The sequence below is a fragment of the Silurus meridionalis genome, chromosome 13 (genome assembly GCF_014805685.1).
Source record: "Silurus meridionalis isolate SWU-2019-XX chromosome 13, ASM1480568v1, whole genome shotgun sequence".
Classification (NCBI taxonomy): Eukaryota; Metazoa; Chordata; class Actinopteri; order Siluriformes; family Siluridae; genus Silurus; species Silurus meridionalis.
Genome location: NC_060896.1, coordinates 13,522,655 through 13,594,743, shown reverse-complemented (window position 1 = coordinate 13,594,743; position 72,089 = coordinate 13,522,655). Strand labels below are relative to the sequence as shown.

Below are 72,089 nucleotides of genomic sequence, written 5' to 3'. Positions count from 1 at the left end.
TTCGTCCTCCTCCGAAATATCTCAGAGAAGATTATGGAACGTGTTGTGCTTTATTCAATCAATTAAAATAAATCAATCTATTTTCATTTGGGGAAAGATTCCTTAACGAGGGTGTTTATCTCATCTGGTGGTGGTTTTTGGGCTTAACATGCTGTACAAGATTGTGCCTGTGTATTCACATCAGTTATTGTTCCAATCAGATGATAGACCAAGAAAGGATGCAACCCTGAATTTTGGGATGCTGCCCTGAGTTTTTTCAAGTGCATTTCCTTATTTTACCAGTGCATGTAGTGCATGTTAATTTTTAATTAGTGTCTTTTGGACCGATTGGCTGTTGATGGTTGAGACAGAAGTGCTGATGCTCTCCAGTTTCCAATGACTGGGTGGAAAAGGCTGACCCCATGGGCCTGCAGTGTGGACAGGCCAGGAGATAAGAGCAGCAGTCCTCCCATGACCTCACTGCTTCTCAGCTTACCTCACAGCCTGCTCAGATTGCTCCGGACAGCCCACACAATTGAAGCTATTACATCACCGCACTCAGAGTACATCACTCGGTTTCTATACTAGTCATGCATTACAGTGTGTACTTGTTATATACGAGACCAGTCTTAACACATAGGCCTGTGTTAATGAGATAGTGTACTATAGTATCATGGTCACAGTCTGGCTGGACGTCTCCTCATACTTTCTCACCTCGCCTTACATCTCATCACTACCGTCTCTGGAACTCTGCCACTCACTGTGAAAGCATCATTATTTAGTCCTTTTGTAAGCAAGCCCTGTCCCAGTCCATGTATTAATCTTTCATATGTTTCCAAGATCTAGCCTTCTGTAATCCCATCTGTAAGAGACACAACAAAGCAAGGCAAAAGAGAGTTGGCCATGAATTATTCATTGTTTCTCTCATAAAAGGCTTTACTCACGTCTGTCATGTTTCACTCTTGCGAGAAGGATCTATTGATCCCTTGCCTTTTTTTGCTCCCCTCTCTTTTCCTGTGTGACAAGTGATCACACCATACTAGATTTACTTTCATTCCAACACTAACAGGGGCACGTGGCTATTAAAGAAAAATGAGCCTCTATTAATAAAAAGCCACAGAAGACCCATATATATATATACATTGAGCACTGAAAGAGATGGCACATAAGCACCTCTTTGTATGCACACTTGTGTGTATGTGGATATGCAGCAAGTTTTTTTTAACAAGACCAGCGAATTCTTTAAAAATTAATTAGCATGTTTATTTTATCACCATGAGGCCCTGTAACACCTAAATCCTAATTACTTTAGCAGGAGGAAAACATTAGTCCTCCAGGCTGCAGTAAGTATCTGCATTCGGCATTATCGTTTATCCCTAATGTTAGTATAATACGGCTGACAAATCCACCACAGGACCAGTTAGGCTTATGAGTCAAAACAGTAGTAAGCAGAAGTGTTAACAAGAAAAGGCTTTAAATCAGGAGCAGCAAGTGTATTTCCTATGAAAAATTAATGTGGAAACTGTGTTTGTGTACAGGGAACAAAGGCCAGAATGTTGTACATCAATAGGCTGACAGTACTGTGGGGTGCATTAGCCAAATGCTGCTTATTCAGACTGTCACTCTCTCTTATTCTGTGTGTGTTTGTATGGAATAGAGCAGGTCTCTGAGTGAGAGTCATTTATAGTGACAAATACGCATTTACACCAAAGAGCAATTTAGCTTAGCCAGTCCACCTACCTGCATGTTTTTGGAAGGTGGGAGGAAAGTGAAGAATCCATAAGAATCCTACTTAAAATTAAGGGAAGGACATGAACAGAGAACAACCTAAGCTCAGAGTTGAACCAGGGACCATAGGGCTGTGATTTAGCATTTATCTGCAGAACTTTCTGTGTGTGTGTGTGTGTGTGTGTGTGTGGGTGTGGTTTGTTACATTGTGTCCCACCAAATTTACTAACTGACTAATAATTGGTGTGTGTTACAGATTGATGATTGTTTCATGTATTTGATATTTTGTTTTAGCGTGGTTGTGGGCTAGTGTGCAAGAGAGCATGCAGAGAAGAGCACCTATCTTTGTTTTTCACTGTCTCTGTCATTCTGTCTTTAATCCTGCCTGCTCTGCATTGTCAAAGCCCTGTGTTTGAACAATGGAGCTGTCTTCTTGTCAGCTAATTTGGGAACAAACATTTGCCTGCGTGGCAAACAAGCTCTCCCAGGAAGTGCTGTTAATAGGATAATTAAGCAGACGGTAATGAGCTGGATTACCGCTAATTATGACAAGATTTGTTTTGGCATTTGCCTGAGAGGCAGCAGAGAGTTCGGAGTCGACCCACAAGTTAGAAGCAGAGCAGCACAGCGTGCTGCCACCTGTGTCAACACACACACTCACAGAGGGTTGTGTGTGACGGGAGATAACAGAGGCCAGTAGTCTGCCAGTACTGCCAGGGCACTACACTACCACAGGACGAAGGATAAAAGACGTGCCAGTACTAGAGACTTTAGATAAAAGACAAGAATATATCTGGGGAATATGACAACATAATATATAGCTCAGGATATATTATGCTACAGTAGTTTTTGGAGATTTCTTCCTTCCTGCATTCCTCCCAACTTAAAAACTCTGACTGGATGCAGGTATTTTGATGCTAGTTTAAATTGGCACCATGTGAATTGATTTTACAATTTCTACCCTATTTGGTAGTTAAAAAATAATTTATTTAGCAAATATATTGGAATACATATTGTATATCATGACAAGTCTTCTAGGAGAATTGAACTATTGTTATTATTATTATTTTAATTTCAATCCTCCAGCATGCTAATCCTTCAACATTTAAATTAGCTTGACCAGACTTCACTGACGAACAAAACTAAACCTGCTAACATTTTCTTCTGATTGATAGACCCCAATATACACACCTCCAAAAAAATCATCTCATGATTCCACAACATAGATTCAATCTACCTACCAGTTATGCCTCTAGGCAAATGCACATCAAATGCAGTAACAGTTGAACTCATCTGACTCGGTCAGAAATCATTATGTCTCACCTGAACACATTATATGTTTTGATCTTCAGCTGGTGAAATTACTTTCAATTTGGTTTGTAAAATAATAAAATAAAAGAAACAGTCAGGGTGGGAAGTCAGAGGAGGAAGTATGAAGCTGATATTTGACTGAAATAGGTTACATCTGTCATGCAATATTACATAATACTATGACTATTACTATTATTGCATAGTACTATAGCAGTTGCAATAATACATTAGATAAGAGATTGTTTTCAAAGTATAAGTAAGTAGCACTGGACATCTGCAAAACAATAACAGGAACAACAACAATACCCCCAAACTAACTAGCTTCCTAATGTTGTTTAATTACCCAGCATATTTCATATCATTTTATATATAACTAAGCAACAGAAATGTGCAGATATGTGACCATGTTAATCTTCTGCTATAAGATTAGCAAAAAGCATTGGCCTAAAATAGAGCTCTGAACTCTGTATTGATGATTTGGTATATTCTACTTTACTCTAAAATGTAATCTAAAACCATCCTAGACAGCCATGTCTTGTCTAATAGAAATCCTAAGCTAGGTTAAGCTAGGTAACCCCTAAAACCTATTTTAATACATGGATTGTGATTAAGCCAGTTGATGCTATTCTAAGAGTTGTGCGTGCATATTAAAACGAGATTATTTCTCTGATAACATTTACAGACACCAACAAGCTCTTCTTACTCATACTTTCTCCAAATATTTTTTTTCTGGACTCCCATGCTCCTCTGCACACCGAAGAACCCCCCCCTTGCTCACCTTCTCTTCCAAATAGAAGTACACCCAGAAATACATTATATTCAGTGCCAAAATACTAGATAAATTATTTCCTAAAGTAATGGCATTCTTTGAATTCAATCGTCATACATTTTCAATCTTACGCTGCTTCCCTCTTATGAAAAGAAATGGTCATTTTCAAAACCAAAAGGAAAAATATATATAAATGAAGAGAATAGCGAGAAAATAATAAGGCTTAAGGCAGTTGAAGTGTAGTATTTTAGACTTTTCTTAATCCGGGATCTGATCCCGCACTTCCAGAGGTGGGAAGTAACAAAGTACAAATACTTTGTTACTGTACTCAAGTAATTTTTCTGGTATCAGTACTTTACGTCTATTTATTTTTCGGACAACTTTTTACTTTCACTCATTACATTTTTACACAAATATCTGTACTTTCTACTGTGATAGAAGAGTATCTGCAAGAGTAAAAGGGAAAGTTTATAGGACTGTGGTGAGACCTGCGTTGTTGTATGGTTTAAAGACCGTGGCATTGAGTGAAAGACAGGAGGTGGAGCTGGAGGTAGCAGAGCTGAATATGTTGAGGTTTTGGTTGGGAGTGATGAGGATGGACAGGATTAGAAATTAGTTTATTAGAGAAACAGCACATGTAGGAAGTTTTTGGAGACAAGGTGAAGGAGGTGAGATTGAGATGGTTTGGACATGTGCAGAGGAGGGACATGGGGTATATCGGTAGGAAAATGCTGAGGATGGAGCCACCAGGAAGGAGGAAAAGAGGAAGACCAAGGAGGAGGTTTATGGATGTGGTGAGGAAAGACATGCAGGTAGATGCTTTGAATGAGGCAAATGTAGAGGACAGTGGGTGTGGATGATCCGCTGTGGTGACCCCTAATGGGAGCAGAAGAAGAAGAAGAAAAAGAAGAAAAAGAAGAAGAAGAAGAAGAGGAAGAAGAAGAAAAAGAAGAAGAAGAAGAAAAAGATCTGTACTTTCTACTTCTTACATTTTCAAAACAGGTTTATTACTTTAGTTTTAATCTATTTGGTAAAATTTTTTTCCTCCTCATTGCGTGCCGTTTTCAGACCATCAGCCTATTTCCTGTCAGGGCACGGCTTTTTCAACCTGCCATTGGTGTATCTTTCCTGGCTCTCACACACCATAGACATAGACTAGTTTATGAAGATTACAATGAGCAGAGGAAGAAGTTTGGGGTTAACGTGAAGTGAGACCGAGAGAGTCAGCGACATAAACATTACTGAGAACAGAAACATTCCTGATCACCTGATCATCATCATCTTTTCTCTGCTTGTGTTCTATATGGTGGATGTTCAGCCTGGACACATTAATTAGGTAACATAATTTTTATCCGCTTTGTATTAATATATTAATTAAGGTTGTCAAAATGCAAATTCATTTTATTGGCACTGGTTTTTCTTATATGCAGCGCACATTTCTGTTTGACCATTGTTAATGAAAATATTAATAAACAAATAAACATAAAAGAAACAAAATTAAAGATAATATAATTTAAGATATAAACATATCAACAAAACGTTGTGCTTTTGTAAAGTAAAGGGTCATAGTAGTGTTTTTGCCGTGTTGCTGCTGTCTCTATATTGTCCGCCACTTAATTAAAGGCAGAGCACAATCGCATGAGCATAGACTGTGCATACTCATTTTGGGTTTCAGGCATGGTCTTGGAAAGTGTTAGAGTTTCCCAAAAACTAAAATCAGCAGGGAGATGAGCTTTTCTTCCATGAACCAAAAAGAAAGGTGAATGTTTAGTGGCAGAGTGTACAGTTGTATTGTATGCAAAACTTTCCTCAAGTGTTCATCCCATTCACACATGTTCTACCATGCCGTCAGACATAGGATAATAGGGTAAGGTATGCGTTTTGCGTATTCTAAGTAGAAAGCACAATTCTTTGACTAGATCAGAGTCAAACTGGCAACCTTGGTCTGTGAGGCTTATATAATCCTCAAACATTGTGTCCCGCTGATTAGGGAATGCATATACAGGTTGTCCTTTACTTACGATGGAGATACGTTACGATGACCCCATTGTCAAAAATATCGTAAATCAAAGATGGTACTATGACTGTGACAGTCTCCTGGTTCATGCTGATTTATAATTTTCATTTCCTGCTCTAAACTGATGGCTTTTCTCTTCTTCTTTTCCTACAAGCAGGAGACGTACTTGGACACTTGGAAGACATGCTTTTATCACTAAAATTGTTGTTTGAAACCGTTTGAAACAGAAATAAATACACATTGAGACAACTTTACTCTGTTTACTGCTAGCGAGAGTGGGGCATCTCACAGGGCAAAAGATAAGCTATCGTCTTCGTTAGATTGAAAAATCGCAAGTCGTACCATCGTAACTTGGGGACCATCTGTGCATTCAAAAACATTGCAAAATAATCCATTACCAAGAGAATGTACTGGTTACTTCTTCGTGTAACAGGCAACGCTGTCAAATCAGCTGGCACTTTCTCAAAAGGCATGCTTGTAACTATGTCTGCATAGGGGCCTGCTGATGTGATGTTGTGGCCTCCTTGCTTCACAAGTCTGACACCGGAGACAACATTTTGTAATGTCTCTAGATATGTAGCACCAGAAGCATCTTACCAGGGCGTGCTGTACAGTTTGTGGTGCACTCAAATTACAAATGAGAGAGTATCCATGTAAATTCTCAAATACCCTAAATTGAAGGTTCTGGAACCACAACTTGAAAAATGACATCAACTGGTGGTGGTCTTAATTTGCAGAAAAGTAAATTTGGACTCAACCTAGACAAACCTGGGAAATCCTTCCCAGAATGTATAGCATTCTTTAAATTCAATCTTTATACATTTTCACTCTTACACTACAGTTAAGGACAGTGTTATTTGTAGGGAGAAAATAACATAAACTGCTGAAAATTAGAAGAAAGTACATTTTGTAAATGAACAAGCACAAGGTGTTAAAGTTACTACATAGGGCAGTTTATTTGACTTTGTACTGTACCACTACAAGGGTAAACTGAAATACCTAAACCAATAGAAAACAAGCACAAGGTCTATAAACTCAAATGGAAGAATTGTTAGTTAGGTTACTATTGTATTAAAGCCATTATTATCAAACAACAGGTATAAGTACCTTGTCTTAGGTTAAAGGAAGATTACAGTGAAAATGGTGTAGTTTCTAAGGCCATGACTATTATGCCATTTTGCATCCTTTCTATTGGCAAAAAATGAAATATTTGTATGAAAATCTGTTGTGTAAAAGCACTCTGACAGGTTGGTATCTTTTAGAAATTTCACTGTTAACAATCTTGTTGTAATGGGCATTTCAAATTCCCTTTAAGTCCATTAAGGAACAATATCAGTACAAAAAGCAAGCAAAGTAATTTGCTATTAAACAGCCCAAGCACTATACACAGAGTGCCGCAGCGAGGGAGACGTCAGGGAGACAAATAGCCACACAGAGAAATTAACTGTGGGAGCTCATGATTCGAATTTCCTTATATCCACACAGCAGCTTCAATTCATAACACACTCCATCACAACAAAAAGAAAGAGAACAAGAAATAGAAGACGCAGAAGGTAGAAAGATGGAGCGAGAAAAAAGAGATCAAGGGTGGAGGGAAAGGCGAATCTTAATGCGATTGGAGTTAAACCCCAGACGGAGAGCTGGCTCCATTAAAGCATGCCACTTGCCCCAGCAGCTCCCGATAAGACAGCTGAGGCTGGGATTTACGGCTTTGGCTTATCGTCATCTTCACACCAGTCTCGCGCCGGGTGCAGGACCACGGCACCAAATCCCGCATGATTGGGAAACAAATTAAAGTAAGCAGCCTATGCAAGGGGATGGGTGGGAGGCGAGACTGAAAAACAGGTGTGTGTGTGTGTGTGTGTGTGTGTGTGTGTGTGTGTGGGTGAGAGGGACAGAGAGGGTAAGAGAGACTGAGTATGTGAGAGAGAGAGGAGGGGGTAAAAGAGACAGGAGAAATGAAGAGAAATAAGGAAAGAAAAGCACATCATACATTGGGCCTTTTGTCTTGCAGCCTCCTCTTCCGACCACCCTCACACTTGCTTTGACACACAGTGTCTTTTCATTTTGACGACGATGAGATTATGGTGAGAGTTCTGGTCTCCTGCTTCGGAAATAAAATTGCTTTTATTCCTCCCAACATGTGTTCGGTGAGATTAAAGCGTAATCTTAGAGCGTTTAATAGGAGCCTGTTTGTGGCCTGCCGGCTGACACAGACAAGTGGAGCATGCTTGCCCCTGCTTTTTAATCCTGTTTATTGAATTATAAAGAACCTTAAAGGATAAAGAATATGAGTCAAGGATTTAAATATTTCATGGTATTTCCAAGTCAAAGCACAGGGCAGAAAGGAAAGGCTGGTTCCAGAAAATGTTAGCTATAGCTCAGTTGTTGAGCTGTGGCCTGCATCTACACCGCACACACCATTTCCAGCTAAATTAAATGTATCCTAAATTCATAGTAGCAACAAGGTTTGTCCTTGAAACTATGATTTTGAAATTTTATAGCCATTGCACTGGGACTAATATGCTAACAGTTGGTAAATGGCCACTGATTAAATCAGCCCCCAAAGGCATTAAATCTAAATTACCATCAGAGTGTCTTGTCAAACGTCACACAAACATTCCATTTATTCTCTGACCTCTCATGTTCAGGAGAAGATAATGAAAGACATAAAGCATTCCAAACATTTCAGCCTGTTTTCTAACTCTAAATCTAATAGGGAAAAAAAATAAGTCCGGCTGAGATTTTCATGGGCAAAGAGAAGCCTGAGATAAACTTGCTCTTCCCAGCCATGGCTTTCAGGAGGTATTTGGAAGTTAAAGTCTCTGATCAGATTTAGGCCGATTAGAATTAGAGCTGGAGGTCTGGGAGGGGGGGATATGTGGATTTACTGTGTTCCACGAGACAGCCTTGTCAGTGATAAGTTATACTGAGCCGGCGGGTAAGAGGATTGCCCAGACTAATCCAAATCAAAAGACATACCATGTGAATTACATCCTGAAACAGGTTCGCTTACACAGATTAAGGAACCCGAATGTAAATCCTCTCATACTCGACTTGGCGCAAGAAAAGATGTGCCTCACAGAACAAACACAAACATTTCCTTTTTGGAAATTCAAGCATGGAAAGCAGAAGGGATGCTATTACCTTGTTTTAACATGGCATCTTGTGTTGTGTCATTAAAGCATTATTTTTATGAATAGTATAAAGGTGCTATAAAAATCTGGAAAGACTGCGTACTCTAATCGACATGGCTTATGGCGAGAGACACACACTGTAAAATACATAGAACACATACATAGAAATAGAGCTGACAGATACACCCAAATAAGTTTCCATTCAATGCAGCATTTATTCCTCTTTCTGTTTGACAAGAGTGTTTCTATCAAGGCGTTTGGCAGTAACTGCTGTAGTACAAGGCCTTCTGTTGAGACGTCAAAGAGAGTTACACTCCAAAGTACTGAGGGAACAAAAAATAGCCTGTGTTTTTCTTCCCTCTCTCCGTCTCACAATTTTTTTTTAGATGCATTGAACAAACAAGGCTGTATCCCTGGCCCAGAAATACTTCAAAGAGCACCAAGTCTGTTGGGAATGTTTCAGAAATGTAGAGCAGTGTTGACTGCTTAGCTTTGCATCTCAACGAGCGTGCACATTTTCCCAAGCCAGATGCTGATCATTCGGTGAGCATGCAGGCCCGAGCAATGTATAATGTAGATGTTTCTCCCTCTTTCTTAAGATTAACAATTTATATATGCCTTCAGATGTCATTCTTATCTGTGGAATTATTCATACAGGTACCACATGGCTAAACACCTCCTGTAGTGAAACCAAGAGAAAACAATATGTATAACCGGTAAGCTCCAGAAACATAATATCGTGAATCAGAGCTTGAGTTGAGAATATTTTTTCCCCTGATTTCAGTAACTTTAATCCTAATTTTTCTTAAGTGGGGCCTTTAACTCTTTGACTGGGTGTAGAATAAGTAATGTTAAATTTCATAAAATGGGGGAAAAAAATGTGTTTTGTAAAAAGTGAAAATGATGCAGAAAGAAAAAACATTTGCACGACTATGATTATTTTCCTTTTTTGATTATTTTTTTTTAGTAGTAGTAGTATTAGTGGAATCTCATCTTATGTATGTTCCCCTTGTTCTCAGTGTTTAATGGACAATGCTTTTATTTAAGATGTGCAATTACACAGTGTTGTTAGTGTACATACAGTAGGTATAAATATAATTGTATTCTGAAAAGAACTGTCATGTTTTGTAACAGGTTATACACTATACACTTGTCTATAGCATACTAATTATTTCTTCATTTACCTGTAATTACAGCGTGCTCCCTATACATAAAGATGGTGGCTTAATTAAAAACAACAAAAGCATGTCTGAAACTATCATCCTTTGTCTAAAATTTTTACTCCCTGTGAAACATGAACAGAAGGAATATAACATCGTAAAAGACACTGTTTCAACAGAGAGTTTGAAAAAGTGAAATGAACACTACAGAGTTTTGATCACTTGTTTTGAACTCGTGCAATAATCATGAGGAAAAAGCAATGCACTAGATGTTCGAATTGGGAAGCAAAACACTGTTTCATTCATACACACAAACACATACACACAGACACACACACACATACACACACCTCCTGCCTTGTGTTGGATGCTAGTTGAAGCTACTGGCTGCCTTCCAAAAGGAAGTCTGGGGATGTTAATTTGTTTTTCCCCATGTGGAGGTACTAGAAGTACAAAGAGAGTTTTTAAGAGGAGAAAAGTAAGCCTGTGGCCGCCCTGCGGCTGGTAGACGAAAACCAAAGGAAAGTCTAACATGAACAGGAACTGCGGCTGATCAGTTCATAAGAAAGTATATGAAAGAGAGAGAGGGCTGGTGGCTGGGTTAGTGGATTAGGGGTGTATCACTGTCCTGCGTCAGGCTAAAAAAGTGTCATTTCATGTAATTAAATAACATAATTAAGTTTAAGATGCACACATTTTTCCTGAGCTTTAAGAATGCTGCATTTAGTTTGCCTTAAGTTAAAAATAAAGCCGAATCCAGAGAAACAGGAGGGAAAAGACAGAGAGAGAGAGAGAGAGAGAGAGAGAGAGAGAGAGAGAGAGAGAAATAACAGATTTAGTAAACATCGGTTGAGAGAAACAGAATAACAAAGAGTAGATTCAAAATTTTCTGAACTTTATTACCAAGTGTACGAGCTCCTTGAATAATGAGATTTTCAGTTTGCTTACCTGCATGGATGCCTCAATAGAAAATAAAGGAGAAATAATAACAAATGAAAAAAAATAAAATAAGGATCAGTGTTTAAAAACCATGCAAAATATTGTGCTGGAAAGAAAAAGCTATAGAATAAGTGTTCTTTGTTTATATTTACATGAGTTATGTGAGGTATTGTGCAGTTTAAGGTAATGTGTAAATGTGTTGTTCATGTAGGTCCTGGAAAGTGCACACTGCAGCATTTTATATATAGATCTTAGTCGGCTTTATGCTACAAGCACCCTCTCTGTTCCTGAAGAACTTTATTGAGAATGAGGACTAGAATCTTGTCATTCTACCAGTGCAATTAAACTAATGCATGCATGTGCACACAGTAGGAACAGGTGTTGTTGTGGTTGGAGGCCTGTAGGTGGCCTATAGGGAAGCTTGTGGCTGTAATCTGTGGGTGCTCATTAACAGTGTCTCAGCATGGATTGCAAAAATCCCAGATTAGTAGAGGCCCAAGTTGCCTCACACACCGCGAACTGAATAACACTCCACACTCTTAACAGCTAGCCTTGACCTGGGCTTAGTTTACCACGAGTGTAAAACACTGACTGAGTTTTTATCTACTTGCTCAAATGAACATAATCAAAGAACAACAAATCAGATTCAAACTAAGTTGTGCTTCTTTCAAAAGGGGAAAAGAAATGTGATGAAATTTGAATGCTAGCAAAGAAGCTCTGACAAATTGTATAGGTGACCTTAAAAGAGATTAGATGACAAAGAAAGTAGATCAATGTTTTGTGTTTTTTTTTTTTTTTTGTGCCAAATGGCTCCAGAGTTTATGAGTGGTGAGGCAATCGATGTGGAGAAAAGAGGGGAGGCATTAGAGAGTGAGGGTAAAAAGCCATCTAGCAGCCATGCACTAGCCGTCAACTGGGTTATGGAGCATGCCGAATGGGCTTCTCGATGCAGTATAACGGCTCATGGAGCTGAAAATGGTCTTTCCGCTCCGCTCAGTCCTGGGGCTGAGTTCCAAGCCGCTCTGCAGTGATGGAACTGAAGCCATTAGCAATCGATTAGGGAACCAGCAGGCGCTGCTGCTCGGCATCCTGGGAGGTTGGCGTGCTCAAGAGGGTGGGGGGATGTTGAGGGGAGGGTGGTGTAAGGAGCTGAGGTGAAAAGGTTTCTTAGATTTTTTTGATTATGTAGAAATACGGCTGACCACTTGAACCCAGAGACTAGAACCCCTGTCGAGGAGATTAAGGCTGAGAAAGCATGCAGCAGCAGCAGGAGATTCCTGTAAAGCAGTGACAGGTTATGTCCCACTGACATGTAGGCAGGTGTATCATATCCATCTTCATTGGTTCAGCTTTCGGTGATTGCTTTATCCTGGTCAAGGTTATGGTAGCTCTGGAAACAATCACACTAGATAATAAATATTGTAAGAAATTAATCTTGTATGGGACACAGTCCAATCACACACCTATTCACATATTTAGCCAAGTGACATGTTTTTAGAGTGTTGGAGGGAACCTGAGAACCCAAAGAAAGCCCACATAGACATGGAAAAAACATGTGAAACTTGATGTAATGTGATAGAAACAGAATAATTTTGGATTATATTTACAAATATGAATCTTTTCTCCCCATCTTTCATTTACATGGGAAAAAACTGCTTTTACATGAATTCTGTTATAAGTACGATCTGGTAAATTTAGTTTTATAGTCAGTGCCAGACTGTAATAAAGTATTTTAAAAATAATAATATTTTAATATAATAATATAATAATATAATCCTTTTTATCGATGTTGTAAATTCAGTAATCAGTTGTATAAATTGGCACTAGTCTAAAAGTTTATTAGCCAACAGTAAGTAATAATTTCAAGGTGCAACTGTTCATACATGGACACTGAAACTGCTTTGTGTTTTAATGCCACGTGGAATAGAAATTCCAGAATGTTCCACACTGTACGTTGGAGCCACGTGTGAACTGAATGCCAAACAACCTTTGACCTTTAGGAAACTGATTCCAAATTCAAATTGCATGTCTGGCTGTCAATCCATCAAGCCCACCAGCATGAACGAAAGGTTACGAAACGAAGGAGGGGGGAAAAAAGTATCCCCAAGAGTTTCCATGAATATTTTTTCCATATAGACCTCTATTATTACTGAAAGCAGAGCAATGGACCAAAGACCGACATCTCCTTTTGCAGACTTCCAACCAAGTATATGAAATTCATTATTTATCCTACTGTCTTCTCCATCTCTAATACACCCCTGCACACACATATCGAGCAAGCTGTAGTAGTAGACCTACAGGCAGCCTGCCGATCTTTATCTGTGCTGGTCTCATAACTGACATTTTCAATTACACTGCAAACAACTAATCGATATTCATGGATTTCAGGCCCAGCACACAAAGCAAACAGAGAGCAGTGTATGTGTGTGTGAGCTGGTGTGGACCAGCTGCTGGCAGCAGTGGAGAAATAGGGCTAGATATGTCAAGGTCGGCCTTCTGTTAATGAGGGACGGCCGGCTGCATAATTGAATGGGCCGAGCACTATCGACTACTCAAGCAGAAGCGTTTAAAGCGGTTCCGGGGCAATCGTTAAGCAAAATCCTCCGCTTTATGTTCCATGGCAGTAATTTATGCAGGGGCACCCGGGCGCACACTGCACGGTTCGCAGCGCGATGAGTGGATTAGCCGAGCGAACTTTCCAAACACCAGCCATGCGTGCAAGTCATTTCTGCAGATGAAGAGCCTCTGCACTCCTTTATGGGTGCGATTTAGAAATAAAATCACGCACACCCACACTATTTCTGGTCTGTGCATTTTAAAATACAAGGCCATTCAATACTCAAGGGCGCACACGCACACACATTCTCTCATGCATGCTGGCAGAAAGGAGATGGAAGGCTAAAATTTGCAATAGCTACTGTGCAGATATGCGAGCAAACTGGGGGCCCTTGGGGAAGGTTAACTCTCTGTTAGCCCAGGCTGGAATGACAGTTGGCTATTATGCAGAAGACACTTTAATGATGGTGTGTGTGACGTGGAAGAAGGTAAGCAGAGAGAGAGGAAGCGTAGGCCTGTGCATTTTGTCTGCCTGCACGATTTCTCCACGGTGGCCCCGGGAGGATACTTATCTGATGATCAAGCTAAAACAGGAGCCTTTTAATGCAAACTGCATGCACCTGCTTCGGTCTGTGATTTCCTGCTTGACATGCTTCAGCTGAGCTTTCTCTCCTCACATAACTTGTAGCCATGCATAAAACATTATATATGATCATCATTAATAAAAATGTAAACCCATATTTAAAAAAAAAGTACACCACGGCATATCATGTTCCTTCCTTATAGGATTACATCCTGCAGTATTTAATGCAATTAGGACAAGCAAAGCTAAGCTAACCACAAGGGACTGAAAACAGATAAACAAGTCTGAACTTGGAAGGCCTTGAAGATGCTGTACCGTTTAAGGGGACAAAAATAGGCTGTGTGCAGCAACTTTAGTAGCACCTAAGTCCTCCTCAGCAGATTCATTAACGACTAATTAGATATTAATCTGCAATTGAATAAAGTCATTCCTTTGGTCTGTTGAAAAAAGCAACACAGTATTTTTTGAATGATCCATGTTCATATGTGGACTAAGTGTGGCTGTTCTTAGAAAAGATTTACCAATTTATATAATATGGTCAGATTATACATAAAGATAACACCAGCTCTGCTTTTTCCATATGCTGAGCTTCCCCTCACTATTAAACTCTTCAAGATGTCCACAGTATCTATCCCCATAAGACAGGAGGAGTTCCGAAGAGGGGAGTAAAGGGCGGGGGTCACCCTCCCACTGTGTAATTACTACTTCCTACTGAGGCTCAAGCAATTCTAAGAATCAGATTAGGTAACCTAAATCACTCTCGTTCCTCTGAATCATCCAACATTTCCTTATCTAACTGTGAGCCGAACATCACAGTTGAGCTCAGTCACCACCTCTTTTATATACCCATCCCCCTACACTACCACCACCACCAACCCAAGCTAACAACAGCAGTTTATTTTTTGCCATTGTGCACAAGAAAGACTTTTGGAAAAACTGGAAGAACAGTCACAATCACAGTCATCAGGTGCTGAGCTTTGGGCCAGAGTGTGCTGGACAGAAAATCCACAAAGGCAGGCAACCTCTGTGTGTACCCCGACCCTCCCCAATCGCCCCCTGCTGTAATAATGGCCATACCTCATGCACCAGACCTTTTATTAATATATTTAGTTCAGGCCAGTAAAACAGTTGAGAGCCTTACAAAGAAGACTAAAGCCCAGAGGCTATGGGGGCAGGGGAGGTGGAAGGGGGATGGGTGGTTAGGAAATAGCAGCTCCTCAGTGAATTTAGAGACAGGCCAAAGTAAAGAGCGAGAACAAATGAGGTCTGTGATCCCAAAAGCCCCCCCTTCTTCCTCCCCACTTCCCCTCCCCCCTTCTCCCGTTTCCCCTCTTTCCCTCTCCATCCCCAATCAGCCCGAGCCGGTGCTCTCAGCCCGACAGCCAGCCCTTTGTTGCCATCTGAATGGAGGTTAAATATCCCTTGAAATCAGAGCTCTTTGGCTTTCTGGACGCATAGTCAGAGTCCCTGAAACCTTTCACATGCAAATGTAAGTGCTTTTTATTCCCTTTGTAGCCATAGTTGGGCAGTGGTGTCATGCTGAAGGGTGATGAATAAAGCTGGTGAATTTGAGGCTTTTCTAGGCTTATTTTTTCTGCCCTCTCTCTTGCTCATTCATTCATTTATTCAGTCAGTCCCCTCCCTTCCTCTCTCTCTCGCTCTCTCTCTGTCTTTTTTAGCACCATTTCTTCCAGCCAGGTCGTAGCCCAGCCCCCCTCCTGTAGAGGCTTAAATAAGCACAGATGGTCTCTCCTGACCCGCTATTCATCATTGTGTCAAAAGCTCTGTCAGAGTACTGCTCCCTCAACAGAGGCGCTGAAGGATTTTGTTTGTTTCCATTGATGAGGCCTGTTAATTTCACAGCCATCTCATTAGGGCTTAAACCGGCAATTAATTTCTTTTGTTCTTGTCAAATGGCTAATTCTAAACATGAACCAAACTAACAAAAAGGGCCACTTGGATCCAGGCAACACTGATGCTGCTGGTAAGGAGGCAATGAAGCATTAAGCAGGTAAAGGGGAGGTGGGAAATGGAAAGTGAAAAGGAGAAATGCTAAAAACACAAGAGAACAGAAACAGAGGGCAGAGAAAAAACAACAGAGCAAAGCATAGAAAATCATTACAAAACCCCTATGTTAATTCAGACCCACTCACAATGCCAAGCATGGTGGCAACTCATTAGATGAATGCAGATTTTTTTTTTTTTCAGTTGGTCTTCAGGAGGAAACGTTTCAATCATTCTTCTAGTCTTCAGTTTCAATTTTAATAATGAAAATAAAGAATTGTAAAATGATGCAGGCATTAATCAAAAATCAAAAAGGAACATTAAAACAACGAAAGGGACAGAAAACCAAGACAGCAATTGTTCCTTCTGAAGTGCATTTATGGTGAAAAAAAGGAAAAAAGAAAAGCCATTTTGTGCCTCCACTCTATTACAGCAGTGCAAGCTGTCATTACGACCAGGATTGTATGGGCGTCTCATAATATCCAGAGATTGGTAGTTTGTTAGACAGGACTATACAATTTGCTGCAGCCTTGAAGGATCCTTGAGCCCCTCTTGACAACTTACCAAGGGGAATTGTCTGAGCATTGGCTTTTGTCTGCTGGAGACACAGGGGCAATTATCCAGCCTCCCGTAACATTTCCCCGGCTTTAATCTCCCGACTCAGAGCGGAAAAACAGAACAGCTAAGGTTTCAGAGTGCCTCTGGGTTCTATTAGCACACAGCCATATTTTCGCCTCCCCCCTCCACTGTTTGGGGGAAGGTGAGCGACCAGAGGGACCAGACTTTGATGGACAGTCCTCTCATGGGCCTGCAGCAGAAAACATGATTATGTCATATGTTTTCAAAAAGAGATCCATTTAAAAGATCCACCTTTTCAATTCGCCATGGATCTGCTTTTGTGTGGCTGGCAGGAAGAGGCAAAAGGATGACCTCCGTCACCACACAAATACAAAGCTGCATTAGAGCACACAATTTCCGCCCTATATGGGTATATGCTTCAGCCGAAGTGGTCAGTTTGACTCTAATCGTTAGAAGAAATGAGAATTTAAAAAGATAAAAGACTGTTCTTCAAATGTAATACTGCTGTTTTCTATAATTTTCTATACCTCATGATGGAAACAGTCCCTGAGCAAGCGTTTTAACTAATGACTTACCTTTTAGTCAATTAATTTGTTTAACATTTTACACTTTGTGGAATGCACTGTGCCATACCATCACTCCTGTTTGATTGGATCTTTTAGAGAACACCATTGTGTCCTTTCAGTCACACTGTCAATGGTTATAAAATTAAAAGCTATAATGTACAAACAGTGAAGAGGGCATAGTCTTGTATAACATTAACCATAGCTGTGAGGATGGAATTGTATAGTCATGCCCTTGACGTGACCAGCAAGGCTTCAATAGAGCAAGGCCTCTCATTAGTTTTTGTCTCTATTTAGTTAAAGAACTTAAGTAGAAGAATATAAGCAATATAAATAAAAGAATACTAAACTATAGAAGATAACAGGGTAAAATCATTATCCAAACCATTTAAGACCAACATCTTAAGAAGTAGGGAAAAGTCTTGAGCTTAAACATTATGCTCAGTACATGGTACATGAGAAAAATCGCAATGCGAGACCTAGCTGGGTGTCTGATCACCCTTTCTACTATTTCTACAAAACACCACATCCATTTAGTCCTAGGATATCATTAGAAATAGTGGAGAGAGCTTTTCATGCTAATGCACTGTTTAAAAAAACATTTAATTAATAAAATATATTTGAGTTTGCCTAAAAAAAAAAAAAAAAAAAACCCTGACCTTGTTAAGAGTCTAATAGTAGTTCTTAATTTCATACCCACATAGACACAAACAACAAAAAAACGACTTTAGAAAGCTTTCCATACATAATCCTAGATTTTGTTAAGTACAGTCACCATGAACATGCTCCTTAGACTTTACATATCTGCTTAAAATATACACATTCGGCTGAGCGCATTTGCCCTTAAGTGTCTGCGTGTGCGCATCTGTGTGTGCACGTTCCAAACGTGTTTGCATGGCTACCTTGGGGAAGGCAAATCAGGCCAAGCCATAAAACTAGCCTGGCTAATCATTCATACCTCTGTGAGGTATGAACAATCCACATGATCAGATTAAGCGACCGCTGAAAATCAGGAACAAGGAGGAAACAAATATTTTGAGAAAGCAGTCAATATAGTAATGACATCAGCATGAGCTCCATCCAATAACAACCCAATCATTCATTGTCTGAATGTACTAGACAGAAAGAGACCTCACCCTGCACTCCATTTGCCTATGTGTTGGCGACGCACAAATGATGTGGCCGGCGTTTGCCTGTTAAAGCAGTGGGAAGTTGCTACTTTCACTGTGACCTTCGAATGTATTTTTTGTGTCCACGAAAACCACCCGGCACAAGCAGTGTTCAGATCAGAATCCACCAAGAAAACAGATATATATTTGATAGAAACATTTGGCTAAGCCTGATTTAGTAACATCGTCCATCACCTGAGCAGAAATGGCAGCCTGCTTCAAGGAAAATATACAGTTGAACGCTCTTAGGACAAAATGTGTTCTTTAATATATAATCCATGACAGGTGAGAGTAATAGATTAAAGATGCTGATGACAAGCACAGCCAAACAAACCGAGAAAAAAGGTTGAGGAAAAAGAACATGGTAATTATTTCAAATTAGCAACTGTCAAGCTTGAAAGTGATCCTGCCGAGTATCCCATTAGAAGCAATTATTATCTAAATGGAACTCATTATATGAGTGATCCTGTCCACCTAAAACATTTCCACATGGAGAAGTTCAGACCAAACCAACCTTAACAAAACTCAAACCTGCTGACATTTGTTTGCATGACAACCTAATATACCACTACTAAGGCTATTTGTGCTTCAAGAACCTAAATCCGTCCTCACTGTATGTGTTTGAAGCATAAGTCCTAGCTATTATATATATATATATATATATATATATATATATATATATATATATATATATATATATATATATATATATATATACACACACACACACACACACACACACACACACACACACACATATACACCTTTTTTTTTTTTTTTTTTTTTTACCGAGTAAGAATAATGAAGCCAGACAGCTTTTTATTGCAAATGTCTTCATTACTATCAGTAGATTAGAAAACAGAACAAAGCAACTCACTATTTCAAAATTTTATGCTACGTCCCACTTCTCTCTCACACACGCGTGCACAAAAAAAACACTCAAGTGCGCAACATTCCACAAATTGAATTAATACCATAAGAGATGGGACTAATGAACAAAAGCTATTAAAAGAAATCCTGGAACATTTGGAAGCAATATTTGTCTTGCTAATTATTTCTGCTTTCGTTCCTACCCCCAGCTGTGCCGAAAATCCTTGTGTTTGTGTGAAATTATCATGTTAACTTAATGCGTACCGTAAAAAGGCTCTCGTGCTTATCTTGATCGAAACATCAAAGTGAGTGAATGCTGGTACCTTCCCAGAGCAAACCTATCACACAAATCTCATTACAGGAGATATCTAATTACTGCCTGGAATTCAATGCTTGTTTGGAAGGGACACAGAGACAAGACTTGACGACGCAAGCTTAAAGAAAGGGGAGAGAAAAAAAAAAACCAACAAAAAAAAACCTTTTACCCGTTGTTCTGCGACTCTGATTAATGCAAATTAAATATGTCAATGGGATGGAAAGGGAAAGTCACATGACCCCAGGCAGTACAAGTCCAACACAAACAACAAGGAATGCAGCACCCTCAATACAGTATCAGTGTAAGAACCCTTGGAATGCAGACATGCTGGCTAAAAATGATCCAAGCCAGTGATTACTGAATGCTTTGTTGTAGATTGTATTAAGCGATTAAAGTCTAGTAAGGCAGGGTCATTGAAATGAGGCACCGGGGGAACCAAAAGTACAGTAAGTAGTTCCCAGGCAGACAACGCTGTACTTTTGGACATCAGCATTTTGAGCACAAAAGGGGGTAAATCCAATTCAAATCCAAATGAACAGGGGGTTGTTGGAGAGGGAGAGAGAGAGAGAGAGAGATTGAGGTTATAAGCTGTCACTAGCCTGCTCTTGTAGTGGATAAGTGTTATCAGGGTCAGCACTGCTCAGGGATTGGAGAGTCCTACTGTGTCAAGTAAACAGAAACATGTCCTTATTCTCATCTATCCCGAGAGACTAGCAAAGAGGGGATAGATTGAGCAAACAAGTAAAAGCTCAAGAAAAAATAGGAAAGGAGAACCAGACAGTAAGGGGAGAGAGACAAAATAGCGGCCGGAAAAAGGTGGAGCGGGGAGGCAGAGAGATGGAAAGAGGTAGAAGGGGCTCGTCTCTATGACAACCTTCCTTTCTCCTCCCCTTCCTGTGGTCTCCAAGAAAAACTCTGGTGGTCTTTGTGTAACGCGATTCCACTAGAATGCACTGTGCAGATTAGCGCTCAGGCAGGGCCATAGTAAAGACGTTATTACCCAGATCAAACGCAGTAATCACACATCACCGAGGGGGCTTTTGCATCCTCGGCAGATAAAACCCCAGCCTGGCAATGCTCAGGTGATTAGGGGATTATTACGCTGTCATTCAGTGCTCTGCCAGCCTCTCGGCAGCCCAAACATCCTCATCCTCTGGCTAATAAGCAGAGATGAGGCAAAAAAAGCCATACAACAAAGACTGCATTGCCATACCATGTTTTCCATTAGATCGGTTCAGGTCACTCCTTCATTTACACACATGCCATAGCAGCATCAATGATAGATTTGAAAAATTATTATTAACTAAATTCTACACTACTCTTATGATCATAGGTCTTATTCTGACAGCTTATAAAGAGTGCACCAAAAATCTTTTTTTTTTAAAGCAAACAAATATACAACATATGTAATTATGGGACTTTTGAAAACCATAATACAAGAAACAAATAAGCACCGAACACACTGCATTGGATCCCAACCCCCTTAATGGAAGCCTTCTCTGGGATCCACTATGGCCTTCTCACGAACCCACGGTCAAGTACTCAGAAGAGCTTTTTCTCCCCTACATAGTCCCTCAGTTGATTGAGAAAGAAAGAAGAAAGCTGAACTAGAAGAGGGACGCCACCATACAAAATGCACTCAGGAAATGCACACTTCATTGGGTTGGAAAAGGGAGGGGGTTACTGAGTAAGGATGAAGTGAAAGAGTGAAAGAGAGTTATAGAGCTGAAACCATCCGCCTCAGCTTTTATTAGGCAACAACAACATTACTGAAGAGGAAGCCAGAAGAGGGACTCAAAGCGAAAGCCCCTGCTTCTGCTCCGAAACAGAAAGGAAGAAATGGGCTGGAGAGGGCATTTGTTTCCGCCAGCAGCCTAAAAGTACTCCAGTGGCAATAGACTATTCAAGGGAGGCTGAAAAGCCCAGTTCGTGTCATGCCTCCTTTAAGTGGGTAAGTTCAGTTCTTTACTGATCACACTATAACAGTGTCAGGGTCAGAACATGAGTCACATACAGCAAAGCAATCAATAAAATCCTGTATATATAAATTTTTTTTATACAAAAAAACAGTTTATTGAAATATCAACAACTGTACATATCTTCAGTGACAACACAGTTTGCTACATACTTTGGTGTGTGTTTTAAGACATGACTGTATCCGTTGACTCTCTGTAAGGCAGGAGACAGTGTAGTGCGATGAAAACGTAGGCCAATTATCAGATTAAAGTCTGCATGTCTAACTTGGACATTATGCTTTGTTTGGTGTGGTTACAGACAAAAACTAATTCTGTGCTTTTTGCATATGGGACACTATGCACACAAATTCCAAGGAGGCTCAAAAGAAAGGAAAAAGGGGAAAAAAGTAATCCAAATCATGTTCATCCATTACAAGACAAAATGCTAAGTCCAGTCAATGCACCGATGTAATGAAGTCACAAGTGAGGGGAAGAATCCTTGTCAGCACACATGCCTTTTTTCCTACAGCTACCTTGTTCGGCCCTTTCACTCTTGAGAAGACTGTCTTTTAGGTGACCAGTTATAGGAGGTTAGAAAAGTCACTTTTTAGAGCATCCATCCTCCAAAGCTGCCTTTTTCGCTAAGCATCAGCCTCAGTACTCACAGGAGTTTATAAGGCAGGGGCTTCTCCACCACACAGAGGGTATTCCACAGGGTATCTTAAAGGGGAAGAAAAAAAAACCCCACACATCCCAGAAATATGATCTAGCTGATTTCTTTTTTTTTTTTTTTTTTTCAGAGGAAGGGAAGGAGGGTAAATTAGATTTCCATAAAAGGTCAGCCTAGAAAATTAACTTCTCAGGAACAAAAAGAGATAGAATATCCTTAGGAAAAAAAAAAAGTCCTAATCTAATTTCCAAACCCCAGCGGAAAAAAACAAAGCATCAAGGAGAGGGTGAGAGAGAAAGAACCATTGTGAATGTAACTGAACACCAAAATATAAATCTATAAAAGGCCTTTTAATACTCCATTATGTACACTTTTCACAAAACCTCCACATGAATAAAGTTTCAGATTGAAGCGCCGCTTCATGCTGCAACATTCTTACCTTATTAAAAAATAATAATAATAAAAATAAAGACAAAATCCAACACTGGGGGAAAAAGAAAAAAACAACAACAACAAAAAAAGATTCTCTTTTCTAGTGCCAAATGCCCTACATTGGGTTTAGTGGGCAAGGAATGAGCAAGTAAGAAGCATTAGTAACTGGGCTAAATGCTGCCCAGTCCTCTCCAGTCCAGTTCAAGTCCTGTTTTAAATAAGTCCAAATCTGACTAGTCCATCCAGCTGTTTGTCACGCAGTCCATGAAAAAGGGGTGATGAGGGGATGTGTCAGGTAGATAGGTGCTGAACTGTTTATCTGGCTAGGAGAAAAGGAGTGTGGTTTCCCCAAGACAGCATTCCTCATTTCTCCTTTTTAACATGGGATGAGCTTCTCCACTCTGTTACCACTGTCTAGTAGATCACCTCATACACTGTGGCCTTCTTGTCACCAGAGCCGGTGACAATATACTTGTCATCTGCAGAGATGTCACAGCTCAGGACTGAGGATGATTCCTTTGACTAAAAGAAAAGAAAGGCAAAGCAAAGATAAAATGAGTATGTCTGATGAGAAGTAACTGTCAAAACATAATGTTCCGCATGAAGCTACAGCCCACAAGCTCTTCATCTCCCCTGACCCAACTGATCACTTAAAGCACAAAAAAATATATATTAGCGTTGTTTACATAAGTACTTCTCCCCACACCATCATTAGCTCTTACGCTAACTCCAGCCTTGAGCACTTTAAAGGTTTAGTGTTATTTACTGGGTGGTGGCTGTGTGTATATGCCCACATCCTGCCTAAGTGGTCAGGGCCCTGGCACTAATGACACACTCTGGTCCATTTCCGCTGATGCAGGCATTGTCCATCAGCTAGCGGTCACTCTGCCCTCTAGGGCGAGCTTCCTGCAGACAGACTTTATTGATCTCTCTACCTGGAATATGCTGGCGCCGTAGGGAGTCCTCCACGCGTTCAACAGATTGTCCTTTCCAGTGCTCACGAACCATTTACCTTGTCAAGGGAAATCAAATGTAATTAGAGCTTCACTTGTGCTGCCAAAGCAAGATAGTGCTAAATAGAGATATGTGCAAAGAGACTGAACACAGGCTTAAAGAGAGAGGACAGTCAAGGTTGTACTCAATTGAAAAATGCAGTTCATGTGTAAAGACTAACTATATTGAAACAGAAAACAGCGGAATGCGAGAATCATGTATTTAAAATGATCTTTGAGATACAGTAAGCAATTTAAAGTCATTGAAAAGTAGCTATAATTACATGCCACATAAGTGTTCCACATAGTCCACATAACAAAGGCAAACTCAATATGGCTTGGTGTCTTACCACAATAGGCGAATTTGAGAGACAGCACACAGCTCTCATGCAGGTGGAGCTGATACTTGTCCGGCTTGGTGTGGTGGAGCACCTCCACATTGCTGCTCTCCATGCCCACGGCCAGCCACTCGCCCGTTGGGCAGTAACCCAGTGAAAAGATCTGTACATGAAATAAAAAGCAGGAGAGTTTCAATATACTGACAAATTTGCTGATCGGTGCAGGCAGGAAAAGAACAAGTGAGAATCTGACCTGAGAGGTGAAATCGTGTTGCTGCAGCTGTCGCCCCTCTCTCAGATCCCACGAGCGCACAGTGTTGTCCAGGCCACCCGTCCACAGTTTAGTGCCATCATGAGAGATGTCAATACAGCTAGCACCATCTGTGTGGCCCTGGAACTGCCTACAATACCCACAAGGTAGTAGGTGGTCAGAGGCTCCGCCAATTATATTTGTCAAATACAAGTCACGCTTATCACCTCCTCACAGACTTACCTGACAAGCGTCTGATTATGGAGGTCCCAGACGGCAATGTTCCCGTCACTACAACAGGAGAAACAGACCTTGGCATCAGGGCTGATGGCCAGAGCGTAGCAGGCTGGGGCTGATGAGGTCAGCTCAGCTTTGATGCGTGGCGTCTGTGAGGCCAAATCCCAGATGGTCAGGGTACTTGCTTCGCCACCCACAATCAGCGTACGACCGTCAGGCAACAGCTTGCAGGAACGGATGTAGTTGTCCCGGTTCTGCTCCAAAGAAGAACAAACATGTGAGCCAAAACAAAAGGGAACCTACCCCTGATGTTGGACAATGTACAGTCAATCAAGAAGTGGTCATATTGAGCACTTCATACAAAATTCACACACTAATCACAAGATTCTAAACTGATTCACTGGTTTTTTGTTAAAAAAATTTTTAATAAAAAAAAAATAAGCATGAATAACTGCCGAAAGCAAGCTCTCAAAAATGTTGAAAATGCAGTCTTGAAATGTAGCCTTACTCCCACTTCTTTCGGCTGCTTCCCTTAGGGGTCGCCACAGCGGATCATCCGTCTCTATACCCCCTGACCTCTACATCGGCCTCTTTCGAACCAACTACATGCATGTCTTACTTCACCACATCCATTAACCTCCTCCTTGGCCTTCCTCTTTTCCACCTGGTGGCTCCATCCTCAGCATTCTCCTACCGATATACCCCATGTCCCTCCTCTGCACATGTCCAAACCATCTCAACTGGGCCTCTCTCACCTTGTCTCCAAAACACCCTACATGTGCTGTTCCTCTAATAAACTCGTTTTTAATCCTGTCCATCCTCATCACTCCCAACGGAAGTCTCTTACCACATAGAGCTACAGTACAAAACATTTTTCAGACATCTTAGCCCAATTACAAAAATGTTAGTTAATTTATGCATCCACAGACCTTTGAAATAACCCCTTAAAATATCAATAGGTAAAGTATTTAAGTCATCCTGTCTGCAGTTATAATAATACCAGTAAATATCAGGTTTATCTCTTACCAGACAGTCTAGCTGGGACACAGGACTCTTGCTGCCAGGCTGGCTGATGTCCCAGATCTTCACACAGCCCTTGCCTCCAGTGTAGACGTGACGTGTAGGGTTGCTGATGGTGACCGCACATACCACCTCGCCGTGGCTTAGGGTGTTGATCTGCCGAGCATGACGTGGGATCCCAGGGCCCATTAGAGCATCGGGAGGGAAGGGCACAGGCTGCATCTGTCCATCAGCACTAACATGGAATGAGTAGGCCCTGACCAAGAGAGAATAAACCACAAAGTCCTATTTATTACCTTCTGTGGACCACTGCATGAGATGACTACTGCCTGAAGTGGGTTAATTAAATCAATTAGAGCAATGATCCAAAATGCCTTAAGAGCTGCAAAAGATTGTTCTGTTCGGCACTGAGGCAGAGATACAGTGTCGTGTATGAAAGTCTCTGAATGAGGTCACTTTTGGCGTGCCACTTACGGTTTTCCCCCAGAAATTGACGTGAGGCTGGCAGGAAGGCCTGGGGCTCTCATATGAGGATGATCAAAACCAGCCTTAAAAAAATGAAAATGAATAAACAATTAGATTCTCATATACAGTAATCGATAACCAAAACAAGATATTAAAAGCTCTTGGTGATAAAACATGTACATGAGGGGGCATCACACTCAGTCTTACTTAATCAAAAGGACTAATAGTTCCATTCTCAAGTTTACTACATCTGCATGCATTCCCAATCCAGAGTAAGAGAAAGGGAAACTAAATGCCTATTAAAACAGAGATCAGCCCTACAAAAGGACAAACATGCACACGATCACTCACAATGGATGGACGACCGTATGCAGCAGCAGCAGCCACACTCATCTGGGGAGAGATGTGTAGGCCGGCGTAGACCCCAGGGCTTGTGAGTGAGCCATTCATCTCATGGTGACCCATCATGGCAAAAGGAGCTGGGTAAGAGCCAGCGATAGAAAGTGGAGTGCGCAAAGCAGGAGCGGCTACAGAGATAAACACACAGAGCCGAATCAGAAATTAGCAGTAGTTATAGGCAGGAAGAAGGAGAAAGCTTTAGGTGGGTGGAATGCCATCACAAACAACACTGACTGCACTGAATCATAGTAAATAACGGTTCCAAGAGACAGCTACTTTTAACTCTCTAAGGAAGAAAATGCTTGTGTTAATTCCATATTAAGGTCTTTATTTTAGTGATTAATCTTCTTGTGATGTATAGAAAAGTGTCACTCAGGCAGTTTTGAAAGTAATTCAGAGTTCAGAGTGGACGTATAACAGTGTACTTACCCAGAGCTTCCATGGGGGGTTTGCCAAGGATGGGCCGCAACCCTGGAGTGGTGCTGGTGCCGGGGGTCGGGGCATCATTCCGCGGAGTGGGAGTGTTGGACTTGAGACCAGGTGTGGAGGATTTGTCATTCTGCATTAACGTGTATTTTGAGAAAGTGAGAGAGAAACAAATACAGTTTTGAAATCTTCTGAGATATGTGAAGCAACATACAAGTGGGAGGTTGGGGTCCCCACTGGATTAATGACTGTCCTATTCTAATAAACATGCTATCCTTATGAAGCTATAAACCCCACTGCTTAACAGAAAAGCCATTACTGGCACAATGGATATGAAGCTAATTTTTATCCTCCCCCAGCTTTCATCCTTTAATCTTTCTGACAAGGCAAAGGGGCCTAGAATAGTTAAGCACTTTGAGCTATTAGTACAGAAGATCTGACAGACCTTGTTACAGAAATGCTATATGTCTGACATTTACTAAGTAATACTAATGTATTTCAATTCAAGGCTGGGAAGCATTCATTTCTAATCCATATAAAAGCAAAAAAAAAAAAAAAAAAAAAAAAAAAAAAAAAGACAACAGTATGCGTTGCCATATCTTTCAGGTGAAATTCACCATTGGGTTGAAAAAAAAAAAAGCAATCGATGTCATGTCGTACTCTGTATATATTTGTATGCGACAAATAAAATTGGAATAAAAAAAAAAAAAAAATGGATAAGTCCTTACATGGCCATGCTCCTTGGTTTTAGAAGAAGGTGTGCTGCCAGATGAGGCCACTGACGCAGGACTATTAGGTGTATCCTTTTTGGGAGGGCGGGGCTTGTCAATGCCGTTTTCTGGTGGGGAGTGTGCTGGGCTGCCTCGGGGTGTAGCAGGGTCCTACACAAAAATCCAAACAAAGAACCCAAAAAAAAAAAACCCCATTGTAAGTATCGCAACTGGATCATACAAACTGCACACAGTTTATCAAAGCATGTCAAAGTTCAACAAATCAAAAACACAGCTGGTTATGTACACTAAAATCTCACCTCATTAGAAACGTCGACCACTAGATCATCACTTTTATCTCCATCACTATCCTATACGTAAAAAGAAAATCCACCTCAGTCTCATATTACCCAACACACACATGTTCTGGAAAGTTTTAAAGCCATTTGTCAAACTCACATATCTGCTCATGTTGTCCTTCTCTTCCATTTTTCGCTTTTTGGATTCCAAGCTATAGTCTGAGGAACCACGATGTTTCTCGCTGGCAGTACGAAGGCTGTCAGAAGGGGAAATAGAGTTGTTCTAAAGAAAAAAAAAAAAACGACTTTTTTTTTTTAGGTATAAAAGATAAATAGCAAATTAAATGTGCTTAATCACTGAGTAACACGCCTGTGACAATAATATTAACTTAAGCCAGATTTTAGAACAACAGCAAACAGTGTTGACAGGTACTTCGCAGCTGTGGGTTCTGAAAGAAATCCAAGATAGGGGGGGAAAAGGAAGGGGAAAATACAAAAAGGAAAACAAGTAGTTCATATCACTCCAAAACCACACACTTTAAAAAGCCAGAAGAGACCTATTCATTCCCATTGACCGCCTACAAAACCCAAAACAGGCTTAACACAATGCACTGAAACTAGCCAAGCCGTATCTAACAACCTACGCTAGACTAAACACCCAAGAATTTGCTGGCTGCACAACAGAGCAGCCACAGTTAAGCAGACCAAAGAGAAGGGCTTGTTTTCACAGTCCCCCCTCCCCTCCTAAAAGAGACAACAAACAGCTTCAGGAAGACATGAGCAGTACTAGTGCTGAACAACGGTTCTTTATCTGAGAGCAGCCAGGCCTGGACTGTGTGTGTGAGCGAGTGTGTGTGTGTGACCATGTAATGGCCATTGATTGCTGTAGCATGCTGAGCTCTGACTCCAAGTCTGTGTAGTTGGCTGGCTACAAACAAATGGGAAAAGGCAGGCAGGTCACATGCAGGCAGCTGCACTCATCAGCCTCAGGAAGAAAGTACCAGGGAAGCATAGAGGCCTTTAAGTACTTTAGGCATTTTCTCATCATAATCCAAACAGAGCTTCTCTTAGGTTTCCCTCATCCTAGAGAGAATGTGCAGCACAAGAGGGCAAGAATGCCTCCAAGTTCATGGCAAGTGTAAAAAGAGACTAAGCTGAGAAGTAAGATAAAGTAGCAGACTGGGCAGAGAGCCCAAAGTCCTCTCTGTGTTTGTGCCTGTGTGTGTGTGTGTGTGTGTGTGTGTGTGTGTGTGTGTGTGTGTGTGTGTGTGTGTGTGTGTGTGAGATGCCTGACCTTTTAAAGAGATGCTTGGCGTGTCTCATTAAATAGAGTCACAACTATGCTATCAGATGACCCAAGACACAAGCACAACACGCAGGCACACACAGGCCCGGGGTCGTAAATGCTAGAGAAGCTCCTCTTCCGTTAGACATGACTGCACCCATTCAGTTCTGGCTGGGACTGTTTGAAACCCAATCTAACTGCTGCAATCGGCCATCAAAGAGATTTAAACCCTGCCATCAAATAAACGCCTTTTACAAGGAGATGAGAGGCAGGAGAACAATGCCTCCGCCTATGTTCATGCAAAGTTATCAAGCAGACAAAAAAAGTGCAGGAAAACGGAGCAGTAAAAAGGGATGAGGTATACCAGAGGCTGAGGAGGGATCAATTAAATCTGCTAAGAAGGAAGGAGAGTTAAAGTTGTCTTTAATTGTGATGCAATTACACAGTAGTGCTAATCTGTACACTGTGATATGAGTCATTTCCCATCTGCATACAGATGAAAGCGCTTATTTCATAGAGAACCTTGTTCCCCCATTAGTCACTTTAATGAAAGCAGATTACTGTATGCGGTGCAACTTGTGAGGGTTTCAGGCAAAAGAAGCCTTGCTTGACATTTACATTTAATGGAAAATTTCTTAGGCGTGAAACAGGTTAAAAAGCTTTTTCAAGCAGGAAGAAAGAGAGACAAAGAGAGACAGAATCCGAGCGAGTAAGAGTGGGCGACTGAACAGAGAATATGTGACAGAAAAGAAAAAAAAAAAGAAGACGAGAGGGAGAGAGATACAAGCCAACATGTGAGCCAATGGGAAACTGGGCACTCACCGTGCTCTCTGCAGTCAGTGGATCCAGTTGGAGTAGAGAATTAGACATGACGATTGGCCGGCCACCGAGAAGAAATAAACAACAAGAATCAGTGTCTTTCTCTAAATTAGAGAGAGACTCATCACCTAGAAAAAAATTACCCCCTCCAATTTAAGCACTTTCCTGACCCAGAAAGCATGCTCTAATTATGAGTAATATGTTGCTTATAAACAGTGTTCAACTTCTGTAAATGCTTCTACAAAGACAGAGCTGCATTCTATTTAATGGTTATTAGAGCATCAGGTAAAATGATGATCATTCAGGCTCAGATAAAAAGGAAATTTTAGTTTAAATTATCTAGATTATTCAAAATGCATAAAAAGGAAGTATTTAACATTTTTGAAGCCCCAGTTCTTTAGTCTTTGTTCAGCAGTGTTTACACTTTCTCACCTCTGTGCTCTAGGTCATGGTGGTTCTTCTCATCCTTCACAGGCAGGTGGGGCTGGCTGCCCAATGCTCCTAGTGCCAGCAGGCCTGAGCCAGTACCTGTAACTGGTGGGATGCCTGGGGGCTGCAGGCCCGAGGGGTGAGGGGGAAGAGCCACAGGCCCATGAGCAGCATGAGAGAGGTGCTGCGCCTGAAGCTGCTGCTGCTGCGGAAAGACATACTACAAGTGGGCCAGAGGGAACACACACACACCAACAAAAAAACAGATGCACAAACAGTCTGAGCAAGTACGAGTCCATTCCAGAAGCATACAGAATCTGGAGGAAATGCATTCAAACACTTGCAGATTAATTCTATATTTTAGACAGAACAAAATGCTCAATTCTATATTTGTCACAGAGAACAGCTATGTTGGAAAGAGGAGAGACATCAAAACAGTAAAGAGACACTTAGAAATCAGGAAAAACAAGTTAATCATGGTTCAGCAAAAAATCTGGAAAACAAGGAAGTCAATGAAAGAAGACCGGTTCCGACATGTCCGCCTAAAAAGAGTGTCCACAATGGACATCAACCTGAAACAAAATGGCCAAGTCAACACGAATGAAGTGGCACACACCCAGATACACTTTCGTGTTCAGGGTACAGTTATTTAAAAATAAATAAATAATAACAAAAATAAAAAAAACAGCATTCAGTGTCTGACAGCTCAGATGCTTTACAACCTCCTCCTTTTTCTCCGCTGAAAAAGCTGAACAGCTACACGCACACTTTTGTTTGGTTAGTTCACAAACTATTAGTCACTCATGAAAACTTTTAAAACTCTAACTGCAATCGGGATGAAAGTGTGTGTGTGTGTGTGTGTGTGTGTGTGTGTGTGTGTGTGTGTGTGTGTGTATATCTACAGTGAACAACAACCAGACTCGTGCTGGCAAGAGTTCAAGCCTTCAATATTCCCATTAATATTTTAAGGGCTTGGAGCAAGCTAACGGGAGTTAAAAGCCTCTCAGCATGGGAAGTGTGCCGCTTAAAGCAAGCTTAAATAATACTTAGTACAGACATCAGTAAAAAGAGAAAGAAGAAGGAAAAAAAAAGAAACACATGCACACTTCACAATTTATTACTATGCTCTGGAGGGCTGAATAATTCAGCTGCTGTTATGGCATGTCCTGCCTCCTACTTCTATACAGACCACAACTCAATCAGCTGCCATTTATGGCCATTCTCACTGAAATCTTGAAAGTGCACATTTTCTTCTGAAGTTAAAAGGTTAGATATTATTGGCCATGTATGGCGATCATAGAGGTACAACCTTTTGGAATTATTAGCAGGTCATTAATGCCATGCCAAGAGTAAATATCAATACTAAAGGCTTATTTAGAAGCCTGGAATGCTCCGGAAACTTGCCCTTTCCAGAGGACAAATCATTATTAAGATGTCCATCACAAGCTCTTATTCAGGGGTGACTATAATTGCTAACAGCTTTGCCGATTATTTGCACAGCTGGCTGTATATTGCTGTGAAGGCCTTGGAGAATGGCAGAGAAGAGAATGGTATATAGTGAAGTGCCACCTGGGATCTCTGCAGCAACCTTGCCCCTCTCCCCAATTCAGTTATGAGGCAGGCCTCGTGTACCAGTGAGAAGGTGGACATAAGAAAGCGATTGGAGCAAGTAGTCATGTGTTTATCGTTTATGGATGTACGATTGTCAGGCATGTGTGTACAAGAAAATGCATTTTATGGTGTGTGTGCAAAAAGTACATATAAATATAGAAGGGAAAATGTGTGCGTGTGTGTGCCTGCAAGCTAGAAAAGATGATTGACCACGAGGGAAATTAAAAAGGCAGTTGATTCACAGGGGAGGCCTTTCCCTGCTCATTCTGGCTAATGAGCCACTGATGTGTAATATGCATGGACAATCATTGAGAATCCTCATTAGATCCCCAGCTATGAAGACAAGAAAAAGAAATAAAATGCCTCCTCTAATTTAATATTCGTAGATAAAGACCTCTTCTGCTGGCATTAATCTCCTCCCCAACTGTGAAGTACTGCTGCCAAACACTGGCTGGCCACCAGATGGGAAAAAAAATAAATAAATAATATGGCTGGGCAGTAGAAAATCCTACTGGCCAAATTAGACACCCACTTACTCTTGTCCTCAGGTGGGATAAACTAAACAATTTAGCACAGTAACCATGCAACATGCAACCTTGGACTGACTACAACAGATCCCTCTCTCTTCTACGCACCTAATTGGACCCTTACCACCCTTAAGTGAAGGTCATCTTAAAAGGTATTCCTACGAGAGGTCTGGGCAGACATTTTAAAGCAGCTGCTTTGTCAGCAATAAAGCTGGTAGTGTGCACATCTCTATCCATACTGCTCTTAACCACATTTACATTAACCTTACACCCAACACACACCCACAACATGTGTCAACTCGTTCTATGAACAATAACAACTAAACACAGACTCTTAGAACCACAGCCGGGAAATAGGGTGTGAAATATTTTTCTAAATATACACAACCAAATGAACTTGTCTGCTGGGACGAGGACAGAACTGCTAAGCAGTCAGTGGAAGGCATCTTGAGATCTTTGATGAACATGCTGCAGAAAAGCAAGGCCGTCTAATATGCATCCGATTACTTGCTCAGGGATCCAACAATAAGACGTTAGCAGCTGCTGCACTGCCAGTGGATGTGTGTGAAGGTGCGTGCCACTCGCACCTCACCATGGCCTTCAAGTATTCATGAGGATGCTGGCACCTACGCTCACAAATGCACTAGAACATACTGACTGCTGTATAAATTACAAATGCTTGCCTCCTGCACAAATACATACACACACACACCTTGCATCACACAAGCTAATACCTTAGTGCCCAAGGATATTTAAAAAAGCACAAAAGAGAAAATATATGGAATAAATATGAAAGCAAGAAGCATCAAATGTCAGAAGCGTAAATGTCGATTCCGTTTTTAATCCGTTCTCAAAGGGAGTAAAGGTGACCCACTTATAAAAACAAAACAAAAATAACCTAATCTTATTCGCAAATTAAAATAAAAGCAGACCTTCCCAGTAGAATTCCAACCAATACTTTCAGATTCTCCCCTTCTAACAGAGTCATTAAGCAATAAAGCAGGTCTGGTGCAGCGCGGCATTAAAGCTATCAAATCGGCTCTTCCCAGTAGATAGCCTGGCATTTAAGAGCGGCCACATGCCTGCCTCATTCCGCCCTAGATTCCAGGAAGTCATTATTGAAGAATGGGGAGGGGGATAGTTGTGTGTCAGTGTTTAGTTCCTAATTGAATTTCGATATCAAGCTAAACAGCTGTCTCTTCTGGTTCCCCACCAGAATTGGAATCATGCTAGTGAAAGAGACCAAGTCAATGTGAGTTCAGCTGCTGTAATCAGAGTATAGCTGGGCCAGCTCTGGGACCATGGAGCTGGACCTGTTCACTTTCACACTGATCCAAATCCTATAAAAATGATCAATCAGAAGCAGAAAAAAAGCAAAACTGAACAGCATTGGGCAGGCATGAATGGACTTGAAAAGGTAAAGGGATATATTACAGGTATCAATTCGATGGTGCCGAATGTGTGTGTGTGTGTGTGTGTGTGTGTGTGTGTGTGTGGATTCTGTCAGTATTAAGAGGTGAGTCTTGCCAGTAAAACTTGATCCAAATAAAGCATATGGTTTCTAGAAACTGCATCCAATAGACTTTCATTCAAGTTCAAGAACAAGACACACAAGGGATCCTATTCATCATCCCAACACAAACACACACAAGCCTAACAAATTAACACAAAAACAAAACCACAAATGTGACAGACACAAGGCCATTTGGGCACTTAGAGTCACACACCTCGATCACAACTACACAACTGTTATCATTAATACAATTAAAAATAATTTTCTTAATAGAATTCATGAAAGGGGCAAAACTGCACATAATCAAATTCAGGAGGTCAAACTTCTGTTGCAATGACCTATAATTATAATTAATTACACAGTCAATTTGAGAATGATGACACTGCAGCTGTGCCCCCTTATTACAGTCAAATAAAAAGAATTAAAAGGGGTATACACACGGTCAAAGGCAGATTGGGAAGTCCACGTACCCCGATGATGGCATTCAGCTCAGTCATTGTCACTTGCTTGGCACGTTCAACAGCCTGTGCAACCTGCTGTTGGTGCTTCAACAAATACACACATACACACACACACAAACAGTCAGGTTGTAGCCAAAACGTTCCACACAAATGCAATTGAAAACATTTTCATAATGCATGCTATATTCAAATGCTGCTCAATGCAAAACAAGTGGGCATATGCCTTGTATAATAAGGAACTGTATAAGTATATGTAAAGTAAAAAAAAAAAAAAAAAAAGCAGATAAATCCGCAGTTAAGAACGAATGCAAACTAGGGGTGCAATATGGCAATAAGGCAAATCTCCATATCTGTATTGGTAAATTAATGTCCAGTATTTACATCTGATCAAATTATCCATAATCTTTTAATATGTAAATACGGATTCCGTTTATATATAAATATTGGCAGATTAACTAGTTTCGAATCGCAACATAACATATTAAAGCATCAAAAACATAAATGTGCGCTAATATTTCTGACATATATTAGACACATTAAACAGTATAATACTCACCTCTTGTGACAGAAAGGGCATGATCTGAACCAGGATGGCGTTAAGCCTTTTAGCAATCTCAGTCTATAAAAAAGAGACACGGAAACAGAAACTGATCAGGCAATGGACCAGCACTGAAAAGTACAACGCTGTGTAAAAAAAATAAAAAAAACCTTGACTCAACCACTTTTAGTGTGTACAACGATTAAGTCAATTACCATGGCAATCAGCAGCGCTTGACTCGGCACACTCCAAACAGCGTGATATTGACATGTGAAATATTTAAAGCATTAGGAGGGCCCAGGGGAGAGGGAGCACAGCTGCGATGAGTGTACACTCCAAACCGCACAGAAGCCAAAGCCACGCTAAGAGCACCATTACACTTCACCCGCTGCCGGGTTGGTAATACAGTCTGATGCTGATGAGGACTTCCCTGCTACTTAATATGCTGCATCAGATGCATGCACTGCAACCCGGAAGTCATTCATTGATAAGTGCTTTGTGATGCGATTGTATTTCAGTGTGCAGTAAGAAATGCTTCAAGTTAAGCCCAGACTAGGCTTGGCTACATACTGAAAAACCACTTGTTGATGTTGGGAATTAAGATGAGGCTTTTGGCTGAGGATGGAAATGTCTGCAGCAGTTGGTAATGAGAGGCGCTGGATTACAGCCAATTCTGTCAGTATTCTGGGCCCGATCCACCCTCACTTCCCCCCTTCCTCATTTTCCCAGCTCCACCACCCACCCTCCTCAGCCATACACACCCGACCTCCATTCTCTCGTGCTCTCTCTCTCTCTCTATACCAGCGCAGCCAGCGTTGCCATGGCAACTGCGGCCGAGCGCCCCCGTCTCCTATTGCGCCCCAATCATTATGCAAATGCTACCTCGGCTTGACCGTAACAGCCTGTAAAATCATATTACAGGCACGCGGGCAGGTCATTAAATTGAATTTTCGGCCTGTCGATCAGATGAGCACTGTGCACGAAAGGTGGATAAAGAGAGAGGAAATGGTGGCAGCAGGGGAAGACCGAGAGAAGGGATAACAGAAGGAAAAAGGCTGGTCTTCTCTCTCCATATATCCTCCTAAAGCATCAATTCCAGTCTAGCACTCAAATTCTGTAACCGGAAATCCAGCTATTCTCTGCATAGCCAATATCTCCGCTGTGCCACAACTCGCAACAGCTTTCGCTCAGACTGTGACCAGAGGGTGCAAAAAAAATGTTGTAATGAGAGAGGGAAAGAGAACGGGCTTGGCTACAGATGCATCATCTACAGAATTTATGAGCCTCAGTTCAACCCAGGGCCAGAACCGTGCACAAACATCACATCGCTCTTCAGCCTTATTTTTCATTTTTCTCATTCAATAGTAAACATGCAGTGCTGTGCTGACCAGGAAATTATTTATAACATATTGCTGAAAAATGCCAAGTGACCACCGTGGCCAAACACAATATATGAGATGATGGATAAAAGTTTCCCTGCCCTCTCCCTCAGTACGATGTGGCGATATTCATTTCAGGCAGTGTGCAATCTGGAACAAGCAAGCAGGCAGCTGGAAAAGGAAGATGCATTGACAGTAATCTTAGGCGGATAGTATTCCACATCAAAGACATTGCAGAGTATGGACATGAAAGCGAATAAGAGGACAGAGCCAAAATGTGTTGCTTTCAGTATGCTCCCAGCTCTCGGACCCAGCGTGTATCGACCGGCTGCTATACATGCAGTAAAAATCAGCTTTGCAATTTTGTCTGCACTGTGTTTACATGTTTCCTTTATATTACAGTAATAATTTGTGAAATGCTGAAAAGTGCAAGTCAAATCATTCATAAGTGAGGAAGAAAAAAAAGGAAATAACTATAAACAAAAAAGTAAAGGAGCCAGCTCCATGTGCCAAGATAAAGCTTTCCGGGGCAAACATTTGACAAGATTTTTCTGAGAGGTCTAAACACCATTGAGCACATTGCTTAAGAGCTTACCACAACCCTGACAGCTGGCTGAGTGGGGTCAAGGGTTGACTTATCTTTCAGTCAACCTAAACCATTGAACTATGTATGGCAAAAAAAAAAAAAAAAAAGAAAGCCCTTGCCATCTTGTGTGCAAAAACATGCAAACCACAGCACATGCTTTTCTTTCACTAGAGCGTAGCCTGCACATGGAAAACCTAGTAGGAAAGGGTGTTCAGCTCTGGTTGTAGATAAAAATAGGATGTTGTCACTTTAAGCAGATGAAAGCCCAGCTCTTGAACAGCAAGCTTCATGCTCTGCTACACAATTACAGGTACTCGGACCTGTCTAGCACCCCTTCAAGAGCACTCTAGGGCCAGCCTGTCAATGGCGTGCTGAAAGCTATTTGTCTGTTGCTATCAGTGGCGGGCGGAACAGAGTGAGACACTGATGAGCGTTGAATATAGAGGGAAAACAACTGGTGCTCGCAGCCATTCTGCTCCCCGTTGCAAATAATACTTGACCCAGCTAAGCTGATAGGGCTCCAATTCTCAATAGAGAGTAGGATGGTAGTCTGACACAGTAATGAAGAACTACCGCTGGTTTCATGCGTCGGATCTAGCGATCTCGCACACAATAACAGTGCCGTTGGTGTGAAAATGAGCAAAGAATCGTCATTTGTGTTTACCAGTCTTCAGAGATGCAGCCTGTAAGGTTTGTATCTTCGGAAACAAACCATGAAAAACAGCTCCGATTCACAGTATATGGGAACATGCTGTTACCCAATGTACCTCACCTTGGACTCCTTAGTGAGAAAATAATAGGTGGAGTTGGCTCTGGGCTCCCAGCCCTCACTTACAGCCACCTTGTGTTTTTCTTTTAACAGGGGCTGTGTGTGCTCACCTCATACAGCGAGTCTATTTGCTTTGGTTCTCGCTAAGAAGAGCCATCCAGCAGTTAGCAAACACTTACTAGAGTCCCCCCTGTATAAATCATCGATCAGAGTCCCAGTGTCAACCCAGGGCAGATCAGCTCAATCCAGGGCTCTAGACGCAGGAAACAACCACCTGGCCAGTGAGTGATGGGGGAATTCCACTATGCTAGTCACAACAGATGAGAAACCTGGATCGACTCATAATAATAACCCATCGTGGCAGCTCATTGACAGGGCAATACAGCCATCAGAGTGGTGTTTCCGCTTGCCGTTACAGCTGTCTACAGATATCAGACGTTGAGTAAATGCAGTCTAAAATCCACATTCCGTCGTCTATTTAAAACACAAAACACTGGAAGGGTGGAAGCAGGCTTTTTTGTGTGTGCGCGCACGCGTGTGTGGTGGTGGGGGGGCATCTTAGATGCAGAGAGACGGATTTTTCTGTCGGTGGAAATAAATCCTTTAGTCTGGAGGATATGGCGGTGTGGATCGAGTAATCCGAGCCACCTCTGGCGGTTAACCGCTCCTCGTCCGCCTTGTGCTCCTGGACTGGGGTTAATGTGGAAGAGCGGGAGGAGGTGTGCGCATTTGTTCGCCAACACCCACCTCTCTTGCTTCTATCAAGCAGGTTTGAGCTGGGACTGGATGAATTATTCAAGTGCCTACATGGGCTCTGTGGCAGCGGCTGATAAAAGTCAAAAGCGCTAAAATGGATCAGTCGATTAACCTGTTTACACAGGACTGGCCCTCCCACTCGCTCGCCTCACTGCCTCCACAATCCCACCCCCATTTCCTTCCCTTCTTTATCCCCCCCCTCTCTTAACCCATTTCTGTTTGGGAGATAAGTCGGTGACAGGAGCCATCAGAAGAGTGTGGAACCTGACGAACAGCCCAACACACTGACACACACAGAGGACACTGATGGATCGCCTGCTCTTCTGCTCCTCCCTGATGCTATTAACCTTCAGGAGGTGGAGGGAGGGTGAGGGAGAGCAGACTAAACTAGCACCATTCCTCTGTGATGAACCAACCGCATGAACAAGATCCTTCAGTTGCATTATTATCCAGAACATGGAGCCATGCAATAAATCAAAACAATGCATAGACACGTAAACACACATTTCCTGAGAATGTCCTTTGAGGAAAACGTATTTTTCCCCCTGCTGTGTTCTAACGAGTATGAGTCAGGTATATTGTGAAGTTTTTAAGAATAGACAAAAAAAGCTAAGATTACGGCAGCAGCTATTTTTTTTGCTAGGTTTTATTTTATATAATTTTCTTAAAACTGCTGAAATAATAGGACCGACAGCCTCCTCTCTCTTTAGTCATTAAGATACAAGAGCCTTTTTTGCCAAATGCTTCGTTTTAATCTCATTGAACTGACCATGCTGGCTAACTCTGCATAGGGAGGAAATAGTGAAGACAAACTGAAGACAAAAAACACTGGCTGTGCGCACGCGCGCACACACACACACAAACACAAAACACGCCAACCCTCTATGTAGGATACCATCCATGATCCAGAGACAGTGTGTACAAAGACAGAGGGATCAAAGGCTCACATACCTGTTTGTGCATTTCAATGTTCAGCCCATAGGACATCTCATAGTACTGGAAAGGAAAAAAATAAATAAATTCACTTAGCATATGCAAACAATCAAATATTCTCACAACACATCACAGAGGTGCATGGTGTCTGGGTTTGTTTTTTGAGAAAGATAAAGAGGGTAAGAAATAGAATGCTTTTGATAAACACTTTAAACCCTTTCACACTGGCATTTCAAATCTATCCCTTTTGCTTTAAGTCAAGTCAGGAAAAGATGTAGCCAAATGAACCTAATTAACAAAAATCCAGAATAATTGATAATCCCACTACAGGAGGATCTCTGACCCGGGATTATTCCTTTGTAAAGTATTTTTTGCTTGCAGTGTCGTCTATCAGCACAGTCAGCATGGAGGATTCCTCCTGGTGTTTACCTAACCTTTCCTCCTCCTATCAGTCTGACAAGCTTCTTAATGCGAAAGGAATGTTTAACTAGCGTCCCTGGGTATTGGTTAAAGTCATCCTTCGCGTGTTTACCCAAGATAAGAGAATACACTTCCACGGCGTGACCTTGTAGAATTACAGCACGTCAAGCCTTTTGTTTGTTCTTCTGCTAATCATAAAACCTGGGACGGGGCAACTTTTCTGATCTCCAAACATTTACAGTTGAATCTGCCTCTTTTCAAACGGTGTAAATGATTAAGCTTGCACTTAAGATTAACAGCAATTTTCAGTCAAGCTCCGTGTTTGTGTGTCTCATTATCAGAAAGATTGTACGTTCTCCGACGCAAGCGGGTATTTTCCCACAGACGCCCCTGGCCCTCCTCCATCACCCCTCACCTAATTTACAGCCATGCATTTGTCCGAGAGCAGCGTTTCCTTGGAGAATAATCAGATCCCCGCACAGAGGGAGGCAGATAGGAGGGGGAGAGAGGGCGCAATAGAGAGAAGGGGGAGTAAGGGGGGTGGGTAGAATGCAGAAAGGAGGAGAGGGAAGGGGTAAAAGGGGACAATGCTATGGTCATTGACCCCTGTGGCTAAGGGGCAGCTTATAAAGAAGCCCAAGGCTCAGAACAGTCACTCAGGGCCCTTTAATAAAGCTAAAGGCACTGGGAGAGGTTCCCCAGTCACATATATGCACAAAAATGTCTCCTGCAAATGCTTGCCTGATAAATGTGAGCATAATTGCAGCTTACATTTTATTTTAAAAACAAACACACACATCATCTTACCATGACATAGTGGCGCTGCATCTCGGTCTTCTCGTTGGCCAGTTTGTCATACTCCACCTTCAGACTGGATCAACACACAGGCTGTTAGACACTAGAATCGCAATTGCATTTTATCCTCTTTAACTCTCTATCACATTCAAATCTCTTTAGAAGTTTTAGTAACATTTCTGCTGTTTCCTTAGTTGACCGACGCATGCATTATTGACAGAATGTGGACGCTTTTTCCCCCCCACTCATGCTGTGCTAAAAGCAGTCCATTACTTTATTTGAGCATCTCACCACCTTGCAAAGATTACCTGTGATACTGAGCTTGCAGGAACTGGAATTCGTCCTTGATTCTGTCGCACGATTCTGCCACAGTGAATTTAAAGCCTGGCTGACCAGGCTGGTGGGGCGCCTGAAAGACAACCATCACATCAATCAAACTCAATTACATCCCACGAGAGGACCAAATTTGTTTTCCAGCAGACAGGCTTCGATGCATTCTGCAGCCGCCGGGAGTGCCTCAAAAATGTCTGGGGGGCTGAACGGGTCAGGACATCTAGGCTTTAAAGGCTCACATTAAAATCAGAAAAATCAGCAAAAACAAAACTTCAGTTCTGCAATCCTTTTATGAATTTACACGTGTGTGTGTATATATATATATATATATATATATATATATATATATATATATATATATAGACACACACACACACACACACACACACACACACACCTATATACACTAATTATATATAAATATATATTTGTGTACTTGCTCAACAGCTTCTGCACATTTTTGTCCATAACCTTTATATTTACATGTTGTACATATATTTACATATTTATCTGCACATGTCAGTTTGCATAATGCTACTATTTGCACTTTTGGTAGATGCTAAACTGCATTTCGTGTACCTGTACAAGGTTCTTCCTACCTCTCTCCATCTCTTCTGGAATTTAACCAGGTTATAAAAAATCGATCTAGTAATCATATACTTTTAGGGCTTTTTCTCCTCCTTTTTTTTGCATTTCATTTTTACTTGAGCTGCTGTTGCATTTCGAGTAGAAATGCGCGTGCACAGGGAGAGTGGAGGAGCTGTGGACATCTGAACAGCTAAATCGATGCAGATGCAGCAAATTACGGCTCATATCAGTTCAAGATGTGCGACTTACCGGATGCCGGCCCTGCGGATACATCGCGAAATGTATCCTTTATTTCTCGGAGGCTCGCCGCTTTGCTGGATGGAGATGACCCCGGTGTAATTCAGCGCATCGGCCACAGCTGCGGGGGGGCACACACGCGCGCGCGCACACACCCCTTCTCTCTCTCTCTCTCTGATCCGAGCCTCGAACCTTTTCACCTTTACGGGCAGACAATGAAAACACAAGCGTGGAGAAAACACGAGTGTTAGCCTCGTACAGAGGAACCCAGTCACGTCTTCAGAAGTTTGACACACACGCGTCAAAAAATTAAATACAACTTAAGTCCACGTGTATTATTATTATTAAGACTAATCATAACTCCTCAGCACAATAATGGCGTTTTTTTGTTGAAGCTTTAATATACTCAGAAAACCAAACAGTAGCGGGTATGTGATCCTGACCTGTCCGACACCAAACACACAAGCCTCGCTTCTTTTTTTTCTTTGTTTGGCCAGTCAGTGTGCACACCTCACCTTTTTTTTTTTACAAAAAAAGAATACAGCCTCAAACGAGTTTCTAAGTAATAATAAAGCAAATATGGATCTAGGTTCGAGGTTTCTTTTTTTCCTCCCCGGAGCGATCCGGATGATCCTGACTTGTGCAAGAACAATATACCAGGGCTAGGCTAACTAGCTTCGTACCTGCCTTGGCGTCTCCACGCGTCCAAACGCACCACTTTATAACGCGGAGCCGCTTTTCCTGAAAACTCTGGAGGACTATCGCGTCGAAATGTTCATGTTTCAGTTCCACGAACGGAACTCGACCATCTCCGGTCTCTTTCTCGCCCGGAGTCTAGAAGGCGACTGGAGAGACTCAACTGCTTCTCGTCCCGAGCGCCAAAGGTTTACTCACTTCGCCCGCACAAAACTCCGCCACTCACTCCGCTGGCCGGTCGTGTAAATCCCTCCAAAACGCAAATGAGTAATAAGTCGTGCCAAAATGTACATCCGATATTTGAAAAGAGTTTGAGGAAAGACTGGAAGGTGGTACACGCTGTAGTCCGCTCTCACGTTTGCTCTCCGTCCGGCGTCGTTGCCCTGTGCCACACACAGACAGACTACTGACACGACGGCTGAACTGCCGCGAAAGCGCCTCTCTCGAACCAATCAGCGACGCGCACACCGAGGCGCTCCGTCCAATCGCAGCGTGGCGTCCCCACGTGGGGACACTTGGGTGACGTCATGCTCGCCATTTTAGATCTGAACAGGTAGCTTTGCGATCCCTAAACATTTCTGTGCCACCTTGTTATGAGCGTTTATTGAATATATATATATATATATATATATATATATATATATATATATATATATATATATAATGTGCGTTAATTGACGATTAAATACTAACACCCAAGTACACATTTATGAGTAGGATTACTACAAGGTTTTGTCAAACTATTCATTCAGCTAAAACCAGAAATTAGTCGGAAAAAGGTAAAAAAAAAAAAATACTTTTGCACATGAATCTAGTGTCGTTCTAGTATGGATAGTGACTATAAATGATAGCAATCCTCTGAATAAAATCAGTGAGGCTCAATCTGAGTGCCTCATAGACTGATTATTGGAATCGTGCAGCCCGTTTTCCTCCCCGGAGCCTTTTAAAGCGCGTATAACGGAGAGAATATGACCCATTATGTCGATAGACGGATAGCCGAAGTTGGAAATAAGATTGTTTGGGTCTGATCCCCGTGAACGTCGGCCATGTCTGAGGTTGTGCAGTAACAGCCTAGCCTGGGTTGGCTGCTTCGGCTTTTGCCCCACGTGGGCTCGGTCTGCGGCTTTACACCTTCTCGGCCAATCGCGGCGCAGCTCGCGGGTGCTCTCGATTCTGATTGGGCGGCGGAGGCTCGGCCTGTCATTCAAGAAGGCTTGTTGTCAATCAATACCACGCGGGGTCAGGCGCTGACAAATGCCTGTGCTTCTCGGTCTTCTGCTCGTGAATAGTGCCTGGAATGGCTGCTTAATTAGCTTCGAATGGCTTTTCTTTCCAGTTCAAACAATCTGTTACTACCACGTGGTAATGAGAGCCTTACATAAAACAAAGGAACAAAGCAGCATGCAAACACTTCACAGTAGTTCTGAAAGGAGGGAATTTCTCTGAATAATATTAATATTATTGCTTTTCTTTTTTTTTTTAAATCCACTAATCAGTAATGTCATTAATGTGCACCGTTTTCCAAAAGCTGTGATGTTAAATTGAATCTAAAACTAAAACTAGAAAAAAAAATTCTAGTCTTATTATCTATTTTGGTGAAATACAATCTAAAACTAGAACATATATATGCATGATATGTCATACTCAGTAACTCTGAGCAAAGCAGGGAATTTGAATGATTGTTTTTAATAATATATATTCAGTGGTTTATTTTTTAGTAGTGTACACACATCATACACTCCACCAGCATGCACAGTACTGGTTGTCCTGTAGGTTTTGAGAATATGCAATACGGCGTGAAAAAAACGCATGATTCTTATGCCAATTTTTTGTTCGTTTTTATGGTTTGTGATGTGATGGCTGTAGAACTGAAGGTTTCCATGGTTTTGGTAGCAAACCGCCAGTGTCAGACACTCATTCACACGACAGGTTTTTGCACCCGGCCTGGGATTGGGACTCTTGATTCTGTCCATTCTTGTTATGAAGAAGAAAAAAAAATGAGGAGGTGTTTTTCTGGGCCATTCCTCTGGCTGAGAAAGAAGCTGTGTGTGTTTCTGAGTGCGTGTGTGTGCTCACTAGAACTGGCAGCCTAATCTCTCCCAGGCAACACCCCCAACCCCCCCATCAGTCGGCTGAATAGAAAGTGCATGGATTTAGAGCAACAAAAGACTGGCCCCAACCTCAGAGTGGGGGAGAGGGCAAGGGCCCATCCGCCCATGCAGACCTCACTCACTGTTTATTTATACGGAAACCCCAGCCGCTGTGAACCTCCCACCCCCAGGATTTACACATGCCGCTATTTGCAGAGGTGCTTTTAATTCTTCTCAGAACAAGGGATCGCCCTCTCCACTTTCCACTTTCAACCCAAGTCACTGCCCCATTCCCACACACCCACCGGGTTCCCTTCACACACACACACACACACACACACACACACACACACACACACACACACACATAGGCACACACCACGAACGACTAAAAACAAGCAGTGTTCAGACGTAGCGGTAACATTAGTGAGTCCAGTTTTTCAGGTATTAATGTGTGCCATGATGTTGTTAGCACTTGTGTAATCTTGTGTGGGAAAGCTCTCTCATTAAATGGCATGGGGATTTTTTTTTATGTGTGTGTAAAGTCTTAGCCACTGCCAATGTTATGAGGTTAGTTGATAAGGAAGCCATGTATCTTTTGAGCTCCATTTACTGTTTGCATGATGAAAAACAAGGCACAGATAAATGATTAGACAGAGCTGTATTCATCACCAGCTGATTTCTGCCATATGTAGATTGCTCGGTATGTGGTCATTAATATGACACAAAAAAAAAAAAAAAAAAAAAATAAGACACTTAGACAACCAGAAATGTTCTCTCATCACATAAATGAGTAATGCTCCTCGCTCCTGTGCATATTCACATTGGAGGTTCCTGCTCATGGAGCAGAAAATGGGGGTTTTATTTTCATGATGAGTGGGCTGTGGCCGTGTCACTGTCTCCGGGATACTCTCATGCTTTCCAGTCTAAGCCTATAGCCACACACACACACACACACACACACACACACACACACACACACACACACACACACACACACACACACATTCCAGCCTCTACAATGGGCCCAGTGTGTGACAGGGGGGTATGAATGGCCGACAGTGTATCAGGATGACTCGACAGGCTGTAATCAATGCAAACAGGATGAAAGGCCTTATCAAAAGAGACAAATGCAGACATGAACAGTGTCACCAAACAAAAAGGCATGGAGCCATTGGCAGGGGCCCCAAGCTACTTCAATACCACTGGCCAGAGGGAAACGCAACCAGTTGCTCCTCTGAAATTCAAATTCTCAAATATCCACAGTCACTCACTCATATCTTAAAACTTGAAGTACATGCATCAACACATTAGGCTAAAAGGCGGTTGACGTGTGTTGTGCCCAAAACCTGGCCTTATTGACTGTATTGCACACTATTTTCAGGGCTGATACATTGGTGTCTGAAAGCATTGCTGCATTTGATTGGGAAGTGTTAAGCCTACAAAGTGGAATAAAACATAGACATCCTCATAAAAGTGTGTTTTGTTACAAACAAGCAAATCTATCGATTTTACCAGCATCTATGTTAATTGGTCTGAAAAGAATATTAAGTGATTCAGCATATTGAACTGCTTTTTTAATTAGAGTAAGTGGCAATATTGTGCTATTATTTTGACTCGTTCTTGATTTATTTTTTCATTTCCAAATAGGTGTTTTCTAATGTGTGTTTTCATTTCGTTTTGCATGCAATGGACGGAAATTCAAAGTCGGATGCTTTATTCAAATGCAGCAATAGCTTCCGCACACTTGTACAGAAATACAAAATAATGTGCAGCATTGTTGTTTGGTTTGACTCACCTTCATGCCCTTTCAAAGAATAATACAGTGAGATAAAATGGCAATGTTTCTTCTCGTAGATCTTCAATTTTCAGGAGCCGATTAATTGTTTAGTAAATTAATTTCTGAACACGAACAGGCTTCCTTTATCTTGGTAACTTTATAGTTTATTGTGTGTGGGTAACAAACAATGTGCATTACTGTGGGATAGAACATCTCTATTGTGGCAGAATAATGAGAAACCCATGTTGAGGACGGTTTGTAACAGTCTGTTTTCTATAAGTTTATGTTTTGTAATGGTAACATTTAATCAAAAATACTTTTGTAAATAACGTGCAGTATTTAACACAACACCCATGTTTTGCTTTATTTGTGCATATATAGCACTATATTAAGTGAACCTTACATGGTTGTATGTACCATAGAGTATTTTGCTTGTTCTACTGAGATAAAGATGTGATTGACTGTAGCTGTGAGATTTTACTGTTCAATGACCTCCTCACTGTGTTGTCAGTAAAAACCAATAGGTCTGATAATGCTCTCACAAACACCCTGCACACACTTCCTCAGTCCACAATTCTACTTGTGTGATGGCCATATTTTTGCCTCATTTAGAGAATCTGTTAAGATTATATTCATATCTTTGAAGCAGGGGTTAACACTATTCAGCGGCTGACAATATAGAAAGAGCTACAATGAGAGCTGGGAGAACAGAGCGCCTTTAATGACTATTGTGTGCTGCGCCTGAATCATCTGTCAAGAGGCTTGTACGCTCCCATTTACAAAGCCTCTCCTCCTCCATAATGGTAACGCCATCATTGATTCTGCTCAGGCGGGCAGGCGGTATGATATGAAGCCCTTGAAGGGTGACCTCCTGTCAGCCATTCTTAGCTACTGAAAGACTCTGTGCTGCTACTGCTGATTAGCAGTCCATTAATTTATTTGATACACAATCACATAGCTTTCAGCTAATATGCCGAGCAGAGAAAACGACAGCACTTCAGATGGATGCTTTTCTGCTCTTCAGCAAAATGGATTTATTTTTAATCATTCAAGCAGACTTGATGCTTTCTTGCTAGTTTTGTTCCTTTTAGAGAGTGGAGGTGAGAAAAGGTGTATGTCCACACTGTCACACTTGCCGAGTGCTGGCATGTTCACTCAGGCTAAGCAGGAGCTGTTTTCACGCTGCTGTTAGGTAATTGCCAGAGCCACTTTTCCTCGGCATTTAGCCTACATCAATTTTCGCAATGAGCTGCTAAAGTTCCCAGAGCCATCCCTTTGAACTCCCTGAGCATAAAACCACGGTCTGTCTCTTTTCGCCTTTCCCCTCCCTCTCATTAAAGCCGGGGAAGATTACTCACTGGAAGGCAGAGCCTAATAGGGCATTGTGCTGTCATTATTCCTCACTGATCAACAGGCGGCTTTTCTCACTTGTCTGACACTCCTCTCCCCCTTTTGCATACACACACACACACACACACACACACACACACACACACACACACACACACACACACACACACACACACTTACACACATGTATCTAAATAATCCACCCCCACAAGGATACTTCCTATTTTGCCTTTAAGGTCATAAAGCTTAAGGATCTCCAGGTTGAATTGAACCCAAAGGATAGACAACACAATGGCCCATAATCAGGAGCATAAGAGTTGCCACACCTTAAATCTTTTGAAGGCATTGGGGGTTTTTCTGAAACCCTGTTACACATATGTTAGGGGTATCTCAAATGAGATGCAAGCAGTAAATCTAACATTTTTGTTTGTCACTTCCTTGCTGCAGGCCAAACAGACATCCCCACACATGATCTGTAAGTATCATCTTTTGCCAGATAAAACTATGTTTTTGTCTCGTCTGGCACATCTTATAGCCAGCTAATGTCATTATTATACACTGTGAATTCTAGCATCATCAGACCTGCACTACTGCTCAAGGTTTAATGATTTTAAAAGGCTTAACATGTTCTCTAAGATTAGGCAGATCCTAATTAGTTTCTTTCCCACATTTCCAACTCATTTTTACACAAATTGGGACTCGCTATCATACATTTCCAGCGCCTTAAGCTCCAACAGCAGCATTTGGAGAAAATCACTGGAGTGTGATTGATTTAAGCATCATGACTGACAGTGCTGCAGATGAATCTAAGCAAAACGAATAGTCTGACAGATTTCTTCATCGTACTGTATCCTCTTACCAGATGCTAAAAGAGACAGGGTTAGAGAGGGTGAGGGCACATAACAGAAAACACTGATGTGCATTATTTTGTAGATCATTTCATGACTGCATAGAGATCTGTTACCATGGGAACTGAAAGCCAAGTGGATTGTGGGTCAATCACACGGAGAGTTGCCTGGGCAGATTGAGAGGCAGACGTCTGTCTGCAGCTGAGAATGCCGGCCTCGGGGCAAAGCTGCAGGTGGGCCACTGGGGTCATCGTGTCATCTCTGAGCCAGATTTTCCAGCCGAGCCCTTCAGGGACAAAACATGTAAGCACAAAGTACTAGGATTTCTGTTCACACATGCCGACCACAGAGACAACTGTCTTAATATTTTTGGAAGATAGAGAGTCATGTTGGCTCCTGACTACAGTCAATAAGAGCTTGAACATTTATATACAATCTGTAAAATTTACATTACATTTCTGGCATTTCACAGCTGCCCTTATCCAAAGCGACTGACAAAGATCTCGTTTAAAATATGCCCCACCGTTACCTCCAGTGCTAAAGATGAAGTGTCACTACAACTTGCAGCCTTACACCTTTTCCTTTTAACATAAGCACCTCCTTCAATTGAATATGTTTAGTGTTTTTATGACTTCTCTATTGTTTCCTGAAACCTTTTTCCTCTATGAAAGGATAAGGCAGGCCCACACATTTTTTTTTATCGCCCTCAGTGCTGGTACTCACTAAACACTATATCAGCAGGCAATACCATTATCACTCACTCGGCCCAATGCTACAACAATCAATCAATACTGTAATTTCTGCAACAGGGTGAACAGCTGCCTGAGAATATGAATGTGTTTATGTGTGGGCAGGTGAGTTTTTTCAGAAAAGGTGTGTTTCAATTTAGATCACTCCTGTGAGTGATTAAATATTATTATCGTTTTGTTTTTGAATGGGTAGCCATAATCTAATTTAATTCATTGTAAATACCTGATGACAGAGATGGGAAGCAGTGAAGTACAAATACTTCATGATGATGATGATGATCATCATCTTTTCTCTGCTTGTGTTCTATTTAGTGGTTGTTTAGCCTGTGAGGTCCAGTTACGAGTCTGACACTAAAACAGGTAGTAGTAACTGCTACGTTTTACTTAAGTACATGTCAGAGCCCAAACTTCTTTACTTTAACTTGAGTAAAAAAGTATAATCAGTACTTCAACCTTTCAACTCAACTTTTACCAGAGTCTTTTAAAACATAAGTATCTGTACTTCCATTTGAGTGAACAATGTGTGTACTTTTGCCATCTCTGTCTGATGAGCAAATACCACAACATGAATCCACTGTAAAGTCAGAGCATAGTTACCACGGTAACAAACGTGTTTAAAGTGTGAAAGGTGCGATTTTACAAAGGCTGACAAATACTGAAAATGTACATGCACATCATGTTTTCAATAGAGGTTGGCAAAATGATATGTGTATTAGCAGTCTACAAGTAGTCCTGTGTAGTAAGATTTAAAACATATTTTATTACTGTTGTTTTTCAGGAATTAGCTAACTTTTTATTGCTAGATTTAGGACAGTAAGTATAGCTGGTATTTAGATTACTAACCAATCACCAACTATACGAACATCCATTAGACAAACCTCTGTATTTATTTAGGAATAGATTTGATGTGCTTGAATTCATGTATGGTTCTTTTAATTGTAGGTATGTAACCTGACATAATTTGTCTATTGTGTTTATACGACATGACCTCATAACTTTCTTCTAAATAAACTCAAAAGTATTACATATTTAGCATGAAAAATTCTCGTGCCTGCCGTGTCCGGCCAGCACTCCAACCATGCTGTTACCTATATAACGACATTAACAAACATATTTCACAAAAAGTTGACATTTCTTATTGTTTCAGGTTGGGTTTTGGAAATCCTTTGATTTGTCCTATTAGTTGTGGGCTTAGTATAGTGTTGCAGAGGGTATCATTAATTCCTTAAAGCTCCAGGGTCCCTGGGTTGCTCCAGAAATCGAATTACTGTCTGTGCATGTTCTCCTTGCTCTCATGTAAGATTTCTCCAGGTTGCACCAAACTTCCAAAAGAATGCAACTACATGGATTGGTTGTTGATCTTTGGTTGTTCCAAAAAGGTGTGAATGAGTGTATAAATATTCATGTGGGTAGTGCCTAGTGATGAACTGTTGTCCCAAGATTTCCCAGTATAGACTCTGGATACACCATGTTACTGAAGATGAACAAATATATAAATATATAAATAAATACATAATCTCAGAAATGCAAAGGAATCAAAAGTCAGGTGAATACATCTATGGCTCCAATACTGAGAACCACTATATGCTGATAGACCTACAGCCATTAATATGCTGTTCAGAAATAAAAATATCTGCAGAGTTGAAATGGTTTGGATTTTTGTCATTGATTTAAAAATAACTGTCTCTTCACTGCAAACGAGTGCTTTGCAGGGAATTAGGTGGGGAGAGGATTAAGTCATCACTTGTCTAGCTAGCAGTGCTGTTTGATTATAAAGATATATCACACAGAGCACTATTACAGATGACAACTACAGATTTATAGCATATATTTCAGGAACCAGAGGAACTACTAATAAAGTAACTGCACCAAAAAGCACAAAAGAGAGAATTAGACTGAAAAATTAGTAGTAAATCTCTTTTACTTTTAAACAATTTAGCCAAAATGCTTATCTTTCAATCTATAATGTATCATATTATTTCATTATTCAATTTAATGGATGAATTATTAATAATAACTTATAATTAAACCGAGTAAAAATGCCTAATTGAAGCTTTAGAATTATGAATCATGTGGTAAACATTCAGATATATATGCTATATATGTCTGTTCTCCATGAGCAGATCCCTCACCCTGGAGTAACAGACAGAGAGGATTGTGGTTCTTAGACACACTGAGGACAGCCAGTGTGTGTGCTCCTTTCACAGAACAAAGCCGGCCGCAATTACTTCACGAAGGGCCCTCTATTCATTTTCTTCCAGGATACTGTAATTTCATGACTTCCACACCATAGAGGGTCTCTTTTCTTATTTCCTGCCACAAAAGCAATAAACCCCTGCTCCTCCAGGCAAAATTGCCTGTGCACAAGCACTACTAGAGCTTCTGACTGACACATGCTCCCCTAAAAAAATTACTCCTCCATCCGTCGAGCCCACCGCCTCCAAGGGGGACTCCATTCCGCTATTAAGTCAAAAATGAGAGAGCGAGAGAACACGATAGGGAGGGAATGTAATAGAGTGATAAAGTAAGAAGAGAGAGACAGAGGAAGAGGGAGGGAGTTGGGGGAAAATGAAAGGGGTGAGTTGACTAAAAGAATAATAGAGAAAGGTGAGTGTGTGAGAGGAAGAGAGAAAGAGTTCTTAAGCATGGAGCAGTGGTTTCTGACAGCAGATGAGGCTTGGTGTTAAGAGAGGGCCTCGGGCTGTAGCTTTGGCCTCCTTTGAACAGAGATCACACTGTGAGATCCACAGCACGGCACAGTACACACACTGTTATCAAGCACCATCAGGGCTGGTGACACTTTTTGTGCAGGTCTGCTGAAAAGGATAAGGGAAAAGCTATTGAACCACAGCACAGCTCCTAATTACTAATTCTATCCCCTTCAGACAGTGTTATTATGCATATGATGCCAATGACTCATTTCACACATAATAAATGATATTATATTTCATAAATTGACATTTCTTTGCCCCATTAGATATCTGGAAAGGAGCCATGTTTGTTATTTTGAGAGTTTCAATATAATCAACCACAAATAATCCAGCAAGAGAGAAAGAGAGACCAAGCAAATTAATGTGATGCCACAGTGTGAAGCTAAGCCTCTTATTTTCACTTCAAATGAGGATCCAAATTGACTTACTTTAAAAATCTAATTATTAGCCTGTGCCCTCTAAAAGTCTTCACAAAAAAGCGCCCCCAGCATTCCACTTATTATCATAAAACTCAACTGACGGCAAGCTTAAAACAAATTGTATATTTAGTGTGTGGTAATAGGATTAAATTCCTTCGAATTCAGAGGTTGTGTCTCTCCTGCAAACAGCCCCCAACGTTCACAACTTCATTACGGTGGCTCTCCCACTTCTTTCTGCTTCCAGGCTCTGTGTTTACACTCAATTTCACTCCTCCGCCTCCCCCTCTCAATCGCTCCTCTCAGCTATTCAACAGCTTGTGCTCAAATCCTGATCCAGGAATCTTAGACAATCATAAATAATAAAAGATTACACCAATCTCGGAGCACACTGGTAGTTTGCCAGAAGCAATGAGCACACAGCGAAATAATTGTTAGCCATCTGTGCGCCAGATTGGTAAGAGAAGAGGGTAAACAAAGAGCTCAGTGTACCTGCTACAGTGATCGCGCTCGCGCCAGCCAGGCACTGAAGGCTTTGATGACGTGAGTGGGTGTGATTGGCTACAACTGCTCCAAAAGGCCTGCGTTTCACTCAGCTATGAAACGATAGATGTGTCAGCCCAAGTGTTTTATGAACGCCACTTTCACTTTACAACCATGCCTGCCATCAGAAATGTAGATGCTGAGATGCAACACCCGGCCAGTGAGAGCTGTAGAGGTGGCTATCGGGTAATTAGCATGGCAAATGAGTGCATTTACATCTGACACATTTCAAGTTCCAGAGTGGGAAATGATGTCATGAGCACTGTCACGCAAAGACACATATCTTTCCAGGACTAGCACTCAGTATTGCTTTAGCTAGCCCCACAGCAAGGTGCCTGTAAAACTCAGCACGTTAAGAAGTCAAAGTGCAGCATTCTTCTCTCAGAATTATTCTAACATAATATTCTGATGCTAGAGATAGATAGATGCTGGCAGCAATAAAAAACTGTATAGATGTGTGTGGGAGGACTGGTGGGTGCAATGAATAAACTAACTAGATAAACTAGAACACATCGCTGCCACCGATGCTCTCTCCTTCTATCTCTTTTTCTCTCTTTGGACTCCAAATATATTTTCAACTTCACTGAGCAGTTCTGATTGGAGAAAGCGAGAGGGTGTGGGGTGAAGGTCAAGCTATCTCTAGCCCTTACGCACTATCTGAAGTGTGAAGAGGCAAATTATTCCATATTATCTGACATGTTATGGAGCTTCGCCAGCTGTTATCCACTTGCACTGATATTAACCTGCACCATGTTGACATTTATTGACAAGATAACTTGTGTGTAAATTTCAACGATGAATCTGGCCTCTCTCAGTATCCAGTGGCGATCTGACCGCACTGCAGTCCCTAAAAGCACAAATATTGACTTTTCCACAGAGGGAAAAAATACCCAGTGTACAAACATTTTTTTTTTTTTTTACCCCTGAGCCGTTGTTGCTTACAGGGTTCCATATCTTAGTCTCAGTGGGGACAGAAAAATGACCTGTCTGTTTAGTCCATAGGGAGGGAAAATGTTAGAGAAAGAAAAGGAGAGCAATGAGCAGAGGAGGAGAGGCAGCACTAATGAGCTGTGTTTATGTGCAGCACTCTCCTCTTGATGGCGGTTAATGAAGCTGAGTACAGTTAGCGGAGGAATAGGGCCACGCTATCAGTAATTAAAATCCGCTCATTAGCAGAGCTTAGAGAGGTGCGAGGAGATGCAGGAGAGCCTAGAGCCGGCAAACACAGGCAGGTGCAGCAGCTGTGCCATTTTCCAAGTCTGTGCGTGTGTGCACGCGCAAGGGTGAGAGGGAGTCTGGGCATTTGGGCCTGTGTTTCCATTCACCAAGAAAGTCCTGAGTTTGCACTTTTGTCCACCCTAAACTAACTCTGAGTTTTGATAATGTATCATAACATCCACAGCATTACAGCGGCGCTGGCAAAGCTGCTGGCTTTGAGTGGGGGGCTCGTTTATCATAAGAGAGCGATGTGTCTGCGTTCCATTAAGATATGGAGGAAGTTTATCTCCATCTGAGGAATTCGGCTGTATATGGGACTAATATTCCACTTAATCCTGCAGATTTAAGAGAGAAGTTCAAAGGTTCAGTGTGTATGAAGCACTTGAAGGCTACGATATGCCAGATAATAAATCACAGCCTTGGAGCAAGACCTTCATGTCAGTAAAGCATGTCATCGTCCACCTTGATGCTTGTTTTGTGTATGTTGCATAGGATGAATCATGCAACAATATTTAAAGGTGTTTTTGTCAGGCCACAGAGAGGTACCTACTGGCATTTGCATTTCTAAAGCAGGAGAAAAGCTTCACCAGATGATAGTAGCAGTAGTAGATAGTAGAAGCATGAGAAATTGCTCACACCTGATTAAACCTGAGCATTCTATTTAGCTGGAAGACAGTTTATTCTTGTTAGAGGCAATTAGCTACTCCTGCTATTGGAGCTTAGCAAAAGAGAGCACAAATAAAAAAGAGTGACTGTGATTGCAGCAACTCCATAACTAGGAAGCTTAGCCACCTCAACAACGGCCCTGGCTCTGTCCTGGAATCGGCTCCTTGCTGCCCAAACCGCTGCTACCGGCAGTGTATTCTGTTAGTTTCCGCTGTACTCAGAGCCAGCCATTAACAACAGGAGGACTGTCAAGGAATAAAAAGAGGCACTTTTCATGTCTGAGGGCTGTAATTGTGGCTCTCATGTGATGTTTTCCTCCCTCCATAGCTGCTGACCTCGGGTAGGGTAGAGTCTGGTGTGGAGCTGGCAGGCTTACATTTTGGGCGGCTGCGGTGTGGTTTGCGTGCGACGTCTATGGCTAGGCAATTGATTCAATTTGAACACATGCACCATCTTAACTGCTCTTTAGCCTTTACACAACCAGGATTTTTTTCATAAAGAAGGGTACATAATTCCAGTCTGCACAACCAGACTGGGATTTTATGTATATCCTCACCCTTAATCATACCTAATTCATCTTGGTTTTTAAAATGGCACCAATCTGTTCAAACAGAGCTGAGAAAAAAAGCTATGCTAATACTGACAGGAGGGAACATAAGGTGCCAATTATTCAGTTCTCAAAATGTCGAACGCTGCTAGCATTTTTTCCAAAACATGTGGCAGATGTTCCTCAAAGCCCTAGCCCATAGTCATAGTGGAAATGGGAAGAGATGAAGGATGAAGTGTAATTGTCTGTGCTGTCTATCTCTCAGTGAAATAGCACACTTTCCTGTGAAGGAAGATTTGCTGCATGGCGATCTCCCTCTCTGTCTCTTTGGATCTCTCTTTCTGTCTGTTACGCAAATGTGCACGTACATTCAGCCAAAACAGAAGGCCTGCAGGACAGATGAGGAGTGTGGTGTGGAGGGGAAGGGGGGTTGAATCAAATTTTACTTTTTTTCCCCACTTTGATAGCTGCAGATAAGCCTAAGGGCCTCTTATCGCTGCCTCAAATCCAGGGTGAATGTACAGTTTAGTCTAAGTGATTATACCAACAGAACATGACAGCAACAAAGGGCAGATCCCAGGGGCCTTAGCAGGAGAGGATAGAAAGAGAGGGAAATGGCCTGGGCCTGGGTGACACATAGATCCTGTCTTCTAGCGCCTAGAGGATTCCTGATGAGTGAACATGGGTGCAGCTTAGCGAAAAGAAAGGACTTTTCCATTTTCCCTTCCTCTGTTCATTGGAGTTAAGGCATTGATGCTAATAAAAAGCAGTGCATCCTAATACAGGACTGTGCTACTGCTGTGCTTTTTATATAATATTATATATTATATAATTATATAATATTACAACCTGAGTGGTGATATGGAGTACAGTTGTCAGAAAGCACCGGATTTAGTATGCATTCACTTGCTACACAGCCATAGACTAAACCACTTTTGTTACCAGGTGCTGAGTAGATAATTAGGTTAAAGGTATGCATGTGTGCGTATTCATGGGTGGGCCTCTATGGTATGCAGCATTGGTAGAAAAAGGTCACCAGTGGGGGAACCACATCCCATCATTCTGTGGGTATACAGATATGTTGGATGTGAATGTATACACACACACACACACACACACACACACACACACACACACACACACATGCACTTTGTTTGTGGTGTGTGCTGGTTTCTAGCCAGTCTTGGCACTGCTGTGGCTTGGCTAAACCTCCAATCCCACCCAGCTTGGGAAGAGCTGAGGTCGAAGCTGCTGGCCAATGGCGAAATCATGTGACCACAGGCGAACGTGTGTGTGTCTGTGTGTGTGTGTGTGTGTGTGTGTGTGTGTGTGTGTGTGTGTGTGTGCGTGCACACGGACACATCCCACAAGTCTAATTACAGACTGTTTACCATGTTCATATTTAAGACCTTCATGAAAACATTATGCTCCTTTTATTGTAGGTATTTCCAATGTTGCTTACAGGACACTCGTTTTAGACTATTCTGAAGTAGTTCTGAACTTAGAGTCCCTTTTAGTTAAAAAATATTTTACTAACCCAGGATCCCATGTTCATTTATTGATATTGTTCCATTTAAACCTCTACAGTCTATCAGCAGTTATGTTTATTTACAAGTAATGTTTTATATGTTCTAGTTATTCTAGATATTCTTTGACATTTTCTAGTTATTCTATATGCACTTTTTTTTATTTGTCTCATTCAGTACATTTAGAATGTACACAAAATACAGCAGAGTTTTTTTTTCCTGAGCAGTAAAGGTAAGATCACCAACTGGATCAGGAAAACTGACAAAGAAAAATTATTGATCTTTCACAGGGATGAAGAAGCTATAAAAGATTTAAAAGTGTTTCATGTTGGCATTAACAGAAGGAAGAACATTTTGGAAGAATTGGAAGAATTGAAACAATGTCCCAGAACAGTATATACCAAAGAAAAAACTTTAGCATTTGTAAAACGTATTTTTTTTATATGTTTCATTATTTTATATTATGCATTTACATACATCTGTATATGTATATACCCCTAAACACACATTAACTAGAGCAGCGATTGTACTTAAGTCCCCTTGAGTACAATCGACTGTGATGTTGCCACTGCAGTGATGATGTGGAACAAACAACCTGTCAGATCACATCATCTGAGTCAGAGTGTTTTAGGAGCGCAAGATCAGCCATGCTGCAGGGTGGCCACCTTGTCTCCGAGTGATGATGTCACAGACTTTTGTGCTGTCCCCCAGGCAGTGATATATGAGTTAATCTGGACCTGTCTTCTTGTCCTCCAGGTCTGTCTGTCCCTGGGGACTTGCTAATGGGACAGCAGGCTGCAGCAGCACAGCAGCCCTGTCCACTCCATCAGCCTGCTATCCATCTACTGTACCAACACAAGCTAAAATAAGCCTCTGCAAGAAGCCTGACTTACTGTGTGTAATGCATTTACAGGCATAACCTCATACACACTTACTATTCTTTCACACACATAAGCATAATATGTATTTAAACAAACATAACGTATACATAAATTAAAATCCTATTTTTGAGGTACATCATGTATGAGGCATCTGATTTGGTCAACCTTGTGCTACATACAGCTAAACAGCAATAGATAAATACAAGATTTTGAATCTATCAAATAGAATATGCATTAAACTGCTCTCTATTTATTAGCACAATAATGATCCTCACTAATCTTAAAGCATGTGGGTTTGAGACACATTGTTAGCACTTCCTAATGGGAGAGGGAGCTTGGAGAATACTTATTGACCCATTTTCCCTTGGATGTGCTCAGGAAAGCAATTTGTCCTAGCGAAGTCAAACTGATAGGTGGCGGGATGAATGGATTAAGGCAGGCGGGAGTAGGTGCACCGTGCCACAAGGCACTAAATCACCAGATTATTAGTTCCGTGGGTGAAGCCCCCAAGAAAATAATTGCTAATGTTCCCAGAGTAACCAAGGGAAATGAAGGTAATGGAGCAATTTATAAACTCTGATTGGTATACATGGAAAACTTCCAGCCCATCTCCTTTGTTATTTTACTGCTCTCGATAAAAGGTGCCCTGGGGCGGCTGGGAGACCGTGGCCAGCCGTTAAAATCAATACCAGTGCTGTGTCACTGTTGTTATTTTCCCTCTCTGTTATTTTTAGTGGCAGGGACAATGAGGCAGGCTCGCTGCTGTAAATCGATGACATATAAAAAGGATAAAAAAAAAGGCAGCACAAATATCAAGTGGCCATAATTCATCCTTTGGCCTCATTCATTCTGTTGCTGTAAAATAAAAATAAAAAACAAGATAAATAAATACAAAATTTTCCATTCAGTGTCTCAAGAAACCCTGAGGTATTAGCAGTTAGCAGTTTTGGCCTACTAACCTTTACAAATGCAACACCAACAAAATATTTGATATAGAAAGATCACACACACATATATATATATATATATATATATATATATATATATATATATATATATATATATATATATATATATATATATATGTACTAAACTTGTTATTCACTAAGCCAATCATATGGAAGCTGCCTAATAAATGAGATTATACAGATTAAGAGCATCATTAAGAATGACCATCCTGGTGAAATGTTTGTATATATATATATATATATATATATATATATATATATATATATATATATATATATATATATATATATATAGTAACTACAATATAGAAATCTGCAATAAACCACAATTGTGATGAAAAGAAAAGGGCATCTCAGAATGCACACGCTTATCCTTGGTATAAAATAGTGAAATACTACTTCCGGTTCCACTTCTGTTAGTGACAAACAAGAATTTAAATCTGCAGTTGGCACATGCTCCTTATCAAAACAGTACTGCTGAAGAATGGAAAAACTTTGCCTGGTATGAAGGAGCTTGATTTATGCAGTGACAAGTAGATGGTAGGGTCAGAATTTTGGTGTCAACAGCATGAATCCATAAACTGAAATTACCTTCCATCAACAGTTTAAATTGCTGTTAGAGATGTAATAGTGTGAGAAAAGATTTCTTGGCACACGCCAGGCCCTTAATACCAATCGAGCATTGCTTGAATGCCATAACTTATCTGAGAATTGTTGCTGATCAGGTGCCTCCCTTTATGGTCATAATCAACCTAGATCTTATAATAACTACTTCTAGCAAGATATTGTTACAAAGCAACAAATTCTACGCAAGGAAGTCACCAGATGTGAATCCTATAGAACACATTTATAATTTTGTTAATACATTAACAAATTAATATTTACATTTTTGTTCCCTTGTTTTACATTGTTCGCTTTTAATGTTGATAATGGAAAAAATTTAAGTCTTCTGGTAACAACTTTCTGTCCTGTAGACTTTCCCAAAAGAAAGGAATAGTGACAAGTGCTGACACTTATTCTTTTCAAAGATAATTCTTAAACAAATCTGTGTATCTTGTTATTATATTGTATTGATTAAAAAAAAACACTATCAGAAATAGTATTATAGTAATAGTAGTATTTTAAAAGAAAATGACACTTTAGTTATAATCAGAACTGAGAATTCAACAGCCCTGCGCTATAAATATATAACGGAACGGTTTCTGTTAAAACACTGCAGATGTGGAAAAAGGTTGTTACATTTTCCATCAACATCCTGGCTTGTACATGTACACAGTGTCACTAGTGAATACCACTGCTACATAAACTACATGGGCATGGGTTTTTTCCCTACACCATCATTTTCAATAAAATCATTGATTTCCAGCTCTGTGAAGTTGAAATGGTGAGCGGCGTTGCGTCTGTGTGAGGCGGAAATGTAGTGCAGCTGTACGCTCCTCTCATGTGGTTCATGAAAGAACAGACTTATCTGGATCGACGTTTCGCTACACCCAGACCACATTCTGCCCAATTTATACTTCCGTGACATTGTGGGTGGTCTAAGCTGTGCTTCAGCTGCCTTTCTTCAGCACCAGAAAAGCAAGTAAATAGAGGAAGGCTTGGTTCTATAGAAACGCTCTGATCCGTAATGATGTGCAAGTACTGGAGTTTAACTTTGCTGCAGAGTTGAATGAAGATACTTCTCGTAGTATTAGAGCTGTGTATGTGTGTGTGTGTGTGTGTGTGTGTGTGTGTGTGTGTGTGTACTGCACTTAGTACAGTGCACGCAAGTCATTTAAAGTGGGACATCTAACAATAGAAATGCCACCCACTCCCCCACTTCCGTTATCAAAGTCATGTAAAAATTGTTGCCTGAAATTGTTAAAAGTTTTATATTCATACAAGCGAAGGAAAGAGCTTTAGAAGTGTTTGACTTCAGTTTGAGGAAGTGCTGACCTTGTTTTCGAATGCAGGCAACAGCCTACACCTCAACCCAACAGTCTTTCCATACCACTTCCTTTTGTGTGGTGTGGTTAAGCTACTGTGCTCTCACTTACATTTTTTTATTGTGCTCTAAAACACATTGTCTTTTTGTGTCTCGTGTCATAGGGCTGTCAGCTGGGGTATGTGTGCGTGGGGGTGGGGGTGGAGTGCAAAGCTTATGACTGTGTATGTGTTTGTGTTGAACTGTTCCACCACCTCACAGCAAAGCCACAGACACTCCTCAGACATGTGCAAGCATTTATCGCGTTAGGGCCTGCCGTCTTTTTGAGCACTGGCCTCTGTGCAAATTTATTTTGTATGTACTACTGTGTGTGTGTGTCTGTCTGTCTGCCTGTCATTGCGCTTTATTGTATTTGCACATGTTACTAATGTAATTAATAAATGTGCAATACAATGGTATGTAAAAATCATACCATTATATATGCATAAATGTGTGTGTGTGTGTGTGTGTGTGTGTGTGTGTGTGTGTGTGTGTGTGTGTGTGTGTGTGTGAAATAGAGATTGACTTCTGCTCCAAAAAACACCCACAAACAAACATGTTAAGAGACAATCCCACAGGCTCAGCACCTCCAACGACCTGTTATCAAATAACCAGACACTCTGCTCAGCACACTGAGCATGACATATACCATGAGACTGGACTCTCCAAGCCTACAACCAGGACAGACAGTAAATCTAGATAAAATAAATGTATGCTAAAGAAACGGATAGTTCTCGATACTCAGAGATGAGAAAAAAATGGAAGGCTGTTGAGCATAGCAACCTCTATCACAATATACTGGGAGGCAAGGTTGGACATTTAGGCCGTTTCCATATCAACAGACAGCCCTGACAGTTAAAACAAGTGTTATTTAATGTGTGTATGTGTGTGTGGGGGGTCACTTCACCCTATGAAGTCACCACATACACACACATACACACATTGAAACATTCTTTCATTCAAAGTGGTTTAGCTCACATCTGAACACTACATACACAAAGATGAATCTGTATCTCCCTCTCTCCCTCTCTCTCACCCTCTCTTTCTCTTCCCTCTCCCCACTCTCTCTCACTCCAATCAGCCTGCCAGCAGCTGGGAGGCTTCCAGCAGACACCCCAAGCAAAATGTTATTCCAGCTTGTTAGCGTTTGAAGTCTGCAGAGGCTGCCGGTATGCGGTTGCTGGTCTGTGGGCTTTTTGCTCTCCCTCAAAGATATGCAGTCTTACTTTCCCCGTCAGGATATATCACTGCCATTCAAGCCACAACTGTCACTCTGAGATAACGTTGCCAAGACGCAAGAGGAGGAAGAAGGGGGCCCTTTAAAATAGTCCTGTGGCAGTGAGTCATATGAATGTCTGTGTGTGCATGTTAGTAGAAAAAAGAGAGTGTGAGAGAGAGAGAGAGAGAGAGAGAGAGAGAGAGAGAGAGAGAGAGAGAGAGAGAGAGGATTGTATGTGATTGCATGCTACCCAAAGTTTTTTCCATATCCTCCTTGGAGGCACATTGCTGGGTTGCAGGCTTGCTCTGAAGTCACAGCTTCCCCCACATTTTGCCCTAAAGAAAAGGAACTTGCTCTTTTAACCTCATTATGTTCTACTAAACTCGTGACTTCCACACAAGCCGCAACACAGCTTGATACAAGCAAAGGCCTCTTTGACTCACAGTTTCCTATCCGGCTCATATAAAAACAACTCCTGAATGTGCTGAATGTGGCCGAGGCACATGTGATCCTATTTGAAGTTTTTGTGCATGCACTTAAAACATCATCTCTATGAAGCAAACAGGTTAATCCTGACTGACCACAGGCAGAAACAGTACAAACTCATAATTCAGAATTCACCTCTGAGAATATTTTCTGCAATAGCCATCTATCAGTATACACATTTTTTTTTATTATCAATTTTTAGGCCTATTGGTTTTATTAGAACTTGCTGGCTATTATCAGCCTATAGCAGTACTCTCAGTTTAACAGGCTGAACGAATGTTCTAAACTAATCTTTATCTTCTGCATCTACAGCACATTGATGATAACCTGCAACCAAACAATTTGACAGAATCAGGAAAGTCACTTATGTAATTCCAATTTATTTATTATCATTTTGTCAAAGTTGTCAGTATATTATTTTTATGTTTGTTTGAAAAGCTCTAACTCTGTACAGTTTATACTATATATTTCACAGAAGTATAAATGTGCATTAGCTAATGGCTGTTCAATGAATGGATGCATTTTGCTGCATAAATGAACTACATACTAATTTTGGCAAGACGATCTTTTATTACACTTACACTTCCAGTGTGTAATAAATTAACAGGTTCTCAGTACAGGTAGTGTAATCCTATTACTTTTGAATAAATGCTACAGATGCCAAAGACGATAATGTTTTTAAATATGCTGCATCCTTTTAATATATAATTCATTTCAAGTTTTTTGCTGACTGCACTGCATTTAATACTATACACCGGGGTGCACACACTTTTTTAGCATGCGAGCTACTTATAAAATGACCAAGTCAAAATGGTCTACCTACTATAAAAATGCTTAAATAAACATTTGTTTTTTTAATGTTATGCGACCTACCCACACTACCTTTGCGATCGACCGGTAGATCGCGATTAACTTATTTTCACAATGTACACAATGTCCTCTCATGCTTTAAAACAATCCCCAAGATGAACTGTGAAAAAAGCTTTTAATACCCTGTTAAATAATGACATACAAAAGCATGGTTAAAGCCGGAATAATGCAGTAGTCAATAATAGGATGAGTTTTTCTATATTGGTGCATCAGACACGTTGGGTTAGGGTGACATGGGGCAATCAAGAAAAAGGTCAGCCATGCAAATAAACAAATAGGATGGCATGATGGAGGACAGGAGGACAACCATTAATAACACAGTCGGCAGAATCGCAGTGGCATTATCAAAACCATTAAATCTACTAAAAAACCCACAGAGGCTGTTCTCATGCTCTACATGCTGTTTCATCACATAATCAATAAACTGTGAGGAGGGGGGCGCGGATGGTGAAGTGAAAACCAAGAGTGACAATTAAAAGGCAAGGCTGCACAGATGTAAAAAATCAATTGGTCTCTTGAAGAGAAGAGATCTAAGTGTAATGCAGATTTCAGAAAAATCTGGTCCACTCCAACAAAGGCATATCATGTGCACATCCTTTGCATCTCCTAACTAAAATCTTATAAAAGGCCTTAAAGACTTCAAGCTGAAGTAACGCCTCTAGTGGCCCTCCCCTTTCATTTTATATGCTTAGGACCTCTGACCTTTGCCCTGGGGTCAGAGGCCAGCCCTTCCCTTCTCTACAGCGTTTCCCAAGAGAGTGGCCGGCAGAGGACAAGCTATTGATCAGACAGACTATCATCAGAAGCTGGGTTGTTTGTCAGGTTGACGGCTGGCACAGTGGGACACTCCCCCTGTCTCTAATGGAGCATGGCTTTACTACGGCTCCCCCGCACCTGTTCCTGTCACCCAGTCAAATCGATCCCTGCGTCACTCCCACACCCACCCCCACACACAAACACACCCCACACCCACCTACCCCTCAGGCACTCCATTCTCCCCAGCCCATGTGATAAGGAGGAGGATGTCTCCTCCTGTCAGGGAGTAAAATATGTCCCTGCGTGAAGTCACTTGCTTGATGAGTCGCCTCCCTCTGTTTCTCTGAGGAATTCAGTAAAGGCCCCAGGCACCAACACTAGCTCATCTGGGTCCTGTGGGTGAGCAGCAAGTGAGGCGTAAAAGACACAAATCTTCATTTACAGTCAGAGACATGTCCCATACAAGGGCTGTTAGCATCACAGGAAAATTTGAGCACATCTCGTGAATTACATATCACTAATCCTTTGCTTGCTCCAGACTCAAAACACATTATTTAAAAAAAAGAAACCTGAATCATTCATAGTTCAGATAGCAGTTAAACATTCGAAACTCCAGCTAGATGTAATAATCTTAATTGAAATATTGCTGAAATTAAGGCACTAGCATGACTGAAATCAGAGTCATATGTTATTTGCCAAATGACAAATTAAAGTCAGGTCCTCAGTTCACTGTCTTGGCTATGAGTTAAATGCTTCCCAGCCGTGCCAATGTGCATGCATGTTTAGAACTTGTGAGTTAATCTCATTAGTTACACATTATTTTGGTAATGAGCCTTGTGATTCTGATTTATGTTCATGGATGAGGCTGTGTGATATGAACTGCGCCTGCTCACCATATTATAACAGGCATAACAGCCATAATGATGGTGGCAATGAAACGGCCCACTCGGTGCCAGACGGGGGGAGGACAGCACGGCTCGCTGCTTTGATTTGGAGGTCATGAGAGGCAGTTGCTGATTTTTGCTGGAAGGAAGCACGGTGATGAGGATTTAATAATATCCAGCTACCATGGCTATTGATAGCCAAGAGTCAATGGGCTGCATTGTCAATGTGTCTCCTAGATACATGGCAAAGCTTAGCTGGGCCTTTGCGAGATGAAAACACGAGAGATCAATAGGACGCAGGGGAGAATCAATAATCTGCACAGTGCCGTGTGGCTTTCCCGGGGAGGTGTAGTTCTGTGTCTCTTTGCTTCGTTTGTGTGCTGTTTTTTTTTTGTGTGTGTGTGCATGGTGTTGTCAGTGTAGCATTAACAGAGCTTATAAAATATGCATCAGGGCTCTGTCACAGGCATCATATGTTAATGCACTGTTGTTAATGAATATGGATGATCTCGTCATAAATGGAGCCTCTGTTTCATTATATACTCTTTACACCTCGGTGGGCCTCTGAAGGCTGCCAAAGAGGTAATGTAAATCAACTCTTTGGTTGAGTAAAGTGCACTAGCGTTTATGCTCAAAACATTCTGTAGTGTGCATATAAACATCTTGTCCCACAGCACTTTAAAGCTAGCTGTGCATAATAAGGAACTCATTTTCACTGATCACCATTACAATAATATGATCATGTAGATAACTTTAATCTGCAAATATAAGAGATTCATTACTGTTACTGAGGAGAGTGTAGATGAGAAGATGAACTTATTATATCCGTGTGTGATATTCTAAATCAATTCAATTCAATTCAATAAATTTTTATTTGTATAGCGCTTTTAACAATGAACATTGTCTCAAAGCAGCTTTACACAGATAATGTGGTGATTAAACATAAATATGTTCTTTGTAAGTATGTTTGTCCCTGATGAGCAACTGTGGCAAGGAAAAACTCCCCGAGATGGCATAAGGAAGAAACCTTGAGAGGAACCAGACTCAAGAGGGAACCCATCCTCATCTGGGTTGCACCAAATGTCCATTTGAAGCAGATATACAATGCTGCGGGGTACAGTGATGATGATCAGAAGCAAACTGCACTCCCGAGTCAGTGCAGCAGACCGCCGACACCAACTACAGTCCAATTCGTCCTCAAAGCACCCGTTCTACTCCGGAATTAAGAGAAATCATATGTATGCAAGTAAAAAAAAAACATATGCTCTTAAGCCTATCACTACATCCACACTGAAAGTCAAGCAAATTGAAATGTTCATTTTCACTTTGTTAATCCTGCTATCCTTTTTTTTTTTTTCAATTCCAGAAAAATGTCTTTTAAATAATCCAATATTTATGGTCTGCACTCTGTTCCTAAAGTCTAACCATGTATTTCTAGCAGCATACATATTTCAGTAACAAGATGAAAGTCAGCAGAGATTTATGTTTGCATACCAGGTGCTGAGGCAGGTGCTGGGAGAAAAGGTGGAGTAGAGGTTAAAGGTCTCATGAAGGCTGGCCTCACCTGACCTCTGAAATGACAATGATTTTAGCCTATACAGCACAGAGTCACGTAAGGGTTCTCAGAATAGCCTTGGCAATGTGATGACTGATATCTTAAAATGAGTCTTACACACAACCCATAACACGCAAAAGTTAATCTAAACTAATTTAGAAATGTAATGCTTCGAACATGTTGGAGATTTCATGCTGTTTATTAATGCCACTATATATGTGACACAACAACAGAACCATTGTTTGCCCAGTGGCTAAACTGTGACACTAGTGATGAAGAAGCATTCAATTCAGCCAGTCAGTTTGGTCTGCCTTCAAGCCCTGGAGCTGCTTGCCCCAGAGAAACATTAAAAATTCAACAGAAATTAAACGCACAAATACCAAAGTGCACCAGGCAGCCATTTCTCAGATGGCCCCCGAGGCCCCTCCACAGTTATTAAAAAAGTTTACATTACACATTCACATCACAGACAAGCTAGATTGCCATCTCTTTTATAAGGGCGGTTTGGGCTGATTGGTGAACTCGTTGCTGTCTGACAAACTCTTTCTTTTGTCGAGGTGCTGAAATATTCATAGACTTTTTTCATTATTTCAGCATTTGAATGCAAGGGCACCCCTGTCTTGTTAGGAAGGAATCAGATGCAAAATGAGAAATGTTTCTCTTCGCTGGAAGCGTCTTATGAGTCGGCGAGGCTGCCTGCGAGCACTGGAGACAAGTGCAGCCGAATGAGAGAGGAGCAATTATATGACTCAGTGGTGGAGGCAAGCAGACCCATAGACGAGCGCCATTCCACTATGTCAGGGTGGCAGCAGGGACCAGAATCTGCCTCCGCTTTGTCTGCTTCTGGGCTTACTTTCCATCCGCATTCCTTGCCAAAGTGCTAATGACTAATAACAGCTAATTAAGGTAAGTTGAGTTTTCTAAGTTCCAAAGTGCATCTGGAAATCTGACAGTTACATTGCTGGAGTTGTTAATTGAGGGTTTTTTTTGGCCTTTTTCCCCAATGTTTAGTATTGTTCTTTAGTAGACTTTGAGAGCTGGTATTAGATTGACTGAGTATTATACAGTGTTAGAAAAACACCTTATTATAATCTAGCAATCAGTCCAGCCCACGCATTACACACACACACACACACACACACACACACACACACACACACACACACACACACACACACACACACAGTCCACTCTCTGTTCCAAGAACAGCAAGTCTGGCCTGACGTACACAGCCCTATCAAAGCAACCTTTTCCATCTTTTCCACTAGCACATCCTGTGTGAATTATTACTGCACCCCAGTGAGTTCTTTACATGGACCAGAATCTATCCAGATCACCAAAGCCTGCTGCTGTCCACAAAGTATTCCATCTGTCCGTTTCCTCATAGTCAGAGGTTGGTTCTTAAAGCTCGGCTAGTGATACTGTTCATCACATTAAGTTGACTGGCAGCTCTGGGATGTTTTGTTCCAGTGGTGTAAACATGTAATACAGGGGCCATCTGTATCCAAACCTGAGCTTTTACCTGGAAGTCCGGCATGAAAGATGTCTACGAGGCTGACCATCGTACACGTTTTCTGATTGGTTAATATTTTATGCTGTGTGGATTTAAAGACCTTAAGCTAACAGGAAAAAAAGGAAAAAGAGGATGACTATGAATTATTATTGCAGTGGAGAGGCAAGTTCAAAGGGAGTTCCACTTTGTCACACTAGAGTGTGTTTGCAAGTAACATTAAAAGAAAACGACACGTCCCACAGGCCCTTAAAAGCAGAGTTGGGGGGAAAGAGAATGTGCGTTTACTCAAATACAACTGTTCCAAATCAAAACTGACAAGCTGAGAAATCGCTCAGATCTTACATGGCTGGACACTCCCCAGTGGCAGAGCATGTGTAAGTGCTAAAAAAATACAGCATTTCAACTGTCAGACCTTGCTGTAAAGACATAAATTAAGCCTAGTACTACACCAAAATGGTCTTTCAGCCTAGAATCCCCGCTGATAGGGTAATTTAGGAAAACTAGCCACATTTGTGACCGCAGTGTGGCCTCCAATTCAGTCAAGTGGGCTTAACACAAAACTGTCACACAGTCATGCTAGGGGAGGCAGTGTGAGAGTGTGCAAATCTCTACAGAGGAGATACAGATATGCATCTGGAGCAATGCTAATTCACTTGTCCCAAGCCCCTCTTATCAGCTTGCCCTCAACAGGAGGTCAGTAGCACATGCCACACTACAAGAGCCCATCCAGAGTTTATAATGCTCGTTTGAGCACACTGCCTCTTATAGCTGTCACTCAAGCACTCTCCATGGCTGATTTGATTGCTGTGCCTTTGACCTGCCACCCCCATCCAGCCTCTCCTCTAGAAAAGATGCAAGCTTCAGTCAGTGTGTTCTCCGCACCACTACATTACGTTTAAAAGAGCCTCACGCATTACACTCAGGCAGATTCAAATTGCTTGTTATGTAACCTTTTATATTATAGCAATGTTTTATTGCTACTTCAGACAAGAGCCCATGCAAATCAGACAGGGTGATGAGTGGCGGTAGGAGGTGTACGCCTGGCCAGCAGCTGGGTGATATGGGTTTAAATGCAATATTTTAAAACCTTTCTTTGTGCAGAGGGACGTGGCATAAGCTGGAATTGCCTTTACAATCCAGAGAAACCTATTTAGTACTCTTCCACACACTGCCATTACATTTTTTTTCAGAGGAATAAACACAAAAAATTATCAGCTCTTATTTTTTTCTCAGCTGTCTCTCCACCGGATGCTCCACTAAGTGAAACAAGGAACGCTTAGGCCTGGCTTAATTAAGATAGAAATCACTCATTGTTCAAAGTTCAGAAAAAGGGAAGTTGGCACAAAGCCAGTAATTGACCCAGAATGTTAATGAATTTAACAGAGGACCCTTTTCACCGCTTAAGCAGAGCTTGGCAGCCAATAGTTTCAACTCATCAGGCATGTTCAGCAGTAATGTATCACACACATTAATTCCCAGTATGTACCTATGTCCTGTGGACAGTGGTGGCAAAAGTACACACATCCTTCACTTAAGTAGAAGTACAGATACTCATGTTTTAAAATACTCTGGAAAAATTTGAGGGACTGGCTACACTTTTTTCTCAAGTTAAAGTAAAGAAGTTGTGGCTCGGACATGTACTTAAGTAAAAAGCCATTACTACTACCTGTTTAAGTGTCACGCTGGTAAATGGACCTCACATCATATTAATATTAGGGCTGTCAATCGATTAAAATATTTAATCGTGATTAATCGCATGATTGTCATAAGTTAACTCACGATTAATTGCAATTTATTTGCAAATTTTGATCTGCTTTAAATGTACCTTAAATGAATACTTTCCAAATTGTTTATACTCTAATGAACATGGATATGGACAAATAATGATGTATGTTTATTATTCATGAAACCAAACTCAACATAGAGCAAGAAGACAAAATATTCTTGTAAATGTTTTTAAGTAAATATGGTGTTTTAAATTACATTAATTATCAGGACACCAAACGGAACCTTTTCTATGTTTCCACACGGACCGTCAATGATGTGATACCAGAGAAACTGTACCTTTTATAACTTACAAACGGATTACATAACCAGAGAATATTTGCATTTGACGTGAATTGGTATATTTAAAAGTAGACTTTTCGAGCTTCTTGTACATGTATTTATTGTGTGTGAGGCAAGTATTCACTGAGATTCAGGTTGTTTTATTTATGTGTCTGTGAAGAGAGGTGACAGAGTATCGAAGCTGAACATCCACCATATAGAACACAAGCAGAGAAAAGATGATGATGAACAGGTGATCAGGAAAGTCTCTGTACTCAGTCATGTTTACATCGCTGACACCCTCTGTCTCATCTGCATTAACCCCAAACTTCTTGTTGCCCTCTGCTCTGCTCATTGTTATCTTCATAAACTAGTCTACGTCTGTGTTGTGTGAGAGCCAGGAAATGATACACCAGTGGTAGATTGAAAAAGCTGCACAACCACAGGAAATCGGTTGATAGGCTGAAAACAGCGTGCAGTGAGAAGGAAAAATGTTGACATTTCACCAAATTAAAGTAATGAGTCTGTTTTGAAAATGTAAGAAGTAGAAAGTACATACATTTGTGTAAAAATGTAATGAGTAAAAGTAAAATAAATAAATAGTGAAGTAAAGTACTGATACCAGAAAAATCTACTTAAGTGCAGTAACGAAGTATTTGTATTGTATTGTATTTATTTACTTCCAACCTCTGCCTGTGGAAAAATATAAAAAATTGTCAGTTGTAATATATTTGCTAGTTCTGTGAATATGAAGCAGGGTTCATGGATTTAATAAGCAAAATAGACATTTTAGTGTGCTGCATTTACTTATGCACATGTGAAGTTTAATTAAATCTGGCTTTGTGTTTTACAAACCAATGAACATGCATCTATTCAAAAACACATTAAAATACACCAAACTGCACTGGTTTATTATTCATGGTTTTCTGTGCAGTTTAGTTTGAACTAGTCTAAGAAGTTTTAATGAAATGCAGACAGTTGTAACAACTAATAAAATATAATTATTGTTAAATGATATTCAAGTTCCTTCTCAATAGCCGTTAGTTTTGACCCTTACAATGAGGAAACATTCAGAGTTCACACTGTGAAGGATGTAGACTACAGAGGAAGTAGGGCATAGTTATAATTACTCCTAAATAAACTGCAGCTGGTGTGCCTTCTATTCCACTGCAATGAAAACCTGAAGGCACACAGGCCCTTTGCGGACAGGATTGGACACCTCGCCAAATCAGGAAACTAATGAGTTGAAACACAAGTCTAAAATCCGCAATGCTTCCAGAAGCCAGTGAGGGGCCTATTAGTGCCAGTCTACAGTAGCTACAGCACTCAACTCATTGTGGCTCAGCCAGTGCATGAGCATGGAATGTAAACAGGCCTTTAATCAGAGAATTGTTTGGGGAGAGCCCCTTTTTAATCTGTGATTATAACACCAGATCAACACAAGCCTTGCTTCAAGCTGAGTCTGAGATAAAAAGGAGGATTTGTATAAAATATTCATAAGCAAGTGCTTCCTAATGGCCCTCCATGTCAAGCCGATTTGGAAGCTTTATTATAGCATCCTGTTCTCAGAGGCAAAACAAAACCATTCTGCGGAAATCCGGCAGACTTGCTGGACTTGTTTAATTACACAGTGGCACAGATTTATTCTCAGTCCTGGTTCCATCGGTTTCTTCCTTTGTTTATAAAAAAAATAAAAAAATTCAAATATGGTGCTTGCATAAAAGAGTGTGTACTGCTTGCCTTAATATACTTCCAGAATATGTTGTTATAGTTCATGTTATAGAAAACAAGCAACAAAGACATTAATTTTGTCAGCTAGTAATGCAAATCAGCATTGAAACCCATTTCAATCATTAACATTCCTCAAAGGACCAGTTTGGCGTTTAAAAAAAAAAAATTCCATGTCACTTATATTACATACTTATTTTTGCTTTACAATTTGTACAATTACATGAG

The 72,089-nt window shown here is 41.1% G+C and overlaps 1 protein-coding gene across 4 annotated transcripts; it reads right to left on the bottom strand.

The window, feature by feature from the left end:
• Window positions 1–22,636: 22,636 nt before the first annotated feature.
• Window positions 22,637–42,970, bottom strand: tle3a (TLE family member 3, transcriptional corepressor a). 4 transcript variants are annotated; one of them, XM_046864238.1, is made up of 21 exons: window positions 42,536–42,970; window positions 41,865–42,052; window positions 41,003–41,103; window positions 40,707–40,770; window positions 39,498–39,542; window positions 35,075–35,137; window positions 34,498–34,602; window positions 30,410–30,626; window positions 29,981–29,988; window positions 28,034–28,156; window positions 27,895–27,945; window positions 27,593–27,745; window positions 26,868–26,997; window positions 26,391–26,566; window positions 26,049–26,122; window positions 25,581–25,830; window positions 24,561–24,808; window positions 24,321–24,468; window positions 24,080–24,230; window positions 23,673–23,749; window positions 22,637–23,259 (listed from the first exon to the last, which is right to left on the bottom strand). In XM_046864238.1, the coding sequence occupies exons 2-21, from the start codon at window positions 41,886–41,888 to the stop codon at window positions 23,152–23,154; spliced, it is 2,316 nt and encodes a 771-aa protein (XP_046720194.1). In that variant the 5' UTR covers window positions 41,889–42,052; window positions 42,536–42,970; the 3' UTR covers window positions 22,637–23,151. The 4 variants fall into 4 exon arrangements, with proteins under 4 accessions (XP_046720194.1, XP_046720197.1, XP_046720196.1 ...); XM_046864241.1 differs by having other exon boundaries at window positions 30,410–30,611; window positions 34,528–34,602; XM_046864240.1 differs by having other exon boundaries at window positions 30,410–30,608; window positions 42,536–42,969.
• Window positions 42,971–72,089: the final 29,119 nt, after the last annotated feature.

What these genes read in the sequence shown, in the direction of transcription:
- tle3a (XM_046864238.1), bottom strand. Translation starts at nt 41,888, where the DNA reads ATGTATCCGCAGGGCCGGCATCCG. An exon ending in ATCCGCAGGGCCGGCATCCG is followed by an intron (nt 41,104 to 41,864) that starts GTAAGTCGCACA and finishes GTTGTCTTTCAG; the next exon opens with GCGCCCCACCAGCCTGGTCA. An exon ending in TTCCCAATCTGCCTTTGACC is followed by an intron (nt 30,627 to 34,497) that starts GTGTGTATACCC and finishes GCCCACTTGTAG; the next exon opens with TATGTCTTTCCGCAGCAGCA.